The sequence below is a fragment of the Castanea sativa genome, chromosome 1 (genome assembly GCF_040712315.1).
Source record: "Castanea sativa cultivar Marrone di Chiusa Pesio chromosome 1, ASM4071231v1".
NCBI classification, from domain to species: domain Eukaryota; kingdom Viridiplantae; phylum Streptophyta; class Magnoliopsida; order Fagales; family Fagaceae; genus Castanea; species Castanea sativa.
In genome coordinates, this window is record NC_134013.1 from 6,386,410 (window position 1) to 6,458,060 (window position 71,651).

A 71,651-nucleotide genomic window follows, 5' to 3' on the forward strand; every position below is an offset into this window, starting at 1 on the left:
TCCTCAGGAACTACACACGACGTTATTCAACAACCACTCATGCTATCTACATCCTCAGGAACAACGAGCAATTAATTCCTTTCTATTTTTCATATGCTGTCGTGATCAGATTAGCTTTTAAAATCACCGTATCTGATTGCATTGTTCATAGATTTCCCTCTTCTTGTTCATAGATTGCCTTCTTGAATGTTAAGCCTGCACAATTGTACAATGGCTTTGGTTTGGTGGTTGCAAGGGCTTAGTGGTCCTAGACCCTCAGATATGAGATCGACAGTACATGAGATTCAAATCCTCAGCTGCAAACAAGAATGAAGAACTCGTGTAAATCAAGGACCTGGACCGGGTTGCTCCTAAAGCATATCCACACCAGCTTATGAACAAGTTTCATACAAACAAATTAACCAAGACGTATTCGGGAAGGGCAGGGTCCTCAAAGTTGATCAAACAAGTCAATTTGCATGTTAATTCTTAACTACACAAGTTAATTCATATCATAGACATCATTGAACTAGTTAGACATTTATTTTATATTTCAACATATATGGTTTTTTACCTCCATTTAGACATTTTTATTTTATTTCATTTTTAAAAAGACCCTGCAACCTATAGTTGGCTACTAACAACAAATCCTTAATCCCAAGACTTTTCAACAATAGGATGCACTCTTGAAAAGTAACTAAATTTTACATTTGCCATCAACCTACTGCAACCCTCCACCTTTGTGTGGGCTTGAGACCAACGGTGAACAAACACATGGGCCATAAAACAATTACCTATTAAGCAGTTCTTGGATCAAATACCTGCCATCAGTAAGTAGATTTGTGTAACAAACTTCCCTAGCCCATATGTTTTGTGTGGCATGCACAGTCGTCTCCATTCCTGAAAGGTGTTCTTTCCCCAATTGCCTAACAGTGCTTGAATCCATCACACTTGCAACAACATTCTGCCAACACGAAGGAAGAAGTACCTCATTGAGTCAAATATTTCAACATGTGAAAAGAGGAAAGAGGAATGGTTAGAAGATAACAGAAAAGGCAGCAACTGCAAAAGGCCTGATCAAGAAATGAGCACAGGGAAGAGGAATGATCAACTCAGAGTACAAGAGAACATCCAGGACAATGGTAAAATTGATAATAAGTTCTCAAGCAGAAGTGAATAATCTACACTAATCATCACGAGAAAAATTAAAAATTGCAAAAGGAATATGCATGAAGGGCATTTAGACATATCACAAATGTGTGAAATCATTATTCTAAGCTTTCATAACATTCTACTGAGCATGCCTATCCTACAACACTTCGAAATTGCAGGCAAAGTCACTAGCAAATCTGAGAATTTCCGGGTGATGACTAGCAGGTTCAAACTCAAATTTGTCATGAATTTAAAACCAAATCATTCCATCTTCATGTAAAGGCCAACCATCTAAACACTAAAAATATCTTCATTCTATTTCTGAGGAAAAAGAAGTTTAATTTGCAAGCTCTTCCACAATAAATGTAAACTCACCCAGAATGTGCCAAAGCAAGCATTGAAGATTATGAACTTAAGGAGGTTCTCATCTGAGCAACTGAGGGCGTTATCTGAACTGACAGAAACAGCAAGGTCTTGATAAGAAGAATCAAACATTGACCCATGATTCTTCACTGTAATTCTATCATGGTTTCTGATTATTCTCTCAATATGGTAAATGATTGTGCTACAGGCATTGCCATCTATCTGAGCCCACTTTGAAGTCCAGCCACAGTTTTCAAAAGCTCCCTGTGGGAGTTTTTCATGCAGCCTCAGCAAGGTTGCTGCTCTTTCAGCGTTGGCCCAGCAAAAAGAAGAGGATGACCCATCATCTACAAGTTGAAATGAGGGGTAAAAAATAAGGATTCAAAACTACGCCAAAATAAGTGAACTAACAAATGAAGGCAAGTCACTAGCAAAGCTGAGAACTAATGGAAAATGGAGGTGCTTGCATCTGAATGTTGATGATTAAGTCGAGATCATTGTATAATCCAACCTGCTCCACTTCTGTATTATTCACAAATTATTTTTGATAGGTAGTGTACAATGCAGGATATTTAACCATTTCTCTCCATAAAGTTTACCAGACTAATCAACAAAAATAAAATGTACCAGACTCATGACAAGCATGCAATTTGAAGTACCAATTACATTAGTGCTGCAGCATTTTGTAGCAGAATGCTTTAGGGCACTGAGATGAACCTAGGAATCACCATAAGAGTTTTGGATGCATGTGGGGTAAAGTGTCAGCCTTCAAAAACAGATATATGCTGATTGAGATTTATCGTAGCCCTTTTTCTTGAAGAGTAGAGAACCTTAAACAGACTTTGTTAAAGCTGTTTTCTAAAAATAGATTCCAGTTCCTTCAAATTGAAATTTACTTGTCAAAAAAGAAAAATACTTCGAATCAATATACTTAGACCTTCTGAAAACAACTGTTCCTTTGTCTAACCAACTGAATGTTCATGCACATAGGCAAGTAGAGGGTCTTGTCTTTGACATGGAAAAGGTCAAAATCAATTTTCTATCATAATTACACAACTCCCAAGAATTAGTGTAAAAGAATGTTTAACAGCAGAAACAAAAGTAACTAAATTATGCAGGATCAATTCAATGAATTAGGACATACTATTGCACAAACCCAAAATTCCCATGATCTGAAGGTCCCCAACAAAATATAAACAGGGAAAACAAAGAACAGTAATTGTAGAAATAATACAGGGATGAGGAGGAGAAGCCTAAAATGCTATGCCTAGATACCACAAGACAATATCACCAAAACAAGGAGCTGTAAAGAACCCACTGCAATCTCTCATCCTGGCTATCAGAAGCAAGCAAGTAGAGTCAACTAGCCACAGCTTTCATAACACAAAAGGCCTTAACTCTTAACAATGTCATCATATTATAATATTTTCTGCAAATAGAGAAATGACTTACCCAAAACAAAACCAGCAAATGGGATGTCAACAAAGGGTGACCTGGAGGTATCTTTTGATTGTAAATCATCATATTTTACATTCCTCCTCTTCTCCAGAACCAGTATATGGATAGCAACAACCTGTAACAACCAATGACACAATATGAGTAAGCTTCATCTCTCTGAGAACACACATTTGGGAGTGTGGTAAGGAGATGAATTTAACCTGCTTAAAACTCAAAGCATGATAGACAAAAAGCAACTTACCCTGCAACGAAACCTCATTGTCTTGCAATCCACTCTTTGAATCAAATCAGAAATCAGTCCTGAAGAAACAGTATCTGGAGCAGCATCATTGTGCACATCTGAAGCACGCCAAGAATTGATATATTTGTCATTGTAGGGTTCACTGACTGCACTGATGGAGTTGATTACAATAAATGTTACAGGTGTCAACATAAAGCTATTCTTTCCCCTGGAAAATCAAGGAATAAAATTGAATTATTATATAACCGTTGCAACAGTTTAGCAAAATGTAAAGAAACTGATTTAGAAGCAATCCAGATAATCGTTACAAAAGTGGGGAGTATAGGTAATTTCATAAAGATAGATCATGCTGCCACAACTTAGAATTTGAAACTGAATAAGCTATGAATGGAGACAACACACACACAAGAAGAAAAAAATGAATGAAGTGTGTGTTTGGCAAAACTAATTTTTGCCAACTTATTTTACTATTCAGCTTATTTTTGCTAATATTTAAGACCCCACTACACTTTTTGGTACTATTTATAGGTCCCACTATACTATTTCAGTTTTTATCTTTATCTACAAAACTTTCAACAGAAAGTTTTCACTTTTAGTAAAATAAGCAAATCTCAAACAGACCTGAAATATCTTATAGCCATGAATAAAGTCTGTAAAGGAAGTACACCCCACAACCTTTGATGCATAAATTTGGCAATCACCATTGATGCTGCAGCAGCAAAATGTGTTCCCCAATGTCATATTTGGATGGTTACTAGATTCTCATCCCAACATGCCACCTAAAGCCAAAATCAGTACCAATTTAATTGATTTAATAAGTTAATACTACCTTTCACCTACAAAATCATAACTTATTTTTGTGGCTGAAGTAGTGCCACTTCTACATGCATGATTGCTTCTTTAACCCCATTAAACTCAGTCCCACTTGCAGTTGTCCTTGATTACAGAACACTTGGTGTTATTTTAGAAATCACCTATAAATGTTACATTAAGCAGTGCCTAGAAAGTGATTGGCCAGCAAATGTCTTTGTAGCTTCTTACTGGTGGACATCTATAAATAAACCTACTGATTCATACAATCATAAGCAAAAAACCACAGGCACTAAGAAGAAGAAAATAAAATCTATAATATTAAATAACAAAAAAGCTGCCTACCCCCTGTCAAGAATTCGATGGAATGTTGCATATGCTCCAGGTCCGAATCCAACAGGAATAGCACGTTTATTCAGGGAACCACAGATCCTCACCTAATTAATGGAATAGCTGCAATGAGATAAGACATAATCTGTCCAAATTATATCCAAGAAAAGAAGAAATAAAGTGAACTAGGAATTTACGATGTGATGGTCAACCAAAACATGAATACAAAAACTTCTTATAACTCCCTGAAAGAATCTTGTCTGGAGAATATCACCGAGGCTTTCACAGCTCAGATGTGCATCAATGGAACTATGGTCCATGCTATAAAAGGAAACCACCTGCCCCCGTAAAGATGATACATTTCCCTCAGGAAATAGGCAACTACAATCAGTGGACACCATAGACAGAGAATCATTAGTGATTTCTTTAGGTGGCACAATTCGTTTGACCAGGCCATCTTCCAAACCCTCAAGATTTGCCTCCAAGAAATCTCTTACATTTGCAGGGAAAATAATATGAACATCTGAACAAGTGTTAGGAGAATTTTCTGTAAAAACCTGGAGGTGTTCAAGTTTATTTTTAGAGAGAGCCTCATTATTGCTGAAAGAAGAACTACTGAATACCCGGTGGTCAGATGAATTACTATCAGGAAAAACCTCATCAAAAGCATATGAAAGGCTCCACATATGTATTCCAGAATTAATAAGAACTTTAACATCACTGACATAATCAGAAACTTTTTTACAAAAAGAATCATCTCCATGATGTTTTGTGATGTAATAACCACCAATCTGCAAAAACTGGAATTTAGATGAAAATGAACACAAGTTAATTCATATTAAAAAATGAAAGCACAATGCAGCATTATTTCCACATCCCAGGACCAAGAAAGTACCATTGGAGCAGGAAAATTTTGGAGTAAAGAAAGAAATTAAACTCACCTGATACATGAAAAAACTTTCAGGCTTGATCTCCAGCAATACCTTTCGTGCACTTGGTCTGCAACCACCACCACCATTTAAACTGGAACTTGTGCACTGCAAGGTACCTGAACTAACTATGCTATTACAGTTAACACCTCTAGCAGTGATCGAACAAGAAATTTTATGGTAAGAACTCAAGTTGAAAGACATCTGCTTCTCATTGAATTGAGCATAAGAATTAGAACAAGAACTCAGTCCACGGTCAGGTTTGCTGCAATCATACATTACACCTGCACTCAATGCTCTGATTGATGCATGATCAATTTTACGTCTCTTGAGAGAAGCATGCTCCGGGTAATTTTCACCAGCACAACATTCCATGGGTTCCTCCAGCTGTTCCCTTGAAACCTTTGTTGGAAGCCCATCTCCATTGAGAAATAAATCCCAAGGCAAAATTATGGCCTCAATAAATAGACTTGACGTGTTTGATACAGCCATATCAGCATTAAGCTGTGAAATTAAGTAAAAGTGGATTTTAAACAATCAGGGCTAATGCTCCTAGAACTCCCCCCCCCCCCCTCTCCCCCCTCACTCTAATTTCCATAGGTTTCCCTTGGGACAACTCCAAGTGAGACTTACTTAAAAAAGCTTCTAAGAACATGACAGAAACAACATAGAGAATAAAGTTATAAAAAAAAAATACCTTCTGCAACACAGGAAATTTGTGTGTTACGCGAAGTAGATGAAATGCTCCACCTTCAAGTTTCCCAAAATCATCCTTTTTGTCAATACAAGGATAAAAGGGAAGATTTCTGCAGGTTGCATCCCTCAAATGAAAATAAATATAGACTGCTAGGTTTATATCTCTTGCCAGTGGGATGCACTGAAATATACTTCTGCATGAGATTGACTCATCATCAAGCAAACCCAAATGATCTATTAAATGAGGTTCACCTTCAATAATCAGACTATAGTCAATTACCTGAAAAGCCAAAAGAAAATAAATGTGACTCCAGAGACTGGAAGGATACAGCCAACATGTGCAAAAAAAATGTTATTCCAATCAAAGAATCTCATGACTAGATAGTGGGGAACAGGTTGCAACATCATCACCGTATATGACCTCATATATGCTGTGAGTATTACAGGTTGATGGAAGATCTGGTATAAGAACATCAATGCTACCAGTCGCATCAACCAACTGTAATCTTCCAGAAGAGAGAGAAACCTGAATAGAAGGCATTTTCATGATGATCAGATCTACAGAAGTTTATAACCCACCTCATATAAATTTTACAGTACACAATCAGCATTTTGAGAACTTGACACCCAGTGAAAATCATGTAAAATGTGCAGAACATACAATTCAAATGCTTAAAAAAATTAGACCACCCATAAGTATTATGACTGTCTTCTTTCCTAATCAACACCTGGACTTTGTGGGTCACATTTGATGAAACTGATACAAACAACATGATGGCCCAGATGTTACAAGATAGTAGAATAGTTTGAAATAAACCTCAATTACTAACCTTTAGACTTCCAAGCAAACTAATGCCCATATCTTCACTTGTAATTATTTTCTTGATTGATTGGCCATAAAATCTCCCTTCACAAGATTGAAGGTTAAATTGGTTGTTCTCACATATATTTTTACAGTCATTTTCCCGCTGTAGCATTCTCATCCATGTGGCCTCACAGTGACAGATAAAACTAGATATGGGCATCACCTGATATAAGAGCTTGAATAATCACATTTCTATAGGAACTAGATAACATATGTCCTTCAAAAACATCAAGAAGCCAATCCAACACACACAGAATTCAAGACACAGGAGTTACCAATTTGAAATTATTAGAATACACTTCACTACCACAACCACACTGGTCATGGTTACATACTTCCATGAATAATCCATGCTGCCAAAAGAAAATAAAAACCATTATATAAGATGAGAACAAAATGATAACAGATTTTATCCAACTGATAATTACCAATTTACCCGAGATCGAAATACTGGCGGAGGTAAATGTAAACTAGCATAGACCTGAGCCAGTCCTTCCTTCTGATAACACCTTGCAGACGCCAAAGCTAGCTTATTGGAAAACAATATAACAATAACTATTGAAAAGAACAGAATGCTAGAAACTCTGCGAATCCAAAGCTAGTGAAATTACATGTTTTGATCCCAAAATCTCCTCATTTGTCATACCAGAAAACTTTTTCCTAAAGCATGAAATGACAAGTAATACCCTGAAACCAAACCATCCAATAAAATAAAATGTCAGACATCAAAAAGTTTCACCTAAATAAGATAGTTTGATAACTATACATCATATAGAAGCTTTTAAGACAATTGCATACCATAGTCTAGCAGAAAATACTAAGGACTCAACAAACTTCCCCAGCATACTCTGCGATTGTGAAACTACATGATTCCTGCAGCATAAGATTAGATTATTTATAAATGGGTGGAATGTGTGGAAATTCCAAGAAAACTCAATGTTTAGAATCTCATTTGAAATATCAGGGACTAAATGCACTCAACAAGTAAGCTTTAGGGACCAGCAGTGTATTTTGGGATGGGTCAGGATCATTTTGAGACATCTTCTGATATGGTTTAATGCTCAAATAAAATTGAAAGCAAATGTACCAAAAAATAAAAAAGCAAAAATGCTCAGTTTCCACAGGTTGTCCACAGCTGCCATAGATGACTACTCACACATCGGGAATACATTAAGATAACAAAATTAAGTAAGCATCCCATACCCAGTTTCCAATGGGGAGAAGGACTCCACAACAATGCTAGTCTTGAAGCAAGCCCCCAGTATAAGCATTTTCTTCCAAGAAAATTTTGGATTCACAAAATGAACATTTCTCACCGATATCTACAAACAATTGAGGTGTTACAAAATTCAGATACTTGCAACAAATTTTACCCATTTCTTATGATAAGACAGTTTATGTGCGAAAATAAATTTTGGGTCAGACAAACAGTGAATTCATTCTCACTTACAAGAGCGCCAACCCTAAGACTATGCGGTGGAGTTAGTAAATGATCGGTTAACAAAAGCCACACTTCATTGTCCAGCTCAACAACCATCCCTTTCATGTACACACCTCTAATTACACCCTTATACGAACCACATTCTCCTCTCCCCTCCATCACACGTTTTTCGCGCGGTACCCATTTCTTAGACAATCTAGACAAATGCAAAGCAGATTTCTCCATAGTCACATACATCAACCGAGACTCTTCCTTTCCTATATACACCAACTTCTTCTTCAACCCCAAAACCGTCACAATCTTCCCAATAAGTTTCGTAATTACAGGATGCCAAGAGGAAGCAGAGCCACAAAAGTACACAAACACGGGTTTTGTATAAGAATGAGTATCATGTTCTCGAATTGAATCATTCAAAACCAATTTAGAACTCTTTGAACTACATAATTTACATTCACAAGCTATAACTTGAAGTAAAAAACCTCGAAGACTTGAATTTACACCTCCTTTATTGCATGGAACCGCAGAAACAGGACTAATAAACTCTAGAGCGCCATGAATTTGATACCGAGCTTTGGGATCATCGTCAGTGGTGGTAGATGAAGAACCTGAAACCAATGGAAATGTATCCACATTCGAACACCGACCGAGACCGAGCCCGAGCCCACTCGATTCGAGGAAACTCCATTTGATAATCTCCAAGAACCAGCCGCCGCGCTTCAAGGGAATGAAATTCCAAGCGAGGACGCGGATTTTCTTGCCGATGATCCGAACATCGAGGTCGAGAACGTCACAGCAAATCGAAGCCGAATCGTCGGAGAATCGGAGGCAAGTGTTGTAGGGGCATCGATAATTAGGGTTTGGATTTGAGGGAGAGGTGTTGATTGGGAGGGTTAGGGTTCCGATCATGGTGGTTGGGTTGTTGAGAGGAGTCAGAGTTTTAGGGTTAGGGTTAGGGTTAGGGTTAGGGTTAGGGTTTGAGTAGGTGGTTTTTGGGGGTTTGGGAGAGATCGGACGGCCGGGAAGGGGGGAGTGGAGAGATGACGTGGCGGTGATCGGACGATTACGGTGTATTAGGTCGGAGATGGTGAGGAGTTTCGGAGTCGGATCATCCATTTTGGTTTTGGGTTCGGAGATTGAAAAAGTGTTAATGGCTTTCTCTATTCTCTAGTGCTCACTGTAGAGAGAGAGAGAAGAGGGAAATGAAAAATGAGGCATTTGAGCGGGAAAATTGGTTTTTAAAGTGGGGTTCTGATTTGGGCTTTTTAATGCGGGTCGAAGGCTAACCCGAAACTGGATCCGATGATTCGGATTCCCTTTTTGTTTTGTTTTTTTCTAATTTTAGTTTATACTGTGTTTTGTTAATTATATAATTGCATATCCTCTTGTTAATTTAATTTAATCCCCCGTTCGTCTTTTTTTTTTTTTTTTGTTGAGAAGTTCGTTATTATTATTTTGATAAAAAAAAAAGAGTGTCACAACATTTTATTAGACTACTTCACTCTTTATCCACTATATATTAAAAAACCTCATTAATCAATAGTGTGACGAAAGAAACTTAAAACTTTCAAATTTATGACACGTCTTTCAAATTTATTGTTTTGCTTATAAGAAACAAGTTTGACTTGTGTCCAATACTTCAATGCACTAAAGAAAACACGATTTAAACACGTCACTGCATCGTGTCACATGGCCAGTAAAGATAATCTTTTCATTTCTTTATGTAGATAGAATTCAATGTTAAGTCGTTTATTCAAGGTTGAAAACTTTCAACTTTACCAGTAGGTTACCGAAAAAAAAAAAAACTTTACCAGTAAATCTAAATACCGGAAACGTGACATCTCCCAGTTTCTTAGTTTGAATAGTATCAATCAAGAAGAAACGAGACAGTGGAAAAAGGCCAAACCTCGTTTCTGCAAGTTAGCTCTGGTGATCTCAACGTTTTCGTCTTGGGCATAAGCTAGGACCTCCACTAAAGTAATCATAAGCTAGGACCAAAAAAGAAGAAGCAAGGCAGATCAAAAGGCCATTCAAGAAGAAGAAGCAAGTTGCCATTAGCATCCCACTAGTAAATGGCCATTGCTCAATAGCTATATCAGAAGTTTGATGATTTGCGCCATTGCCCCAACAAGAAGTGTGATTAGAGTCTCCATTTTTGACAATAGATTAATTTTTTATATATTTTAAATATAAAAAAATAAAATAAAATAAAAAGGGAAAGGAAAGGAAAGATGTGCATAAAAGTAATCATCTTGATGTTCTGTTTTGTAATGTTCATGACTCATGCCCCCTGTAGCTGCAATTTAAATTTACAATGTGTGACATTAACACATTTGAATACCTTTGGTGGAATTTTTTTTTCTTCTATCTCTGCGTTAAGTTAATGAATTTTTGTATTATTTGGAACTCTACTTTGGGTTAATATGATTAAGTTTTGTGTTTTAAAGTTGTTATATTTTTATTCTCTTTGATTTCATAGATGTTGTAAGGCCACAATTTACACCCAAACCCACAATAAGAAGAGGATGAGTCCAAAAAGCCAAATACAATTAAATTTGTAGAGAGTGAACTTGAAATCTAAGTTCTAGTGATATTAGATAACAAAAGATGATGGGCCCGATCACAATGATACACACAAGGAACTGTTTATATGAAATAATCTTATCCTCGGACACAAACCGAGGATGATTTGTATTATCTTCTTCCAAGATAGATTACAGCTATGACTGGTAATGTATACAATGTTTTTAATCTGTTTTCTTAGATCCCCCTTCTAATCGTCTTCCTCTTCCTTTTAGATCTTCTCCCTCCTTCTTCTCCTCTTCCACGTATGAATCAGATTACTCTTTAGGTCCTTGTCCCTTTTACCTCCCCTAAAGTCTTTGGAAGCAACTGTAAAGCTGAACCCTGATGCTCAAGCATTACTTCCTCATTAATGCGACCAGATAAGCAATTACTGAACATTCAATGCGATGGCGGTGGTAATAACTTTATCTCATATATTTTTATAGCCCTTCTTCTTATCTTCCATATCTACCAAGTTTACCCTTACCTATAGGATTTTCTAGAATATCTGTTTGTGGACGTTAACTAGTCATTTCCCTACCTCGGCTTTACATAGCCGAGGACATATTCTTCCTCAGATTACTCTTCTGAATATCCTTAATCAGATATCACTTCTTTACCTATTAGTATTGCTTCGTGGATTGACATTCTCATATCCTCGGACCATTTAGTATTCTCGAATTAGGCCTTTAGCCCAACGAACCCTCTTAGGCCAACTAACACATATTCCTGGGCCCATTGACCCTACAGATGTTATAAAGATAGTATATAAGAATATAATGTAATTTTTATTACATAACATGACTTGAATAATTTGGTATTTATTACTATATTTTTTATTTTTACTTTTTTTTCTCATATTATTTCCTATAAATTTCTTATTATTCTCTCTCACATTCTCCCTTGAAATAGTGGTTAATCTCTTTCTCTTGATTTTTTATTCTTTCTTGCAACTCTACTTTATGTTGATGAATCATTGTGATTTTTAAAAACTCTATTTTGGGTTCATATGTTTTGGTGTTATAATTTTTAGCTCCCCATCACAAGCAGTCTCTCTCTCTCTACAATAAAATTTAGAGAACAAATTATACGTATTTAGTATAAGTTTGATATGAATTTTGATTATCATGATAATTTTTTTTAAGAGAATGAATAATTTGAATTATTTATTTAAATAAAAATTATACATACACACATATATGTATATATTTATTTATTTTACTTAAATGTATAATCAACTCCATGCAATTCATTTAAAGTAATGACGTTAAAATGGTTCCAGTTAGTTCAACTAATAAAATCTCTGATGGTTGTATAAAAATCTAGGTTCAATCCTCGCCTACACCAAAAACTGATTGGTGTCTTGGTCTGATGATAAAGAGTTATTATCAGAAGTGGACATCATAGGTTGAAACTCTCTCAAAAAAAAAAAGACATTAAAACAAATAACTACCCTAAAGATTACATTTGTATATTCATAACATTTATGTTTAGAAAGAGTTATACTTAAATTTAGTTGTGCCAAAGTAGACTAAAATGCTACATTAATGTGGTTCAATAAGTTTCTAAAAAAAAATGTAGTTCAATAAAAGCGTAACAACAATAAATATTATGTTTAAGATTTTAAATATTACGAGTTTGATATATATATATATATACACACACTAATAAATTATATATTAATAAATTTGGATTTAGATTAGATGCTTTCAACTCAAACATGTCTTTTCCCATTATGTAAATACACAAAAATAGATCGAAGTAGACCAAAATGAACTAAAGTAATTTGAATGGACTGAATTGAACCAAATGGACTGAATAGGAACAAGGTGGACCAAATAAGAACAAGCGGTCGGAAGTGGACCTAACGGACCCAAAAAGACCGAATAGGACCGAAGTGGAGCAATGCGAACCGAATAGGACCGAAGTGAACAGAATAAAGCGAATAGAACCAAAGTGGACAAAATGGACTGAATAGGACCAATGTGGACCGAATGGCTTGAATAGCACTGAAGTGAATCAAAGTGGACAGAATTGAGCGAATAGGACCAAGCAATACCAAAGTAGATAGAATAGACCGAATATGACCAAAATGGATAGAATAGGATCAATGTGGACCAAATAGGGCCAATGTGGACTGAATAAGACCAAATTGGACCAAATAAAACTTTAGTGGACAGAATGAACTAAATAGGACCGAATTTCCAATGTCTATTCTAATATTTTCTTTGTATTTTTTAACTCAATACTAAAGAGTTTAGCTCAAATATAATAAAATTTCATACTTTTAAACCCAAAAATTAAGAAAAGAAATGAATTTTTGAACTAAAATTGAAAAGAAAACATACAAAAAGAATCAATTTAAAGCCCAACTAATCTAAAATAGACTGAAGGGGGATCAAAATTGACCATGTGGACCAAATTGGACCGAATAGATATTGTTTAATTTTTAGGGAGAACAAATTACCTTAAAAAAATTTTAGAGAAAAAATTATACATTATATTACAATACAAAATAATTATTTATTCTCGCACATCACATAAGTCTACGACTAGTAATAATAATATTACTAAACATGAGGGTGCAAAATGGTGCACGACCCTAATACAGCTGAGGTATACATGAGGAAACGAAAGAAAACTAACATCCTTCACCAGAAGTTCACATCCTTCAAATATATGAGAGATCCATTCATGCCAAACACACCAAATATGGGGCAAAGGCATAACATTCCAAGATCATAGCATTCTTATATACTTCCCCAACTTTCCAGTAAGCTAAAAACTATCACATTCTAAGGCATAACCCCACATCACACCAAAGATCTCTCCCTTGAGGACAATGAAAGAAAATGATTCACAGTCCACTTTTACTCATGAAACAGTAGTCTACTATAATTAAAATACCATGACCAAGTCTTAGAGCACCTTATATCTGCACATTTTCTAAGGAAGGCAATGAAACATAACCTTGCAAATGGAGATTAATTTACAGTGGGCAATTTTGAGAACTATCAGTAAGGGCAAGGGGTCCATGGCTGCCACAAGCAAGTTCATCCATATCCATCATGTTCTATCAACAAATCCTAAAGCATGGTGATAAAGGCTTTTTCAAGTTCTGTACAATCTAGAGGACACGCTTGCCCTGAAACATGTTCAGAGACGTAATATCATGACCCTCCCAAACAATACCATTCAATCTGTTCTACCTACAAAAGCCTTCCCCATTCTCAAACCAACTGTTTCAGAGCTAGGGGCAATCATCAAGTTTCCACTATCAGACATGTAGAAATAGTTGTAGTTGATCCTAGTAACCAAATCTGCCAAATGAGGAAAGTGCCCCACATTGAGCTTGAAAGATAGGACCTGCGTAGAACACCGCAAACTATAACATGCCCATTTTAAGGTGGTGAATGTAAGAAAGAACGCATGTATTTGTGGGTGCAACTACTTGAGGATGCACATCTACTTGAGCATATATTTGTGCTTACGGAAAAGATGTTCAACAGTCAGTAAACCAGAGTTCGATGCAAACTTTGACTTTCACATTATAAAGAATCAATACTAGGATAAATAGAAACTTACTCTGAGTAGGAACGCAATGCAATCATCAAACTGTTTCTCAATACGGTCAACTTCCATTTCACATCTGGCCTTGATTGCAGAAACTGCTCCACCACTACTAAGAGTTTGCTGTATGGAGTAGAAATCAAGAGCTAATCCAAGGATAATATTGATTCGGCTTGCAATCAGAGCCCACTGGATTCAAAGAGATCACGAGAAGATACTCAGTGTTACTTCAAAACAATCACTGAATTACCCAAGATCCAAGCATTTAGGTCATAACAGCCAAACAAGAAAGGCAACAATTACCCACCAGTTTATCTGGGACAACAAAGCACTGCCGCTGAATTGACAATAAGTAGGCCTCATGTACTTCTATGACTTCATCCCAGGATCGAGCAGCGGCCATACCTTCACACAGTTCACGCCATGCACTATGATATACCTGCTTACCAAATCCTAGTCAAATATCTAACAAGTTCTTATTCTTTTGAAAACATATACTTAGATGCAAAATGGTACATACATAACTAATAATACATGGTGTCTACAACTATGTGAAAAGGAACATAATTCTTTGGAGTCAGCTAATAAAATCTCTTGTTATAGAACAAGGAACTTTGAACCAAATCCTTCCTACACCAAGGGAGATGGTTTAGGGAAGGGACAGGAGGTTACCTCCCATTGTGTAGCCCAAACCAATAGGCTTCCAATTGAAAAGGTAATATAATCCATAATTAAGACAATACCACTTCCCATTATTATGATATGTAAGCTTTTCAAGACAACTTGTTGAAATTGATTTTCATCTTGGAAGAGCTTTTGCATGAAGAGGGTCCCTTATTAGTAAAATGCACTGTATTTATAAATTTAAAAATAAACAAAACCGATATGCAGTAGAACCCATTTATTGTGTATGGTAACTAACATAAAATTCCATAATCCCTAATAACAAATGAGTAGCTTTTAGAGTCTTGAGAATGCATTTGAAGCACTACAAAACCAGAAACAGAAGCAACTATAAAACTTAATTTTTGACTGGAAATAATATCAAACACGTTAAATGAGAAACAAACACTAAAATTATCATTATAAACACATACTGAAAAATAAAATTCCGGAGAAACTCTAGTTTCTTCTTTCTTGTGGGCTGGGTTATAGTTTTTGAAACATCTCTCCATACTAATGACTACACACACACACACACTCAAGCTCAATACATGCTCACTGCGCCTACATGTCCATATCAAAAATTGTAATTCATGAGGGAAATTGAAAAACATGAATATATGAACACGAGGTTACATTTGATAACTTATGCCATTAGATATCAAGCAATTTTTTTTCACCATGGAACACCACCACAGTACTGAACCAATCTCATTAGAGAACAACCAAATATAAGTGACTAATGATTAATTACATGTGTATGTTCAAAGGTAGGTGAGTCGACAAGGTCGAAACCATATAAATATAGGACAGGTCAGTAAATGGAAGTACATTGACAAAACCACCATACTATACATAACTTATAGTACACAGGCAAACATATGTACATTATAGAAAAGTCACCAAACAAAGAAATAATGTAATGGAAAGAAACATGTAGCAGTTGTTTGGCTTTTAAAGAGTTGTGTCCAATATCCCTAACTCAAACACACCATGTTTTGTTCCATGTCCATAGGTCAAAATTTTCAAATAGTGATAAAATTCCCATGAAAGTAAGGTCCATATCTATGGTGGGACAAGCCTTACCCTATCCATTACATATTGGTGAAAAGCATCCACGAAATGGAGGAGTTTCTGCTCCACTAACCAGTGGTGCTTGCGGTTGTATGTCGGAGTGCCTCTACCCTGCAAGAGGCATAACAAAGATCAAGGTAATTGGAGCATGATACAAATCAGAAAGCCTTTAACATGTGGTTTACAAAACATGATATTGTCAACAACTCAACATTGATCATTAAATTAAACATTTGTGCAGATGTCTTCATCTATGGTTATAAGCCCTGTTCAAAAGGAAATGGCTATATGCTAGAATGGCATTGGAGAAAAATAAATAAATACCTTCCACATCCACCTCCGAGCTTTATCAAGAACAAACTTTGCACGCTTCACCTTCAACAAGAAGCACATCACCTACATCAACCTGGAAGAATTAGAGAATAAAAAGAGGATGATACCTCAAATCCAACCAAAAGTGAAAAGAATTACTTGGTTATACTTCTTAACAGCCTCTGCGTTAGCAATAAGTTCAAGTGGCCAGGGGACCTGTCGCATCCAATGCATGTACACATTAAAGTCGATTCATGAAATGGAGTTGAAAGATAAAGAAAGTGAACCCAAACATAATAAACCTTGTAGGTGAATTTCAATAAATCAAGGCCATCAATCCCAAAACTGTGAACACGATTTTTACGAGGGGGTGAGGCAACAGTAGACGAACTAGGTTGCTGATCACCATCAAAACCTTGATTTTTAGCGATGTACACAACCAATGAATCTGGACTTAGTAGCATTCCATCAGCAGAGTTTCTAATAGATTCCTGCATTGAATAAGCACAGACCACTACTATGATTACAATATGAAGTGGCAAGAGAAACAAAAAACATATTGAGCAAACATATAGCACTGATAAACGCCACCTTTGCAGTGTTGTCGATCATTCAATAATATTAAACTTCAACAAAAACTCCCCATGTAATCACAGAATCATCGTTTTTGAACACCATGTTCTCTCTGCATTTGTGGCAGGGTATGAGATTGTTCGCTAGCCCCGTACAACCAAAATTGCATAGGTGTCCAGCAGAAACTTAATGACCCATTATCTTTTCTATAGCAATTAACCACAATTCCTTACTATTGTGATGTTAAAGAGCAGCAGAAAAGGGGACAATCCACATACAAAGGAAGTACACAAAAAAAGTGCCTCTCAAAAAGTAGAGGAAAAACAAAAAAGGAAATACACAAGGAGAAAAAATCAATACCTAAAATTTATAACATTACAGTAAACCCAAAAACAAGCCCAAAGCTGCATATGAAAGTTGAACCAAAAACCATGATAACCATGCCCGAGGATATCACATAATCCCCCCATGGGCTGCCCTTTACCCTGTAAAGCTCAGCTACTTCTCTTTGTCCAATGTATTAAAATTAAACAAGAGGGCACAGTTCTCCAGGCTACCAAACCCTTCCATTACATATTTGCTTTTCTAGATCTCATTTTTCTTTATTGGCCAAGTGACCTTGTTCATGTCTCCATATTATAATACCAACTTTCCATTCAAATACATAACAACACATTGGATTATCATTTTCACTGGGAAAGGAATTAACTGGATTGTAAATCATCAACTATGAGTGTATGACTTAAGAAAGTACTCAGTTAAAAAGTTGATTTCTAAGATTTATAAAAATACAACTGACCAACCCTGACTAATTTATTGATGATCCATAGCTGACCTCAAAATTTTGGGACTAAGGCTTAAATGTTGTTGTTCCTTTTATGGGTAAAAAACTCTCAATAATAATTAGAAGCAGTTTGTACTTTTGTTATGTTGACAGCTGTTAAAATCATAGGTTAAGCCCTTACAACCAATAATCCTAGTAATTATGCAGATGGAAGATATGGTCCTACAACAAGAACTGAAAAGAAGAATCGCCATATCCTACCCCAAATATTAAGCACAACATTTTATTGGATTTAGTAACATCACCTGTAATAATGTATTCAACTCGAAATCATCATCCCAAGTTTCTCCCTTGTCCAGCTTATTAAAAATCACAGTCAAAAAATGCTGCAGTAGATCACCTGAAAGAACAATATAGCAGTAAATAAGTAAGAGAAATTTGAGGTGCCTAGTAACCAACGAGGACAAGAAGTTAAAAGTTCAACTTGCTAAAGACTACCTGAACCTAACAAGTATATGGCCCGCAATACTGCAAGCTCATCCATCAATCTCCAATCAGTCATCAACTTTGACAATATATGCTTGCCAATATAATCCACCTATGACATTTAAAAGTGAGCTTCTTTTTAATATATATACATGTCTGGGTGCGTGTGTGTGAACTGTACAATAAGAAACTAAAATTCTATAAATTAGTTTGAGCTGTTTACTTGCTTCTTAATGTAGACAGTAAGGCATTCCTGCATTATAACCACAGGGAGTGGAGTAGTTCTTGGCTCAACATTTTGAAGCCAGCAGAGAACTCTTGATGCAAGTGTGCTATTTTTCTGGAAAGGTAACAGCTCTGGCATTTGGAGGTCATCCTGTTGCCCAATTAAATATAGGTGGTCTAAGGAATACTCTTAAGAAATGGTAGTATAGCTAGAAAGCGACTCAGAAACTACCAGTCTAGAACTACCTGAAATGAAGGAAGAAGAGTAGGGAAAGGAAACACCACTTCTAAGAGCTCTGTGTCATTTTGTGAACGAGCATACTCAGATTCACCAAACTGAAAACCAAAAGTATAATTTGTTCCTTGAGTAACATGAGAAGATTCGCTCTCACAACCATAGACAGCCTTTCGTAAAGCCTCATCATTTAAAGGAGGTAGATAGAAATTTCTAGACAAGTTCAATGTTTTCCAGGCATCTGTATTATTTCTAAGGCTTGTCTGACAGACAGTAATAACTGGATTTTCTGGGCAGAATGATTCCAAGAGAGGCAATTTATCCCCAAGACCTGCAACCATATTCTCTTCATTTGCATCACAAAAATAACTTGCATCCATACATGCAGACTTTAAATTGTTCATTCTTTTCTGCAGCAATGTATCAACCAAGAACTTATACCAAATCTTCTCTGAGCATGATGGCAAAGTTTCACCACCAACATTTCCCACTTTTAGCTTGCTCACAAAGGATTCATCAAATGACGGGAGAATCTCAGATTTGCAGTGGTCATCTTGCCAAAAGTATCTTGAGATGTGATCACCATGGCCTATAAGACCTGCTAACGAAACTAAGAAAACTTCCGATAATGTTAAACCTGCTATATGTTGCCCACAATGAAAACCATCAATAGAGCTTCCAAAACCATCAAACTGACAATCACTTCCCTTGCCAGATGTTGCTGAGAATGTAGTCGGAACATGCTGGATCAGCTGCAATGATTTTCCAGCAGAAAGAATTGATTTAGATATGTCATGGATAAACAGAGGACATGTTCGGCAATCTCTAATGCTCCGCTCTTTTCCTTTGAAAAAACTAGGCATAGAGATGGAATCCCGTTCACCCATATCCTTCTTCTCATTTGTTATAGGTACATGATCGCTGTTGCTAGCCACAGCAGAGAGATCATCATCTAGTTTCTGAAACTGTACAAATCTTAATAGATAGCTCTTCTCCCAGAACTCAGCATCATCAACTGAGATTGCTTTGTTAGCATAAAAGAACACCTGCAAAGGGTTCAAGAATGAGCAAGATAGTATTTAGAAAGGATATTTGACTAAAAATAGAAAATCAATCCAGCAATACTGCTTATGTAAATTTTTTTTTTGATAATTAAATCATGAGATAAAAGCATAGTTTCAAAAGTACATATATCAGGAACATATAGCACACAAGTATTCAAAAAATTAAAGATCTTATGGGGCATCAAACATGATGTTCCCTGATATTCACTCAAGCAATGCAAAGAAGGTGATCTGTGTAACAATCATCAATATTCTTGCACCAGGGAAATGATTTTGGAAAAAATGTCTACATTAAGGAATCAATCTTCAAAAGTGTATAGTTCCTTTGGAGGAGCTCTTAAGTACAACATAAACAAACTATTCTTAGTTTTTGGCTATAAAACAAATTCTTAATCACAATTACCTCCTCCAAAGGATCATCTAGTGTTCCTTCAAATAGCCAGGAATCAAGAGCCTCAATGTATGGTAACAAACTCCCAACAAAAATATGAAGTAGCATTTGATAAGCTTCCTCCTGAAATTAAAATAAGTTCCACATTTGAATGTATAAACTAGAAGAAACACAAAAATTTAAATTCCAAACAAGATATACTGCCACAGGAGTCACAACCTCACCACCTTGCACTAGACATACTTCATCGAGCTTCTTGTAAAGATAGTCAAGCACATGCACAGCCAATTCAGCAGCTGGAACAGAAGAACTGGACTCAAAATACACTTGGGGTATGGCTCCATGAACTATTTGCAATAGATACTCAGCACCTGAGCAGAGGCTAATATTGATAAACAGTCATCAGTGATTGTCAAAACAAGAAGAACCAAAGGATAAACAGGGATGAGACCATGAATCTGACTACAACATAATGAATTACTTACAGGGGAAAAAGTAACCTATGTAATTGCAATGCAAGATGCCTAATGCAGTGAGAAGGGCGATAAAAATGTGGGGTCTAGAGAAAGAGTCAAATGCTTGTACATACTAATGTGTCTAACACAAAAAAGTACGATGTCTTAGTGTTGATATTACAATTCAAAGAATATAGTCATGAAAATTCAAAAGATCAAGTCATTCTCAAGTCGTGTTCCTCTTTTTCTTTTTCCTTTTAAAATTTTTTCCTCTGATTTTGTAAGCCCCTTGACCAAGAGATAATAACTTTCAACAATAATGATAAAAGAAGATCTCAACTTGAAGTTGAGAAACTATGGATGGTATTAGTTGCCAGCAGGCCATAGCATTGCCCAAACTGCAACAATTACCGCACCTAATTCCATTGAGGTTCAACATGTACAAACCTTGATAGAGAATTGACTAAACCTAATAGGGTGGGAGTGGTTCCAATGTTAGCATCACTGATCTTCATTTCCTCCTTCAGAGCGATATCCCGCAACCTCTGCTCTAAACACAAGTGAACTTAGTCTTCATTATAGTAAAATAGATCATAGATTACAGAAATTAAATATTTAACCCAGCAAAACATACCTTAATCCAAGCAGAGACAGAACATGCAAATGCCCTCAAAGTAGGGGGCGATAATCTCACAGATGTCTCAACTTTATTGACCACTATTTCTACCCGCTGTAAACATGTCGCAGCATACATAAATTGGTTGAGGACGTTAAGAAGGCTTGTATGGGAAAGGTGAGTCACATATATCCCACTTTTGGCATAAAAACTCTTTTCACTCTGGCCCCAATAGAACAAGGAACTAGAAAGCCCTTGAAACATTCGTAAAACACCTTGTACCTAAGAAAAGATTGGCAAGATGGTACTTGTAAGTTAAAAGCAGCAGTAGGAGCATATATATATTACGAAACCAGCAAAATTAAGAATCTATTATTCCAAGACAAGGCCATACCAAATCAACTTCATTTGTCCTCAAGGAGGAAACTGGTGTTGAAAAATGTATGCCATCAGAAAAGACATCATAGATGCTATTGATTAAGCTTTTAGAAACTTCTGCCTTTGCCCCATCTGCTTAAATATAAAAATAATGCAAGCCTATCATTAACTTTCCCTACATCATAACCCCGTTGTAATAAATAAATATTATAACAGGGGAACCCCCAAAATTAAAAATATTGATCCCTACAAGAAAATTTCAGAGCACTTAAATCCTTTAGCATCTTTGAGTGATTTTAATCTATAACGATTTCGGAAAATCTCATATTAGCCTCTTAAGATCAAGCTCATTAGATTCCACGTAGAACAACAACTGTATGAAGTGTAAGATAGTGAACCAAGATTCATCATACAAATTCATCAACAAAAAATCAAACTCATCTCAAGTCGAGCTTTGGTCACATGCAAAGGTGAGGATAGTATCAAATAACATTAGTACAACAACAAAGCCTTAGTCTCAAAAAAATTTTGGGTCAGCTCTGGATCCTCAACATTAGTAAAGGTCAGCCAAATGTACTGTTTCCTACTTTCTATTCTATCCAAAATCATACCCTCTATTGCTTCTACTTCGGCTAAGTAGTAAGCATCAGTATAAGTGAAATAATAATAATAAAATGTAGGAAAATGATACATGTAGAGGCCTAATTAGCCTATTAATGTTGTTGTTAAATATTTTGACTGATTTCAACCTATAACGAATTTGGCAAGTTAAATATTTTGGCTGATTTCAACCTATAACGAATTTGGCAAAAACTCACATTAGGCTACTATAAGATCAAATTTTATTAAATTCCGCATAAATTACAACTACTATATTGTACATAGAGCTCTTTTGATATATGGGGTCCATTTGGTTAAGCGTTTTTGGGAGCTTAAATGAGAATTTTTAAAACCCAAAACTCCGTTTCCTAACAGCAACCGCTCGTAGCTTTTTTACAAACAAACGTTTATTTTAAACTCAAAACACAGTTTTGCAACAGCTTATACAAACGCACCCATAATGTTCACATGGAAAAAAAGAAAAAGAAAAAGAAAAATCAAGTAATGTCAATGGGGCTATAACATTTGATCTAAATTCACAAAATCTAATACAATTAGCACAGAAAAATGAATAAATACCGTAGTAGAGAGGCTTTCCCATCATCAAAATAATTTAGGGATCAGTGGCGCTCACGCTCACACTCACACTTCAACTTAACAACACAGCCAAAAATTCAATGTCCAAAAATTAGCTTCAAAAAGCTTATAAGAGCACTCGCAGCAGCAGCCTCGCCTGTACGCTAGAAATAGCTATAATTTTGGCTAAACAACGCAAATCTGCTCGCATCAGTATCAATAGAGAATAAACTTGAAATGGGCACACACATTTTACTAATAATTAAACAAAAAACAAAAAATCACATTACCTATTTTTTTTGGGTTTGGAATTTAGTTTTCCAAGTAGTGCTCCCCCAGGTGAAACAGTGGCTACTTACGTTGTTCCCATTATTTTGGGGTTTAGGAATTTGGCTCTGTGAGTTCGCGTTCCATGAGGTTTCTGAGTCTTTAAGGCCGATTGGCGCAGCGGTTGTAGATTTCAAAAAAGCAATGTTTTGGGAAACAGACCTTTTTTTTTTTCTTTTTTTTTAAGGTAGTGGACCTAGTGGTGGGAAAAAAATTTTCAATACGTGCCTTTTTTTTTTTTTTTGAGCAATTATTGGTTTACATTATAAAAAAAAAAAAAAAAATATATATATATATATATATACACACACATTTATGGGGAAAAAATATACACATTTCTTTAATTTACAATATTAATTTTAATAATTTTCCATAAAAGTATATTTGTATTGTAATTTGAAAAATGCTAGGTTTTAAAAAGCTGTAAATACAAAAAATTATGAAATACAAAAACACCTCGTGTTTGTTTGGATCATGTCTGCACGTCTACAAGGTTGCATTTATGAGTGTTTCCCTTCTTCTTCTTTTTTATTAGTGCCTCTTACACTGTTCATGTCCCATGAACAGCGTATTAAGGCAAAATTACGGTGTTTTTAATAGTGAATAGTAATCTAGAATTATTTTTTTATTATTTTCAATAATAAATTTTCAGTTTTCAGTAAAATAAAAATAAATGATATCCAAACACATACACACCTAATGTGATTTAGAACACTTCTAAAAAACACCAGCAAAACTGACTCTTGTTAACTCTTATGAATGGAAAAATTATGTAACTATCATGTGAAAATGTCACCAATCAATTGGCGTGTCTTCTTAATGTGATCACACGATAGTTGCGTGATTTTTCTATCCATAAAAGCTAACATCAATTAGTCTTAAGGGTCAACTTCGAAGATATGAAAATTTTAAGAGGTTACAAAATATAATTGAAACTTTTGGGTTTTTTTTTTGTAACTAGCCCAAATCTTAGGAGTGTGTTTGCATTTTCGCCTAGACAAAATAATATAAAAACTTAACGAAAAAGCATATGACAAATAGACTAGAGTATGTGGAAGTCCCAACTTAAAAGAATATCTACGTATTCTAGTAGGCTAGTCACATAACTTAATCAAGAATACATTTTGATAGTCTTATAAGCCTTCAACCTAGTTTAGAGGAAAACTTTATCTACTAAAAAGAGCGGTGCAAGGTATACAAATGTTGCCAAGAGTATCGTAGTTAGATAACATTTGAGTATTTCTTTCTCTTCTTTACATGGAGAATCTAAGTTCAAATTACCTGCTCCACTATTTGTAACTGTCTAATTATATAATAAATAACTTGTTGATGCATAGTTTCAAAAGTAACTAATCTATCACCCAAACTGATACAAATGCACTCATATTATCCGAAATTATGTAGGGCAACTCCATTTTAATCAATTAGCTAGCACTTTTAGGGTAAGTTTGTAAATCTAAAACCAATTTTGTAAGATTGAGATCTAATGTAATAACTAGGGAAATTGCACCGTCCTAAATTACCACTCCCATGTGACATGTAAAAGTTGATAAGGTAAAAAAGTTAAAAAGGTTTTTTTTTTTTTTAAAGGAAAAAAAAAAAAACGAGGTTTATTTTGGAATAAATTTCTGTTCCAAGTGATACTGTCAGTTCTACAGAAAATGACAATAAATTTACATGTAAGAAAAGAGGTTAAGCTGCCATCATGCAGACAGCTTAATTGAAACAAGGATCTATTGATAATGAATTAATTGAAAGAGGATGGAGCCTCAATATTTACAGATTGTCCACTTTCGGTTCTGTATTATGCGACAACATTATCCTAACTTCTCTACCAAGTTCTCTATCTGTTCGAGATCAATTACAGAAGTACGAACGCCTTGTGTTAGTTAAAGCCTTAAGCTTTAGTAAAGAATATAAGATGACAAGCCTCCGACTTCCAGCCATGTAGATTTTCTGCTAAAAAGGGCTTGTAACTTCAAAAGAGGTATCAAGGATTCATTTGATGGTAAATTGAACCTCTTTTGGATGCCAGGTACAAAAGGAATCTCTGAATGGTAATGAAAATTTTTCCATTAGAGGTCCCTGCAGGCTGCAACTTTTCCAGATGGCCTCTGCCTCTTTCCGGCTTTATCCACGAGTACCATAGTTTCCCAACAACCTAAGTTAGCTAGTATTTCAGAGGTAAGGGATTTCCTTTCCATGGGTCCTTAAAGAGCACACAGATGGTTGTTCACAGTACCTAAGGGCATATTGTTGGAAATATTTGCAGGGTGAAGCTATGTGAACCATGAATCAATTGGTTGTTCACAGTACCTAAGGGCACATTCTGGAAATATTTGAAGAAAGGGTGAAGCTATGTGAACCATTAATCAACTGTGTGTTAGGGAGAGAAGTCCGGACTTGATGCATAGTGGAAGAAGGATGACGGAAAGCCTCAGTGCAGTTATAAATTTTAGCATTATGATGTTGGCAGGTCCCTCTGCAAAAGAAAACATAACAACAATGAATTACTATGAATAAAGCCAAATTGAGTGACTAAGAAGGAGCAATTTATTAATGGGAAAAATTAGCGTATGCCCTAAGAACATTGGTTTTGAAAATATTTTTTGAAACTTCTTATGGGAAAAGAAAAAAGTAACTAATTATTTTGATAGTTTTTTATATTTCCCATTAAATTGGTATCAAAACTTTCCTAAAATGATCTATTAACAAGTGTCTTAAAAGCACTAGTTAACTAGACCCTTAAATAATTCAATAACTATAGCCTGAGAAGTTCAGAAATAGGTGAGGATGTATTTTTTACCTACTACATGGGCGTTTCCCATTCACAATCTGTGTCCCAGGAGAGAATGACATCTGATCTTTATGCCTAGTGTTATCTCCTACAGTATGTGGTTTCTCCTGGAGGAGCACACAACACAACAAAAAACATTTAAGTAAACAAATATTTGGCTCTCTCTTTTTCTTTGGGAAGGGGGAGGGGGGGAATGTTATTACACTGCAGTCATTATGGCCAAACAACAAGGACCAGTATTTCATACTTACCGTTAGATTAATTGCAGAAAATGCCTGCATGGAGACTGCAACATTTTGATCATATAAATTTCGTACAAAAGGATGCTCAAGTAGCTTCACAGCTGTTGGTCGCTCTGCAGGATTCCTGCGAAAGCAACAATGAAGGAAATCCTTTCCCTCTGAGGATAATGCTTCTGGTATGGGTGGGGTTCTGTTCAAAACTTTGAACATAGCTTGAGGCTGAAAAACAGAAGAACAGTTGGATACTTAAAGGGGTCAAGTTTTAAAACACAAGGATAGCATTAATAATAATAATGATTTATTTTTTTAATTTCCTCCTTCAAAACAGGATAGTACAAATAAGTAGCAGTTGTACATCAAAAAATTAGCCACAAGAAATTTCTCAAAAGAAGTGTGATTCTTTAATAGGTCCATATAAATCAGAGATGGGTTGAATTCATACTGAGCACATGAAACAATAGCATGTAGATGACATTTTACATGCCTAGATTATGATCAATGAAGCATAACAAGGTTAACAATGTCCTCACCCCTGTAAAATCACTCCAAGGAGGTTTTCCATTCAGCATTTCAATAATGGTACAGCCCAAACTCCATATGTCAACGGCCAATGCAAGGTTAGGATTGGCATCTTTATTCAATGCAGCCTGCATGACCTGCACAAATGTAATCAGAGTCAAAAAAGAAAAGAAAAAAAATAAGGAAGGGTACTAGCTGTCAACAAAGCTATTTCCAACTGCAATGTGAAGTACCTCTGGAGCCATCCAGTATGGACTGCCCTTCAGAGAAAGATTACAAGATTCTCCTGTAAGCTGAATACAAACCAGGGTTCAGGTAAGAAAACAACCCCAAAAAAACTCCAGGGTCTGTCAATAAAGAATCTGATTAAAAAAAAAAAAAACTTATAACCACAAAGAACAGACCAAGTAAAAACATCTGGCAAAGATTATGCGCAGGGGGGTCAGAAATCCAGGAAGCATTTGTGGACCACTATTCACCAAAGATAATAGCAGAAACACGGTGCTTAAAGATGACACTAGCTTGAGGGAGTATAATAACCATCAAATTCTAATGCGTGGATAAATAATTCAAACTTACATGCTTAGCTACCCCAAAATCTGCTAGCTTAACCACGCCTGATGCATCAACAAGCAAATTAGCACCTTTGATATCCCTGTAGATCATAATCATCCAAGTCACTGAAAATTCACATTAACAAAAGCAACCAAACTACTCCAACAATGTGCTTTTACTGACCGCTAGGTAGATATAGTAGAACAATAAGTATTCCTTATAATCCCTTAAAGAATGCCCAAGAATCAAATTTTCCCTCATTTTTTTAACATATCATTTCACGGAGTACAGTACATGATTTTTTTTATTGTAAGTTACACATGCACCCAATGGATCGTAAACTCACAACCTCATCCTCCACCTAGAACTCATAAGGGGAGGAGGTGCTAGTTGAGCTAGAGTTCATTGGTAAATTTGTTCTTCCTTATCAAGCATGATAGTTACCTGTGGATAGTCTTTGTGCTATGCAAGAAAGCCAACCCAGAGAGGATATGGCGAGTGAAATTGCGAACTACAGATTCAGTCATAGCTCCAAAATGTTCTTGTACATATTTGTTGACTGATCCAGGATGAACGTACTCCAAATATATGTAAAAGTGATCGTCAACCTGCTCATAAACACCATTGCCTTAAATTGTCAGAATTGCAAAGAAATCGTAAGCAATTAATTTAACCAATATAATATAAGAAGAACCATAGAAATACTTACTGTCTCACTTCCATAATACTGCACTATGTTTTGGTGCTTTAATTGACTGAGAATTTTTATTTCCTGATTCAAGAAATGTAGTAAGAACAACACTAGAGCATTATAAAGATAATTAGAGCAGACACAAAGTTATAAGTGAACTCCTAACTATTAGGATGTGGTCACGATGCATGAACTCAATTCATGACATGGAAAAGGTTAAAGCATGATGTGAACATCCCAAACAAAAATGCTGATCATTGAGAGTTATAATGGGGAATTTTTCTATAAAGGGACAAGTGGTCTTAGGTACTCAGCACCAGAGAAAGGGGGACAAAACAAAAGTGGAAAGAGTCTTTGGGAATGCCTCTAATTGGAGTCTAGAGTTTCGGCCATAATGCAGGTTGCCTTAAACCTCTTTCATGTAGTAGAAACCAATGTTCATTCCCTTCCTAGAATTTATTGTAGCAGCTCAACCCAATTAAGTCTTAATCCCAAGTCCCAACTGGCTGGGGTTGGCTAAATATATCATCTTTTGCCATTAAACTTCCTGGTCAAATTTTGAATCTTCCCTCAACAAGAAAAAACATATAACAGCAACTATGCCCCAATCGAATGAAAACTCTAACAAGTACCTGCTCCAATTGCTTTACACATTCAGCAGATTTAGGATCATCAGGAATCAGATCAACTTCCTTCATTGCACACAAAGCTCCGGTCTCTCTGCCAAATAAATAAATAAGGCAAGATTAACTACAGAAGAAGGTCAATAAAACTAGAAGCAAACTTCATAAAACTTGCATACCGGTTCATTGCAATGTAAACGCTTCCAAATGTACCACGTCCAATGAGTCTTCCTTTTTGCCATTGACCTTTAAAAGATGACACGTGTGGTTGTTCTGCAATGTGATGGGTGGTACTTAAATGTGATTGTGGGGATGATTGTGATGGTAATGTAGCTCTTGGAGGAAGAGGCAAAGGGTAGGCACTGGCATGATTACAACTTTCAGGCCAATCCATATGACCCTCTAACAGCAATCTATGATGTGAGGCAAGTGCAGATCTCTTTGGACTTTTAGGGGTGAGATGGGGACTTTGGGCTGTTGGGCTACATAGAGGTGACTGGTCAGGACTTCTCATGGTTTTCGCTGGTTGCACTTTTGAAGAAGATTGAAAAGCCAAAATAGAGGGAAAGAGATCCCCATAGTCTGCTTTTCGCGGGCTTGCATTAGGGCTTGCATTAGGGCTTGAAAATCCACTTGTTGGAGCACTCTTGACAAAAACTTTCTGCCTCAAGTTGCGTCTGTAACCTTCAAAATTTAGATCTTGAGGAGAGAATCCCTTACAATAATTGGTTGAAGATTTAGCCGAACTTGTGGTAACATAAGGAGGAAAAAACTCCTGACTCTTTGGTCTTAAATGTGGACAAACAGCAGGACTTAATACATCATTTGTTAGACCACTCCTGACTGGAATTCTCACAGTCAAGTTTCGATTACCACGTCCAACATTTTCATCATGAGAGAGTTTCATAGGACAATTGCTTGTGACAACATTGTCAGTGTGGTTCCTGAGTTTTTGAGAGCAACGTCATTACAATAGATCAACAAAGGTAACTTGGAGAAAAATTAAAGGCTACAATAAATAAACTAGAAAGCAACACCATTATCATTATTATAATGATGCTGTCTTAGTTATAGTTCCTGTACTTACAATTAATCAACAAACGGAATTTGGAGAGCAATAAAAAGCTACAATTAATAAATTAGATAGAAACATCATTAGTATAAAGGCAAAACTTTAATGTTTCTTAGATGTATTATTATTTTTGATGCATTAGTCGATACAACCATGTGGTTGGGTCCAATTGGAAAATTAAGAAACTGGTAAGTTTTACACCTATCCTAATAAGTGGTGTCAGAGATACTACAAATTTGACTACATAAATCTTACAAATTTTCCTTGTAATGATGTCTAATTAATGCTACGCTTTTGTTTTCTGAATTAAATTCAACCACGTGGCTAACAAAAAAGACTAAAACATCAAAACTAACTGTAATAACATAAGCAAAAGAATCAAACAAAGAACGGTTTAATTACATGATACAACGAAAAACCAAACCAACGTACACCAATTTTAACCAAACAAACAAGTTTCTGTTTGTTTTTTTCCAACGGAAAAATAAAAAAGCTTTACCTCCTCAAAGAGGGTCCGATTGCTTCCTCGGGTGATCCGGGATGACCAGCCTGACCCGTTGACTCCGATCTTCGAGTCAATGAAAAATTGACCGGAAGCGGAGGCAAAGGTTGTGGCACGGCCGATAAAGACCAGTGCTCCGATTCGAATTCGGTTCCGCTAGGCGACCGAGACTTTCGGGTCGAGTCGGGCGGATGCGGGTCCGACGACCCAATCCAATCACTGGATCTGCTTCTCAACCCGAGTTCTCGATCACTGGCGTGCCGGATCTTCCTCTGCCTCGTGAGCCTCCTATCGAGAATACGCGATTGCCCAGAATTCTCATCGAATTTACCAACACTGCCATTGTCCTTCCTCGTAGTACGCGAAGCTTTGTGGAGATGAAACATTTGAGAGTGTCAAACGTTAGAACACAAGCAAAGTGAAAGTGTAACAACAATAACAACAACAACAACACATAATTATTATTATTATTCGAATCTGTAGCTTTGTCGTGATAGAAGGAAACAACACGGTTCTTTCTTTCTTTCTTTCTTTTATTGATTGGTTAGCTGTAATTTTTGAAAATTTTAAAAATCACTTCTTTTTTTTATTTTAATTTTTCCTATCTGTGAATTGTTGTTTGGGTTAAAACTTAAAACAGATTGACCTCGGTGACAAAAGCAAAAGTCGAGAAAAAGTCTGAACCTTATCTTGAAGAAATCTAGGACTATTAGCTTCGACGAATTCGAAAATATTCAAACAAACAAATATATTTGTTTAAATAAACTATGTCAATACTTTACTTGCTAGGAAAGAAAACAAAGGAAAAAAAAATGGGATAAGACTCTTTAGAATTTTTTATTTGTCAACTTTGTGGTCGTGAAACACGAACTAAGTCAAGGTTGACAAAATCTAAATGTTATTGTTGCCGTGTTTAAACTTGCAACGTTATTAGTCTTTTTTGAGTTTCTCGATTGTTTTTTTTATTCCTAACATTGTCAACCACGAGGTTTGTCTATTGTACGTAGTGCGTAGTTTGTTTTTGTGTGTGTCAATGTGTCAACTTTTAAATGGGCTCACATTTTCACAATCTTTTAGTACGTAAATAAATACATTTCTGAATTTAACTTCAGTTTGTAATTTTTTTTTTTTGAGAGAGAGTTTCAGTTTGTAATTCTGTTTGAAATTCAGAAAGCATAAGGGTTCATTTGTTACGTGTGTTTAAACAATAGTTTTCAATTTTTTTTAAATACATGTGAATGAAAAAATATATAATATTATTTAAAAATTAAAAACATATATTTAAACACATATACTAAACATACCCTAAAATTTTCAATGCATCATCAATGTGTAGACTTTAGTATATCCTTATTTATTGCCTTAACATTTAAGTTTTAAAAGGTTGAGTCTTAATTCTTTTTTAAAGTATAAACCATAATTCCGTCTATCTTAATTAATCATAGGCAATATCTTGAGAAAATTATACTCTACTTTCTTAATATTATACATTCTTTTACACATACCTGTTCAACTATATATATATATATATATATATATATATATATATATATATATATATATATTTCTTCCCTAAACCATTATTCATGTAACACTTTGCATTTTAATCCTTGGATAATATATATATATATATATATTTTTTGATAGGATCCAATTCATGAGTAATCGTTTAAGAAAGTAAGTGTGTATTTTCATAATTTATGGGAGTACGCATAAAATGTGATATAGTCTTAGGGGTAAGTGTAAAAGGAGTATAGTTTAAGAGGATAAAATATGCATTCTTATAGTTTAAGAGGTAACCCGGTAAGTGTAACATGAGATATAATTTAGAGAGTAAAGTATAATTTCACCCAATATTTTTTGTGCCTGTATATATAGTGGTAGAAGCAATTTTTTTCTTCTTCTTTTTTCTCCTTTTCTTTTTATGGTGGACCAATCAATAACTTTAAAACCTACAAAATAATGTACGTACATATATGTGTACTTGTATAGAATTTAGGCGTAAATGTACTTTTAATCCCTACAATTTGACTTTTTTTATTTTGGTTCCTACATTTTATTTTTATCACTTTTAGTCTCTAAACCAATTAACGCGTGATATTTAAGTCCTTACCGTCACCCAACTATTAGAAAATGCTGACGTGGCTAACGGCACAATAAAATAATAATTAAAAAATCTATTTTGACATTAAAAAATTGTCACGTCAGCGTCTAAATTAATTTTAATTAAATAAAAAAATAAAAAACAAAAAATTACATGAATTGAACATCAAAAACATGAACACCAAACCCAGCAACGACATCAAATCCAGAATCAAACAACATGAACATCAAACCTACAGGGAAAAAAAAATAAAATAAACATCACCAAATCAAAGAGCGTGAACAAGAGTAAACACAGGAAAACCCACACGAAACCACATCCAAACCAACAACAACAAACCCACACCGATCATCCGATCAAACCTAGTTAAACCCACCAACGATCACCGATCAAAGCTGAAGAGAAAACCCAAATCCCAGCAAACCCAGTCGAACCCAGCACCCACCATCTCTTTCTCTAAACCCAGATTCGATCAAACCCAGTCAAACCCAACATAGAAACGAAAAGCCAACAACCCCAGTGGCGGTGGCACATCTTCGTCGACGCCATCGAAGCACTTGAACAAATCACACAAATCAACAATCACCCACAACACAAACCTAAATCACTGCTACACCACTAGCCCCCCCAGCAAATCACAACAACAATCCCAAAACAGAAATTTGAAGAAAAACCCACCATCAACAGTCTATGTCGATCTTTAACGTGATCGGATTTGCCACTGCTGCTGAACCCCAACAAACCACCAATCACCACCACCATGCCACACGTCCACCGGGAAAATCCATTAAATCATAAACCAACAAACTCATTAAATCAGAAAACCAACAAACCCATTATTTCAGCACCCACGCGATCAAAATTCGATCTCCACAAAACCCACGCGATCAAAACCCCATCAGAATGAAACCCACGCAATCAAAACCTCTCCATACATGCCGATCAAAACTACGATCTTCACAAAACCCACGTGATCAAAACCTTATCAGAACGAAACCCACACAATCAAAACCCAATCTCCATATACGCCAATCAAAACTTCGATCTCCACAGAACCCACGCCGATCAAAACTCCATCGAAACCCACCCGGTCTCCTTTCGCTGATCAAAACCCCATCTGAACCCACCCAAAATCAAAACCCACCTCGCCACACCCAATGGTAGCTGGGTTAGTTTTAGTTGTGACGGATCTGTTAGTGAGTTTTGAAAAAATTTCTGTTAGTGAGTTTTGATTTTGATGCATACTGAATAATTTTGTTTTTAAAGTTTTTATTTAATTAAAATTAATTTAAATGCTGACGTGGCAATTTTTTAATGCCAAAATAGTTCTTTTAATTATTATTTTATTGTGCCGTTAGTCACGTCAACATTTTCTGTTAATTTGGTAACAGTAAGGACTTAAATGTCACGCGTTAATTGGTTTAAGGACTAAAAGTAGTAAAATAAAAATGTAGAGACCAAAATAGAAAAAACTCCAAAATGTAGGGACTAAACGTGCATTTACGCATAGAATTTATACATAAACGTGTATTATACATGATTTATTATATTTATATTTATTCATTCATTAAAAAATATCATCAAGTTAATCTTATATAATTTAAGGAAATATTATTTTTAACGTCATGTGTATTATTTTTAAGTTATATTAATCACAGTTAATAGTCTTCAAACATTTCAAATTAAGGTTTTTTGTTGTTAAACTAATTAAATATTACACATTAGAGTATAATAATGGAATATGAAATAAAATATATATAACTAGCTTCATCACACACGCTTTGCGCATGCGATGAAACTCTTTTTTATTTATTTGTTTTTTGGGTTTAGGCTGCGTTTGTTTCGACGGTAAACACTTTCAGGAAATTGTTTTACGCGTTTTCGGGTGTTTGGCAGGTGCTGAAATTTTGGTCAAACGAAAAATTGCAAACAGTTGACTGTAAAATACGGCCTCTGACTCGGAAATTTTTTTCCATTTGTATTTTACCTTCAAATAGGAATTTTCCAGAAAATTGAGAGACAGAGCACGAAGAGAGAGAGAGAGAGAGCACGAAGAGAGAGAGAGAGAGAGCACGAAGAGAGAGAGAGAGAGAGCACGAAGAGAGAGTAGAGAGAGCGAGTCGCGCCCCAACCCGCGCCGGCGAGTCGCGCCTTCGCTTCTCTCTTCGTCGAACCCAGTCGCCGAACCCAGTCCCGGCGAGATCGCGCCTTCGCCTCTCTCTTCGTCGAACCCAGTCGCCATCGCCGATCACGATCTCGCCTTCGCCTTCACCTTCGCCGCACCGCGCCGGCACGATCTCTCCTTCGCCATCGCCAATCGCCTCTCTCTCTCTCTCTGTCTTCGTTCTTCTCTGACCGATTTGGGTTTTGTTGATTTGTTAGAGAAAAATTGATGATGAGATTTTTTTATTTTTGGGTTTTGTTGAGCTGTATTAAGAAAATTTGATGAGTTTTTTTTTTTGGGTTTTGTTGTTCATGATATTTGTTTGGAAGCCGAGAAAATGTGAGAAAATGCGAGCAACAAATACAAAATGCATTTTCTATAATATTTTCAAGATGACAACCAAACACCAGAAAATATTTTTCAAAATATTTTTTAAAATGTTACCAAACACCTAAAAATATTTTCTTTTCCCGAAAATATTTTCCTTTCCTGAAAACATTTTCCAGAATTGCTTTACTGTTGAAACAAACGCACCCTTAGTGTCATTATGTCTAAAAGTGAGATAAAAATAATGTCATAATTCTTAGGATATTTCTCTATGTGATTTTTTTTTCTTCTAATTAGTTATTTGTACTTTAGTGGTTGATGTCAATGGAATAAACTATTTGAAATTGAAATTGTAAGTCCAATCACTAGATGGACTCAGGCCCAATCACTAGATGGACTCAGGCCCAATAGCCTTATACAATAAAATTTGTAGAGCGTGGGCTTGAAACCTAGGTTTTAGGGGTATTGGACAATAGATAAGTGGGCTAGATTGTCATTATCTACACAATCAATATATAAGAATAACAAATATTCTCCTCGGACATAAGCCGAGGATAGTTTGTATTGCCTTTCTTTCTTTGAATAATAATTTTCAATTAAAGAAGATCCCTCATTTTTCCTTCTCTTTTTTCTTTTATATCAATCTCCCTCTTCCCTTCACCTTCCGCGTGAAACACAAATCAATGATCTAGATCTTTTTTTCTCTCCACTGCCCTCTGGAAGCCCTCAAATAACAGCTGGAAGGCTGAATATTACTGTTCAGAGGTCATTTTCCCATTAATGCGACCAGAGAGGTAGATGCAGGGTCTTTAATGCGGTGGTAGCAACCTTTTCCCTTGATATTTCTCATACGTTCTTCCTCTCCACAATTATGTGGAACACATCTTTACCCACCAGGCCTTCCAGAATTCTCTTCCGAAACATCACGACATGTCATATGATCTTCACTTGATTTAGCCGAAGAGACGCCTCTCCTCGGACAATCCCACCAATCTTTCTAGCAAGAGTTAGCTGGTGGGTCTCACAGGCTCTGCTCGGACAGGGTCACACTACCAAATCTAGCCCAATACCCAAATGCGTGTTCTAACCATTTTTACCCACACAATAACCCCTCAAAACTTTGTTTTTCTCCTCATCTGGGAAGGAAAGTGAAGTTTTGACACATCACCACAACCTTCATACACTTTTCAAATCAGCATGCGTGAAAACATCATCTTGCCTCTTTTAAACCGCCACTGACGCTTCGAAATCCGCCAGACGCACATTAATTATTGTAGGTAATGCCCTGTCCTTCACATCCAACGGTTCGAGTTTTCCACTCAGATTTGGGCGGGATAACTCTCATTCAATGCTGCTTCCCATACGCCAAAACATCTAGAAAACTGAAATTCAACCTCTCACTTTAGAAATCAATCAAATCTCAAAAGCTTTTATTCTCTCTCCTCTCAAGAAGCTCGCGAAGAACCGTCTACCTATTTCCCGTAAGTTCTCAATCCTTTAAGTTCATTTCTCCTCGGCTGTTGTTCTCGACCATTAGTTATACCCTTCCACTCTCTAAAATTTCACCCTTGCCCCAACCAAATGGGTAGATTCAAGTGTCTAGTGGATACCGATGCTGGTATGGAGGGTTTTCGGGCTAAATATCGTATTCCTCAAAACGTAGGTTTAAGATATTGCCCCCTGAATCCATAGCTGACGATAGGGAAGAAGGGGAAGTTTTCATTCCCATCATCGCATTTTTAGAGGGTAGGATGACACTTCCTATGAAAAATGTAACCAGTGAATACCTCTGCAACCATAAGCTATGCCTAGACCAATGCACACCTAACGTGTTTAAAGTTTTAGGCTGTGTCGATGCTCTAAATGAGCAAATAGGTCTAAACCTTACATGGCACGATGTCGTTTATATGTATGAGTGTCATAAACTTAAAGACATAAGATACTACCTCAAATCTAGATCTAGTATTGCTAGGCTCATATCCTGTCTTCCCAAATCCAACAAAGGTATGAAGGACGATTACCTAATTGCTTCTGGAATGTAGTACGATGGTCCTCATTGCCCAGTCGAATGGGGAACCCTAGGTGTGACTTCATAGGAATTAGATTCCCTAACCTGTAACTTACTTATTCTAACTTTACCGTCCCTGATTACATTGTATGTTATTACTTCTTTATTTGATATTCATTGCTGATCTAACCATGCTTTCATCCTCGAGTGTTTTTGCAAACAAACAACACGTATGGCCCCGTCTGAGCCTTTGTAGTGTCGCGGACCTCAATCACGTTTTCTGATCCAAGGTGTTCGTGAGTGAAGACTTGCAAGTGAGAGCAACCCATCTCATATTGAGATATATCCTTCTGTTAGAGGATTTCCAAGATATCGGCAACGCGATCACTGAGAGTGACCAGAGACGCAAAATGATAGACGTTTTGAGACGTGGCTTTCTCTCCGCCTACGAGTTACCAGATAACCCCTCGGTCATCCTCTACGTACGCCCAATCACAGCTATCCCTCTTTCAGCACACTCTCAGGCAACAGCCATCAGAGAAGAGTTAACATCTTCGCAACAGTCACTCGAAGAAGAAATAAATCAATTCCGACTAGAGGAAGCAGAGAAGCCCATAGGGAGCCACATCGTCACCATCTCAGAGGAAGAAAATGAACCTTCCGAGAGTTTTGGTGTGCAAGGCTTAGTAATTGCGCAGGTTGATACCAGTGCCGAAGGAGAGGAGATGTCCAGCTTAAGAACACTGATGACCAAGAGGGGCACACAAGCTCCCAAAAGGGATATAGTTGAATCTCAACAACCCCCTCTCAAGTTGCCACCACCTCCTCCTCCTTTCGACCCCAAGCTTCAAGCCCCTAACACCAAAAAGAAAAGGAAAAATGAGGCCGAGGAGGCAGAAATGGTGAAACAAAAGAAACTTAAGCAACAACAACAACAAAAAGTTGCCAAGGGTGGAACGAGCGCCCACTCTGTAGAGAGAGGGGAGAGCCACGATCTGGCCGAAGTGCACAGCGCACAGGCCAATTGGTCCCCTGCACTGGAACTACATGGGGCTCCAATTCCCAACCACTCCAGCATCAGGGCATTCCAGCAAGGACATGCTCACCACCTCACTGATGCTTTGGAACAGCCCCTTCTTTTACCAAAGGATATGGAGGCTTTAGAGAAGATGACCCAACCCCACCTTTTCCTCTCCTTAAAAAGAGACTTAGCTCTGGTATGTATCCTCCAATTACTTTTATCTCATGGTTTCATCATTTTTCTATATAAAGTCTTTCATATGTGTTTATATGTTGTTTCTGTCATAACGTACTTGTTCAATATTTCAACGCAGGCCGTCCAAGAAGTTTTTGTTGCTGTGAAATGGGTAGAGGAAACAGGCTGTGGCTGAACTCCAGATTAGGGTTGAGACCAAAAAGGCCTTAGGCCGTGCCGTGGTAGACAACGAGGATCTGGCCAAAAAATTGGCAGACGAAAAGAGAGAGAGAAACGGTGTCGAGGCCGGCCTCAAAACTACCAAAGCTCAGATGGAGGGGCAACGCAAACTCCTATGCCAAAAAGACGAGAACCTATCCAAAGCTCAGCAAGAAAACTTAGACCTAAAAAAGGAGCTTGCTCAAGCCAAGGAAGAGGCTCATACTCTCAAGGAAACCATGGAGGCTGCCAAGAAGGCTTCTTACAATGAAGGGGTCGAGGCAACGAAAACCCATCTGATCGAGGAGCTAGCAGAATTATGTAGGGAGTACTGTCAACAAGTTTGGGCAGAAGCCCTAAACATGGCAGGAGTCCCAACCACCTCTAAGTTGAGGAAATCCGAGAACATTTGGATTCCACAGGATATCCGAGTGATTGAAGACCTTCCTCTTACTTCAACTACCTCTAAGGCAGTGCCTTCGACACAGCCATCTCCAATTCAAGATCTTATTCCACCTCCTACAGAATTGGCTGGTTTTGATAAAGAGAAGGAAGAAGGTGATGAGGTTGAGAAGCGTCTAAGCAAGCATGCTGAGCCAAATGATCCTCCACTAGAGATGAAGGACAAAGGAAAACAAGTCCAAGCCTTGTCTAAAGGTGAGTCTAAGCAGACAAGGGAAGAGGACCAAACAAAAGAAGCTATCAAGAAGTCCAAACAAGACCCTCCACCGAAACCCAAGGCATAGGCCCTCTAGGACTTTTTTCTTTATGTAGCCTTTTTTTTTTTTTTTTTTTGTCTCGGGAATCTTATTTTAATCCTTTCATTTTAGAATTTCATGTTCAATATACCCACTGATAGTATCAATGACAAAATTCAAAGGATTGTTCTTTAATCCATTGCTAATTTCCTTCACTAAAATATTTATCTCTTTTACCTTAATGTAAATTACATGTATAGCATCATCGACTTAACATCATAATGTACAAAGAAGTCTTTATAATGCTCCAGCCAACACTAGTAATCCGACATGAAACTACGCTCAATTTAACAACTCAAATTATCAAAAGATAGCTTATGCATTGAAACCATAATATCCGAAGTAAAACAGCATATAATAAAATATGTATGAATATATCCGAACTTAAAACAAGAGAATTACAGTTTAACATTTGACTTGATGTTTAATTTGGACACAAAGCATACCTTACTTACCATGATAGGTGGCCCAAAGATCCAATCATATCAAAATTTCCCAAAGTAGATGGCCCAAGAACCAGGCATAATTAAGGTTCTGTCTAACTCTTAGTGAAATATCAATTTCCACGAGGTATAGGGTCCGAGGATCCATGCATGACCAAGTTTCTATTTAATATTTACAAAAATGAACCGTAATGTTAATTTTCTCAAAGTAGATGGCTTAAGGACCAGATGTAACTAAGGTTTTGTTTAACACTTAAAAACATATCAATTTCCACGAGGTATGTGGTTCAAGGAGCCATGCATGACTAAGTTTCTGTTTGATATTTATAAAAATGAATCGTAATGTTAATTTTCCCAAAGTAGATGGCTCGAGGACCAGATGTAACTAAGGTTCTGTTTAACACTTAATAATATATCAATTTTCACGAGGTATGTGGTCCGAGGAGCCATGCATGACCAAGTTTCTGTTTGATATTTATAAAAATGAACCGTAATATTAATTTCCCCAAAGTAGATGGTCCGAGGATCAGACGTAACTAAGGTTCTGTTTAACACTTAATAATATATCAATTTTCATGAGGTATGTGGTCCGAGGAGCCATGCATGACCAAGTTTCTGTTTGATATTTATAAAAATGAACTTTAATCACAACACAATAATAATAGAACAAAGGATGACAAAAGAGTCTTTCATTAATAATAGTACCTTCGCAGGTTATTTACATTCCATGGATATTGTACAACTTTTTCATCTAATTCTGCTAGACGATAAGCCTCTATGCCCGCGACAAAAATGATTCGATATGGTCTCTCCCAGGTAGGTCCTAGCTTTCCCTATGCTGGGTCCTTGGCATTACCCAAGACCTTCCTCAATACTAAGTCTCCAAGTGCAAGCGACCTTAACTTCACATGAGCATCATACCCCCGTTTGAGCTTATGCTGATAATAAGCTAGCTGAACCACTGCATTCTCCCATCGTTCCTCAACTAGGTCCAGACTTTTCTCCAGTAAACCATTGTTATTATCCGGGCTGAAAGAGCTTGTCCTTAACATCGGAAACCTGGTTTCCAAAGGGATCACGGCCTCGGCCCCATAAGTCATGGAGAATGGTGTTTCTCCTATGGATCTTCGTAGTGTAGTCCGATATGTCCACAAAACATATGAAAATTCTTCCACCCATCTTCCCTTTGCATCATCTAGCCTCTTCTTAAGTCCACTTACTATAACTTTATTAACAGCCTCGGCCTGCCCATTTCCCTGAGGATAAGCTGGAGTGGAGTATCTATTCGTGATACCTAGGTCACCACAGTATTTTCTGAAGGCTTTGCTATCAAACTGCAAGCCATTATCTGAAATAAGTGTGTGAGGTATCCCAAATCTAGTGACAATGTTCTTCCAAACAGACTTCTTTGCGTCCACGTCCCTAATGTTTGACAAAGGCTTAGCTTCAACCCACTTGGTAAAATAATCAGCTCCTACGAGCAACCACCTTTTATTTCCCACAGCCTTTGGGAAAGGCCTTACAATATCCAATCCCCATTAAGCAAATGTCCAAGGACTAGATAAAGGATTGAGTACACCACCGGGCTGATGGATGTTAGGAGTAAATCTCTGGCATTGGTCGCACTTTTTTGCATAATCCTGAGCCTTTCTCTGTATGTTGGGCGACCAATACCCTTGGGTCAGAGCTCTATGAGCTAAAGACATTCCTCCTGTATGACTCCTACAAATCCCTTCATGCAATTCCTCCAACAGTGACTCCGTTGCTTCAGGGTGTACGCATAGCAAGTATGGCCCGAAAAATGAGCGTTTATATAACTTCTGATCCTCAGACAACTAGAATCGAGGCACCTTTCTACAAACTTTACCTGTCTCAGATCTCTCCTTGGGTAGGACATCGCTCTTAAGAAAGGATATTATGGGGTCCATCCAACTAGGTCCGAACCTAACTTGATGAATATGGATGGCATTAGCAGACGTCCGAGCAGGTTTCAATAAGTCTTCCACAAGGATGACCCTAGGCAGACCTTGAGCCGAGGATGTTGCAAGCGTGGCTAACGAATCCGCATGCGTGTTACCACTCCTAGAAACATGCGTCAGGGCAAAAGAATCAAATTTGGATCGTAAGTATCTAACCTTGGTCAGATATTCTTGCATTCTTTGATCTCTAGCCTCTAATGTCCCTATCACTTGGCCCACGACTAACGGAGAGTCCGAGAACATTTGGAGTGATTTTTCTCCCATTTTCTGGACCATATCCATCGCAACCAATACAGCTTCGTACTCAGTCTCATTATTAGTGGCCGAGAACCCCAATCTCAATGATTTCTCAAAAATAATTCCTTTAAGGAATACTAAAACTAGCCCCACACCAGATCCTCTCTGATTTGCTGCTCTGTCAACATATGCCTTCCACCTTGGAAGTTCCTTGCATGAGATCATGCCAACTGATTTTCCATCCATGTGCAACCCTTTTGTACTTTCTTCTAATGAAGGTTCAGCGAACTCTGCCATTAAGTCAGCAAGGACTTGGCCCTTAACAAAGGTGCGAGGCATATATCTAATGCTAAAAGCCCCCAAGATGGTTCCCTATTTTGCTATCCTCCCTAAGTAATCAGCACTTTGCAATACCAACTTGAATGGGAGTTAAGTCAAAACAACAACTGTGTGGGATTGGAAATAGTGAGAAAGCTTACGCATAGCATGTACTACGGCCAAAATCGCTTTCTCCAACGGCAAATAACGCATCTCGGCTTCGTGGAGGGATTTACTCACATAATAACTGGTCTCTGAATACCACCATTATCTCGTATTAGAACCAAACTGACGGTGTGAATGGCCACAGCTTTATACGTAAACAGGATTTCATCTACCTCTAGCCGAGACATGATTGGTGGCTGAGAAAGGTACTCTTTAAGTTGTTAAAAAGCCAAAGCACATTCTTCGGTCCATTCGAATCTCTTCCACTTATTAAGCAACTGGAAGAAAGGTCTACACCTATCAGCAGAGCGAGAGATAAACCTGTTAAGAGCAGCGGTCATCCCAATCAACCTCTAAACTTCCTTTGGATTCCGAGGTGGTTGCAAGCTGTTGATTGCCTTAACTTGTGCCAGATTTACTTCTATTCCTCTATGAGTCACCATGTAGCCTAGGAATTTACCAGAGCTTACACCAAAAGAGCATTTAGAGGCGTTAAGGCGCAATTTGTACTTCCTGAGCGTTTGGAAGGTATTATCCAAATCTTTCACGTGTATGGACACAACCTTGCTTTTCACCACCATGTCATCCACATACACTTCAATAGTCTTTCCCAGCTGCGACTCAAACATCCTGGTCATCATCCTTTGATAGGTAGCCCTTGCATTTTTCAAATCAAAAGGCATCACCTTATAAAATTCCCTGTAGGAGTAATGAAGGCTGTTTTCTCTTGATCATCCAGTGCCAAAGGTATTTGGTGATAGCCTTGGAAAGTGTCCAGAAAACTCATTCAAGGATGTCCAACCGTAGCATCCACCAACTGATCTATGTGAGGCATGGGAAAGGAATCCTTAGGACAAGCCTTGTTTAGGTCTATGAAATCTACGCACACTCTCCACTTTCCGTTCTTCTTCTTCACCACCATAGTGTGAGCCAACCATTCCGGATAAAAAACTTCTTTAATTGCCCTAGCCCTTTTAAGCTTGAGCACCTCTTCGTTGACAGCCTTGGCATGTTCTTTAGAAGAACGCCGAGGTGGTTGCCTCCTCGGGATGACAGCAGGATTGACGTTCAAATGATGGCAAATGAACTTTAGGTCAACCCCAAGTGCCTCATAGGGATCCCAAGCAAATACATCGATATTGTTTTTCAAAAACATGACCAATTCCATCTTCTCCTGATGTGGTAGCCGAACACCAACGTGAAAGAACCTTTCAAGATCGTCACCTATAAGAAATCGTTCTAACTTTTCACATGTTGCCTCCTTTGCTGTCACCGCACTGGGCGCATCCAGAGACATTAATTGCTATAAATCCTTTATAGACGAGACCAAGGACTCTGGTTCATCCTGATGTAGTATTGCGGCCGATATGCATTGTTTTGCTACTAATTGGCTCCCGAGAATTTCTTCAATCAATTCCCCCGATGGAAACTTTACTTTGACATGTAAAGTTGAAGAAACGGCCCCCAAAGCATGCAGCCAAGGCTTTGCGATGATGGTTGAGTACGGGGAAGAAGCATCAACCACAATGAAATCCACATTAACAGTTTCCGAACCTAACTGCACAGGTAAGCGAATCTGTCCCTTTGGTATGACAGCTTTTCCTTCAAAACTTATTAGTGGTGAATCATAAGTGGTAAGATCTTCGAGCTTTAAATTAAGCCCCTTGAACAAATAAGGGTACATAATGTCCGCACCACTACCCTAATCAACCATCACTCTTCTTACATCATAAGCCCCTTTCCTCAGCGTAACCACTAGAGCATCGTCATGGGGTTGAATGGTCCCCACCTTGTCTTCATCTGAGAAGCCCAAAATAGGTGAAACACTTCCTTTAATTCTCTTTGGCCTCGAGCCAAACTCCTTGGCAAGAACATGGGACACAGACATCACCCTAGTAGGACAGGAGCCTGTCCTTCCAGGGGCAGCAAAAATGATATTAATCGTCCTAGAGGCGGCCGGGATGAGTTATTCCTTTGATTGATCAAACCTGAATGGCTTCCTTGTCCATTGGGCTGATACAAATATTGCTTCAATTTTCCTTCAGTAACCAGCTGCTCCAAATGGTTCCAAAGTGTTCTGCAATTCTCGGTGGTGTGACTTACGTCTTAATGATAGTGACAAATGAGATTCTGGTTCCGCTTCGTAGGATCTCCAGCCATCTTATTGGGCCATTTGAAGTATGGTTCCTTCCGGATTTTCTCTAGTAACTGATGTACCGGTTCTCGGAACACGATGCTGACTACTTGAGGAGTGGCTGAACCAGATTGCCTAGCGAAATCTCTCATCGGCCTATTGTTATTATACCGATCCGACCTGAAATCCCTCCTCTCCTAAGGGATAACCTTCGCCTTTCCCTTCCTTTGCTGTTGATCTTCCTCGACTCTTTTGTACTCGTCAATACGATCCATGAGCCGACGTACACTCTGCACAGGCTTTTTGGTCAGAGATTTCCTCAAGTTATGATTAGTTGGAAGGCCCACCTTAAAAGTGTTAATCTCCACCTCATCAAAATCGCCATCAATTTCATTAAATATCTCCCAATATCTATCAGAATACGTCTTTAAGGTCTCACCCTCCCTCATAGCCATGGACAACAATGAGAATGAGTCCAAGAGCCGAGGAACCCTACTGCAGGTAATGGATCGAGAGCCAAATGCCCTAGTGAGTTCCATGAAAGAATCGATCGCCTTCAGGCCATTAAACCATCTCATCACCACAGGTCCTAAGCTTGAAGGGAAGACTTTACATATTAAAGTTTCATTCTTAAAGTGCACCGCCATCCTCTGATTAAAGTGACTAGCGTGCTCCATTGGGTCTGTTATGCCATTATAGATGGTGAACGTGGGCTGAGTGAACCGTCGAGGAAGCTCTCCCCTTTCGATCCTACATGTGAAAGGTGACTTGGAGATCTAGTGCAGCGCCCTACTCATAGCATCGTTTCCCAAACCCTTGGAGGAAGACTTCTTATCCCTACAACCATGAAAATCGTCCTTCTCATACGAGAAGGTTTCACTAGGAGGAGTTCTGGACCTAGGCCTATAACTACTGCCTTGGGAGCCCTCAGAAGAAGGATAAAAAAGAGATGGTGTCCTCCTCCGTCTTGCACGGTGTAACTTCTTCTTGAGGTGATCAATCTTCTTCTGCATGGCCTTCGCATCATCCTCATGGGGGACTCTGCTTCCACCGCGCAAACGACTTCCACCGGTGCACACCGTATGTACACTGCCCTTTCGATCCCTTTCACGTTCAAGATGTTGGAAATGATCCTCATACTGGGACCCCAGAGACTCTGCTTAACGCATATCTGAACCTGCCATAGTGTTCCAATTCCTTAAACACAAGATTTCCCACAGACAGCGCCAATTGTAAGTGCACAATTTGTACCCGGTCCAATCACTAGATAGACTCAGGCCCAAAGAGCCTTATGCAATAAAATTTGTAGAGCGTGGGCTTGAAACCTAGGTTTTAGGGGTATTGGACAATAGATAAGCGAGCTAGATTGTCACTATCTACACAATCAATAGATCTGTATTGTCTTTCTTTCTTTGAACAATAATTTTCAATTAAAGAAGATCCCTTTTTTTTCCTTCTCTTTTTTCTTTTATATCACTCTCCCTCTTCCCTTCACCTTGCACGTGTAACACAAATCAATGATCCATATATTTTTTTCTCTCTACCGCCCTCTGGAAGCCCTCAAATAACAGCTGGAAGGCTGAATATTACCGTTCAGAGGTCATTTTCCCATTAATGCGGCTAGAGAAGTAGGTGTAGGGTCTTTAATGCGGTGGTAGCAGCATTTTCCCTTGATATTTCTTATACGCTCTTCCTCTCCACAATTATGTGGAACACATCTTTACCGACCAAGCCTTCTAGAATTCTCTCCCAAAACATCACGACATGTCATATGATCTTCACTTGATTTAGCCGAGGAGACACCTCTCCTTGGACAATCCCACCAATCTTTCTAGCAAGAGTTGGCTGGTGGGTCTCACAGGCTCTGTTCAGACAGGCTCACACCACCAAATCTGGTTCAAGGCCCAAATGCGTGTTCTGACCATTTTTACCCACACAGAAACTTTTCATTTTTTTTTCCAACTCTCACGTAGAGGCATTGGAATTCAAATAGGAGAAGTAATCTTTCTAAAAATATATATAAATAATTGTTTTATTTTTTTGTATAAGAAAGAGATAAGGTAACGTGGAATAATGTTTAAAATTGAAATAAAGATGGTGTCCTAATTTTTAAGCCGAATGGAGAAGAGAAAGAAAAAAGCCCAAAACTTAGGAACAATAAATTACTCTTTTAAGTTTTAAACCGTTTGTGTTTTTTAATTTAAAATTATTTAACTTAAAGATAAGGGTATTTTAGAATGTCTAGAATTCGTGTGAGAATATTTTAATACACAAAATGATGAAACTTAAACAAGAATTGTGTTATTAATAGTATAGATTATATGTGCAAACCAATTACAAATATTTTTATTGGATTGAATAGATATTTGCATTAACCTTAAATAAAAGTACAGCTCTGTTTCTATATATATCACTAACTAAACAAAATATAACTAAATATATAACCAACTTCCTAACAAAATTAATCTACCTGGGCTTCTACGGGTACATGATTTGCAACTAACAATGCCACTTCATTCTTAAAAAAAAAACTATGCCCTTTATAAATATACCTAAACTACCTGCAGTTTATGAATGCTATTTACAAGTTGCATGTCGTTTAGGCTCTCTTAACAATATTAAATAATAAATATCATTTTTTTTATACAAGATATCATATCATGTACTGGGTATATAATAAAAGTTGAGCTTAGAAGCTGTGATTGCACCAAGTAGTTTCACCAAATTGCAGAAATTTTTTTAGATTAAAAAAAATTTATATATATAATTTTTATTCTCCTATAATTTCTAAATTGATAATAATCTTAAATTGATTACAATCTAAATTCTAGATATCAAATTTTTACCTCTTTTCACATGTATAACTGTATTATATAGTTCATTTTTTGTGAGATAGCTTTGTATCTATCCTAAATGACATAAACTACATTAAAAGAAACACCTAAAAATAACTACATTAAAAAAATTTTACAATATGAGAGAGAAGACATAAGTTTGAGTTTAAGTTAAACTATATCAACTACAAAATTGATGTGGGGAGTAAAGGGGCCCTAGCAAGTATTTGGGCCTTGGGCTTTATTGGCGGGTGCCAGACCGTTTTTGACTAAAGGCCTTTAAGATTGTAAGTCGGTCCACAGGGCGAAGGTTTGAGGATTCGTCTGAGGACCAATCTCCCCTCGAAAAAACCCGCGATGACCTTGGGATTTGCCTAGAAGATTATAGGCAGTGTTCTGGACAAACTGTTGGTTAAGAGGGGGATCTAAATACCTTCTAGACGCAACGGTGTGAAAGAAATATGTCAGAAAAAGGCTGCTACCTCTACATTAAAGACCCTGCACCTATCTCCTTGGCTGCATTAATGGGGAAATGACCCCTGAACAGTAGAATGAACCTTCTTGCTATTGTTTAAAGACTTCAGGAAGGTGGTGGAGAGGGGGGGAGGATCTAAGGGTAAGATTTGTGGGACACGTGGATAAAGAGGGAAGAAGAAGAAGTATTTAAGAAGCGAAGAGAGTAAAGAAAGGGGATTTGGTCAGCTAGCTAGATAAGGACTAAGAACTGTAATCTTTGAAAGAGAAAGAGAGATAATACATAAATCTTCCTCGGCTTACGTCCGAGGAGGTTCCTTTGTCATACTTGTTTATTGTTTGCAAATACTGTAACTTTCTAGTCTGTTTATCAAGTTTCCAACACCACTAAACTAGATTTCGAATCCACACTCTACAAATTTTATTGTTTAAGGCTCATTGGGCCTGAGCCCACGTTTGTTTTTGGGTCCAGGCGTAATTGTGCACTTACAATTGGCGCCGTCTGTGGGAAATCTAGTGTTGGAGGAACTCGAACACCATGGCAGGCTTAGGCTCGTACCATGCAGAATCTCAGGGATCACAACCTGAGGATCTTTTCGAATGTCTTGAATGCCGGGAGGATCGAGAGGGTAGCGTTCACACTGAATATCCTAGAGCAAGTCATACTCACGGGGGAGGCAGGGCCACCCATGAAGATGATGCCAAGGCCATGCAGAAGGAGATTAATCACCTTAAGAAGAAGCTGCGTTGCGTCAGGCGGAGGTGTGCTTCACCCTCATCTAATACTTCTTCAGGGAATCCCGGGGAAGTAGTTACAGTTCGAGGTCATGGTCTCCCCCCAGCAAAACATCCTCTTGCGAAGAGGATGACCCACCAGGTCGTAGGCATAGGAAGCTCCCCTCCAAGGGCTTGGGAAACGATGCTATGAGCCGGGCGTTACACCAACTCTCCAAATCGCCATTCTCCTGTAGGATTGAGAATGGAAGGCTCCCCAAGAAGTTTACCTAACCCACCTTCACCATCTATAACGGCCGGACTGATCCAGTTGAACATGTGAGCCACTTTAACCAGAGAATGGCGGTGCATTCTCACAATGAGACTCTGATGTGCAAAGTCTTCCCTTATAGCTTGGGACCTGTTGCTATGAGGTGGTTCAACGACCTTAAATTGGCGTCTGTAGGTTCGTTCGAGGAACTTACTAGAGCATTCGTGTCATGGTTTATCACATGCAGCAGAGTTCCTCGACCGTTGGACTCACTGTTGTCTATGGCCATGAGGGAGGGCGAGACGTTGAAAGCATACTCCGACAGGTATTAGGAGATGTTTAATGAGATAGATGGGGATTTTGACGAGGTGGCGATCAATACCTTTAAGGTAGGCCTTCCTACTGACCATGACTTGAGGAAGTCCTTGACCAAAAAGCCCGTACGGAGTGTACGTCACCTCATGGACCATATTGACGAGTACAAAAGGGTCGAAGAAGACCAACAGCAGGGAAAGGGTAAGGCGAAAGTTATCCCGCAGGAGAGAAGGGATTTTAGGTCGGACAGATATCACAACAACAAGCCGAGAAGAGATTACCCCGGGTAGTCTGGCTTAACAGCGCCTCAGACTATTAATATTGTATTCCGAGAACCGGTCCACCAGCTATTAGAGAAGGTCTGTAAGGAACCCTACTTCAGATGACCTAGTAAGATGGCGGGGGACCCCGCGAAGAGGAATCAGAATCTCTTTTGTCAATACCATCAAGACGTGGGTCATACTACCGAGAACTGTCGGACCCTCTAGAACCACTTGGAGCAGCTTGTCAGTGAAAGAAAATTAAAGCAGCACATGTATCAACCTAACGGGCAGGGCAGTCAGTCCGACTCGAATAATCAGAAGAATAATTCATCTCGGCCGCTCTTGGGAACAATCAACGTTATCTTTGCTGCGCCTGGTAGGACCGGCTCATGTCCCACCAGGGTGATGGCAATTTCGCATTCCCAGGCCAATGAGGCGGGCTCCAAGCTAAAGAGGTTGAAGGTGAATGTGCCCGTCTTGGGATTTTTAGAGAAGGATAAGGTTGAGACCATCCAACCCCATGACGATGCCCTGGTGGTCACTTTGAGGATGAAGAATTACGATGTAAAAAGGGTGATGATTGATCAAGGCAGCGGCGCAGACATCATGTATCCGGACTTATTCAAGGGGCTAAGGTTGAAATTAGAAGATCTCACTCCTTATAACTCGACACTTATAAGCTTTGAAGGTAAAGTTGTCGTACCAAAGGGATAGATTCGGTTGCCCGTGCAATTCGGCTCGGAAACGGTTGAGGTGAATTTTATTGTGGTCGACGCATATTCCCCATACACAGCCATCCTTACCAGGCCTTGGCTGCACGCTCTGGGTGCTGTCTCCTCCACTTTGCATGTTAAGGTTAAGTTCCCTTCGAGGGAGTACATTGAAGAGATTCTCAGTAGCTAATCGGTGGCCAAGCAATGCATATCGGCTGCAGTGCTACATCAGGCCGAAACACAGTCCTCGACCTCGGCTGTGAAAGGCTTATAGCAATTAACGACTCAGATGCACCCGATGTGGTGACAGCAGAGGAGGCCATATGCGAAGACTTGGAGAAGTTTCTGATAGCGGATGATCCTAAAAGGTTCTTTCAAGTTGGCGTACGCTTACCATGTCAAGAGAAGATGGAGTTGCTGGAGTTTTTGAAGGATAACATCGAAGTCTTTGCGTGGGATCCCTATGAGGCTCCGGGGGTAGACCCAAGTTTCATTTGTTATCATTTGAACATTAATCCTGCTATTCTTCCTAGAAGGTAGCCCCTTCGGCATTCCTCCAAGGAGCACTCTGAGGCCGTTAAAGAAGAGGTGCTCAAGCTCAAGAGGGCTGGGGCTATTAAGGAAGTTTTCTACCTGGAGTGGTTGGCGCACACGGTTGTGGTCAAAAAGAAAAATGAAAAATGGCGAGTATGTGTGGACTTCACAGATTTAAACAAAGCCTGCCCAAATGACTCGTTCCTGATGCCACGCATCGACCAGCTAGTGGACGCCACGGTCGGACATCCTCGGATGAGTTTTTTGGATGCCTTCTAGGGTTATCACCAAATTCCACTGGCAGCAGAGGATCAGGAGAAAACTGCCGTCATTACTCCAACAGGGAATTATCACTATAAAGTGATGCCATTCGGATTGAAGAATGCTAGGGCTACTTACCAAAGGATGATGACCAGAATGTTTGAATTGCAGCTTGGAAAGACCATTGAGATATACATGGATGACATGGTAGTTAAGAGTAAGACGATATATGTGCACATGAAAGATTTAGACGACACTTTTCAGGTACTTAGAAAGTACAAGTTGTGTCTTAATGTCTCGAAGTGTTCTTTTGGTGTGGGTTCTGGGAAGTTCTTAGGTTATATGGTTACTCATAGAGGGATAGAGGTGAATCCGGCACAAGTCAGAGCTATTCAAACCTTACAGCCACCTCGGAATCCAAAGGAAGTTCAGAAATTAACCGGAATGATCGCTGCTCTCAGCAGGTTCATCTCTCAGTCAGTTGACCAGTGCATGCCTTTCTTCCAACTGTTGAATAAGTGAAAGGGATTCAAATGGTCTGAGGAGTGCGTTGTAGCCTTCCAACAACCTAAGGAATACCTTTCCCGGCCACCCATTATATCTCGGCCTGAAGTAGATGAGGTCTTGTTTGCGTATTTGACAGTGGCCGTCCATACGGTTAACCTGGTCCTCATAAGGGACGACGGTGGGGTGCAAAGACCGGTCTACTACGTCAGTAAATCTTTGAATGAAGCCGAGGAGCGTTACCTACTTTTGGAGAAAGCGCTTTTAGCTATAGTTCATGCCAAGCGAAAGCTTCCTCATTATTTCCAGTCCCACACTGTTGTAGTTTTGACCCAATTGCCTCTCAAGTCAGTGTTGCACAGCGCTGACTACTTTAGAAGGGTGGCTAAATGGGGAACTATTTTGGGAGCTTTTGATATTAAATACATGCCGCGCACCTCGGTAAAGGGCCAAGTTCTTACAGATTTGATGGCGGAGTTCACGGAACCATTGTTGGAGGAAACTGTGAAGGAATCACATATGGATGAAAAATCAGTTGGCGTGATCACGGGCATAGGACCTCCCACTTGGGAAGTGTCCGTTGATGGGGCAGTTAACTAGAGAGGGTCTGGCATCGGACTTGTCCTGGTATCCCCCGAGGGAATTGTCTTCGAAAAATTTCTGAGGTTGGCGTTCTTGGCTACTAATAATGAGGCCGAGTACAAAGCAGTCTTGGTCGGTATGAACATGGTACATAGGATGGGCGAAAAAGGAGTTCACATGCTCTCGGATTCTCAATTAGTGGTCGGCCAGGTGACGGGGATCATGGAGGCTAGGGACCCAAGAACGCAAGAATACTTGACCAGGGTCAAACGTTTACAATCTAAATTTGATTCCTTTATCCTGTCTCATGTTTCTAGAAGTGGAAATACACATGCAGACTCTTTGGCTACCTTAGCGACATCCTCGGCTCAAGGTTTGCCTAGGATTATCCTTGTCGAAGATTTGCTAGAGCCAGCTCTTACCACTGTTAGTGCAGCCCAAATCCATTTAATAAGGCCTGGACCCAGTTGGATTGACCCTGTGATATCTTTTCTAAAAAATGACATTCTTCCCGAGGACAAGTCTGAAGCAGACAAGATCCGTCGAAAGGCGCCGCGTTTCTGGTTGTCCGAGGATCAGAAATTGTATAAACGATCCTTCTCTGGACCATATTTGTTATACGTGCACCCCGAATCAATGAATGCGCTTTTGAAAGAACTGCATGAGGGAATTTGTGGAAGCCATACTGGGGGAAGGTCCCTAGCTCATAAGCCCCTAACTCAAGGATATTGGTGGCCCAATATGCAGAGGGAAGCTCAGGACTATGCAAGAAAGTGTGACCAATGCCAGAGATTTGCTCCTAACATTCATCAGCCTGGAGGAGTCCTTAATCCTCTCTCCAATCCTTGGCCTTTCGCTTAATGGGGATTGGACATAGTAGGGCCATTTTCGAGGGCTGTAGGAAATAAAAGGTGGCTGCTTGTGGGGACCAACTACTTCACTAAATAGGTCGAGGCTGAGCCCTTAGCAAATATTAGGGATGTCGATTCCAAGAAGTTTATCTGGAAGAACATCATCACTAGATTTGGGGTACCAAACACACTCATTTCGGATAATGGCGTTCAATTTGATAGTAAAGCTTTTAGGAAATATTGTGGTGACATAGGCATCATAAATAGATACTCCACTCCAGCTTATCCTCAGGGAAACGGGCAAGCCGAGGCCGTTAACAAGGTCATAGTTAGTGGACTCAAGAAAAGGCTGGACGATGCGAAGGGCAGATGGGTAGAAGAACTACCACATATTCTATGGACATATCGAACTACGCCGCACAGATCCACTGGAGAAACGCCATTCTCTATGACTTATGGAGCCGAGGCAGTGATACCTTTAGAATCTGGTTTCCCCACGTTAAGGATGAGTTCTTTTAGTCCAGAAAACAACAACGGCCTCCTGGAGAAAGGCCTGGATTTAGTTGAGGAACGGCGAGAGGCAGCTATGGTTCAAATGGCTTATTATTAGCAAAAGCTTAAATGAAGGTATGATGCCCATGTGAAGCTAAGGCCACTCGCGCCTGGGGATCTGATGCTGAGAAAAGTTGTGGGTACCGCTAGAAACCCAGCTTGGGGTAAGCTAGGACCAAACTGGGAAGGACTATATCGGATTATTTCTGTAGCAGGTATAGGGTCATATTGACTAGTTGATCTAGATGAAAAAGTTATACAACTCCCGTGGAATGTAAACAACCTTCAAAGGTATTATTATTAATAAAGGGTACTTTTGTCGTTCGTGGTTAGAATTCTGAATGTATACGGGCTTATAAATTACAACTCTCAAAGTATCAAACAGAAACTTAGTAATGCATGGTCCTCAGACCACATACCTTGTGGAAATTGATATGTTCCTAAGTATCAAACAGAAACTTGGTAATGCATGGTCCTCGGACCACATACCTTGTGGAAATTGATATGTTCTTAAGTGTCAAACAGAAACTTGGTAATGCATGGTCCTCGGACCACATACCTTGTGAAAATTGATATGTTCTTAAGTGTCAAACAGAAACTTGGTAATGCATGGTCCTTGGACCACATACCTTGTGGAAATTGATATGTTCCTAAGTGTCAAACAAAAACTTGGTAATGCATGGTCCTCGAACCACATGCCTTGTGGAAATTGATATGTTCCTAAGTGTCAAACAGAAACTTGGTAATGCATGGTCCTCGGACCACATACCTTGTGGAAATTGATATGTTCTTAAGTGTCAAACAGAAACTTGGTTGTGTATAGTCCTCAGACCACCTACGTTGTGGAAATTGATATCTTATCATTTGTTAAATAGAACCTTAGTTATGCCGGGTCCACGGACCTTCTACTTTGGAAAAATTAACATCTAGAGTTATTATTCCTAAGTGTCAAACAGAAACTTGGTAATGCATGGTCCTCGGACCACATACCTTATGGAAATTGATATGTTCCTAAGTGTCAAACAGAAACTTGGTAATGCATGGTCCTCGGACCACATACCTTGTGGAAATTGATATGTTCTTAAGTGTCAAACAGAAACTTGGTTGTGTATGGTCCTCGAATCACTTACCTTGTGGAAATTGATATCTTATCATTTGTTAAACAGAACCTTAGTTATGTCGGGTCCACAAACCTTTTACTTTGGAAAAATTAACATCTGGAGTTATTATTCTTAAGTATCAAACAGAAACTTGGTTATGTCTGGTCCTCGGACCACATACTTTGTGAAAATTGATATCTTATCATTTGTTAAACAGAACCTTAGTTATGCCGGGTCCACGGACCTTCTACTTTGGGAAAATTAAGATCTGGAGTTATTATTCCTAAGTATCAAACAAAAACTTGGTTATGTCTGGTCCTCGGACCACCTACCTTGTGAAAATTGATATCTTATTATTTATTGAACGGAACCATGGTTAAATAGAATCTTAAGTTATACATTTTTAAGTATCAAAAAAAGGGCTGGAAATGTAGGGTCCTCGGACCCCACACTTTACTAAAATTAACGTTTCAAGTTACAAATTCTAAGTATCGCATTGATTTGCAAAGTGAGGCACAACTTACTATCTAAACCAAGTTTGTTTTTGTCAGGTTCTTGAACACTTTACTTTACAGATGTTAGCAAAAAGTTAAGTTAGCTTGTTAGGCGTTCGTTATTGTGTCATGCTAGCTACACTCCTAAGATGTAATTTGCGAGGTACAAGGCAAGTATGTGTACTGTTGTTTAAAGTTGTAATTGATCAACTACTGAAAGTGGAGTTAGTTGTTCCATTCATTCTTTCGCTGTGTGCTAAGGAGAACTCTAATGGTAAACACAAAGATAAAATGAATAGAAGACAGATGAAGATCAAACGAAATTGACTTTCATTAATCGTTTTGATATACATTACATGGAAAATCTCAATTACAAAGAAAAAAGAAGCCCTAGGTTCGGCCTTAAGCTTTTGGAGGGGGGTCTTGCTGGGAAGTGCTGGTAGCCTCAGTGTTTTTTAACTCCAACTCAAAGGAAGACAGGACTTTTTTCCCTTTGTCTGCAGTAGTTGACGGAGGGACGATGGGCTCAACACTTTGGCTTAGGTCCTTCTCAGCGCCTCCACCCACTTCCTTCTCTTTATGGGAACCTATAAGTTCTGTAGGATCCGGAATGGGCTTTAGGATCACAGGAGGGAGAGAAGAAGGAGCTGTCTCAAGGGCAGGTGCAACAGTAGGAGCCTCTTCTATCTCCTATATGTCAAGGGGAAGCCAAACGTTCTCGAGCTTCCTCAGCTCGGAAGCCGAAGGAACCCCTACTATGTTTAGGGCTTTGCCCCAAACCTGCTGACAGTATTCTAGGCATAAGGCCGCGAACGCCTCTGTCAGCTGGTCTTCTATCGCCACCACCCCTTCCTTATAACCAGCTTTCTTCGTGGCCTCCAGCGAATCCCTGAAGGCGTGAGCTTCCTCCCTCATCTTCACAAGCTCCTTCTCAAAGTCAGAGCGTTCCTTCTGAGTTTTGGAGAGCTCTTCATCCTTTTGATGAAGAAGCTTGCGCTACCCCTCCACTTGAGTTCTCATGGTTCTCAGGCTGGCCTCGGCGCCGTCTCTTTCTCTTTTTAGATTGGCCAGCTGAGAGGAGAGTTTCTCGTTTTCTGCGAGGGCCTGGCCTAGGGACTTCTCAGTTTCCATCCGAATCTCCTGCTCCATTCCAGCCTTCTTCGAAGAATCCTCCACGAACTTCTCGGCAGTAAAGACCTCTTGAACGGCCTGTGACAATGTATCAGAGGGTTAGACGCAGGAAAACATTCACTAATAGTCAGATGTCATGAAAAATGAAATGTACATAAGGAGTGAAACTTACTAGGGCTAAGTCCCTTTTCAAAGAAGGGAACAGCTGAGGCTGGCTCATTTTTTCCAAGGCTTCCATATCCTTGGGTAGCAGAAAGGGACGTTCCAATGCATCGGCCAGGTGGAGGGCGTGGCCTTGTTGAAACGCCTAAATGTTGGACTGGCAAGAGATTGGTGCTCCATCCAGTCTCAACTCGGGAGACCAGGTAGCCGGTGCTCGGCGCACTTCGGCCAAGTCCCTAATCTCCCCGCTTTCAACTGAACGAGCACGTCCCTTGCCTTTGTCCAGTTTCTGCTGCTGAGCTTGCTATGGCTACTGTTTTAGTTTCTTCTGTTTTTCACCACCAGCCTCCTTGGCCTCCCCCTTTCTTTTCTTCTTGGGCTTCTCAACGGGAGGCTTAGGATCGGCTGGAGGAGGGGGTGGTGGCAAGGACGGAGGAACTTGAGACCCCCCCGCTCCTTTTTTGGTGACTCTCTCGCCTCTCTTATTCAGGAGGCCTTTAAGCACGTCCATCTCTTCCTCTTCGGAACTGTCGTCAGGATGTGCAACTATTAAACCTGCAATTCTGGAGGCCTCGGCGGGCTCGTCTTCCTCGTCAGAGAGTACAAAAAACTGGTTTCCTCGGGGTCTTTGACGTCCTTAAGCTAAAATTGGTCTATCTCCTCGTCCAACGAGTGCGACGAGGACACTTGCTCCTCCGGGGTGACGGTTGTCTGAAAGTGCACCGAGAGAGGGATCACCGCGATGGGTCGCGTGTATAGGAAGGTGTTGAGTTCGTTAGGAATGTCGTGGTCGGTGAGAAAGTGCAGCCTTGCTATGTTTATTCTCCGGCGTCGCCTGTCCCCCGCGATAATCGCGTTCTCTATCTCTTGGAAATCCGAGGATATGGGGTCGTATCCTAGTATTAAGTGAGCCGCTCTTACTTGCAAGTCTTCACTCACAAAGACTTCTGAACGGAGGACGCGGTTTAAGTCGGCGACGTTACAGTGGCTCAAGCGTGGGCGTACATGCTGTTTATCTGCGAAAAGCGACACCCGAGGAGACAAACATGGTTAGATTTGTGATAAGCGCGAAAAATCAGAAATAACAGCGTGCAAAAAGAAATAAAATATTTAAAGGGATTGAGATTGAGTCACGAGGTAGGGAAATTAACTCCTGAGAAGTCACACCTGGATCTCCCCATACGACTGGGCATTGAGGGCCGTCGTGCTAGTTGCCTGAGGCGATGAGGTAGTCGTCCTTCATGCCTTTATTGGACTTGGGCAGACAAGAAATTAACTTAACTACACTAGACCGTGATTTAATGTAATAACCTACACTCTTAAGTTTGTGGCATTCGTACATAAAGGCAACATCGTGCCATGTGAGGTTCAAGCCCATCTGCTCATTTAGAGCGTTGACACTTTCTAAGACCTTAAATACATTGGGTGCACATTGGTCTGGGCATAACCTATGGTTGCGAAGGTATTCCCTAGTTACACTTCTTATAGGGAGGGTCATCTCACCTTCTATGAAGGCAATCATAGGGATAATAACCTATCCCGTCTTCCTAGAACCACATACGACTTCCGTTAGACAGTATTTCAAGCCTATGTCACTGGGAATCTGGTATTTGGCCCTAAAGCCTTCCATCCCAGCGGCGGTGTCTACCAAGCACTTAAACCTACCCATTTAGAAGGAAAGAAAAAGCAAGTTTTGAGAGGGAAAGTAGTTAAGATGGGAGCTGAGGACAGAATTTGAGAAGAAAGGAGCAAAGAAAGCAAGAACTTACAAAGTTTAGTTGTGCGAGTTTCCATGGGTTTCTGGAGAGAAAAGGCAATGACTGATACTTTGATGTGATTAAACTCTGAAGAAATGAATGAAGGTGCGGATTTCCAAGCGTCATGACGTGCGGGAGGCGGCCTCGAAATTGGATTCTTCCGGCCCAAATTTTCAGAGGGCGACACAGATCGTTGGATGTTCATCTCACCGTTGAACGTGGGGAACAGGGTGTAACTTGCGGTCATAAATGCGCGCGTTTTGAAATTCGAAGTGCCAGACGGCATTTTCTGGGAAACGGAAGGATCCCCACACGCGCGGGGATGTGCGAAACGTGTGAAGGGTATTCTGGTTGGATCAAAACTCCATTTTTCTCCTCGGATGGGGAAAAATAAAGTTTTGAGGGGCTATTGTGGGGAGTAAAGGGACCTTAGCAAGTATTTGGGTCTTAGGCTTTATTGACGGGTGCCAGACCGTTTTTGACTAAAGGCCTTTAAGATTGTAAGTCGGCCCACAGGGCGAAGGTCTGAGGATTCGTCCGAGGACCAATCTCCCTTCAGAAAGACCTGCGATGACCTTGGAATTTGCCCAAAAGATTATAGGCAGTGTTCTGGACAAACTGTTGGTTAAGAGGGGGATCTAAATACCTTCTAGACGCAACAGTGTGAAAGAAATATCTCAGAAAAAGGCTGCTACCTTCACATTAAAGACCCTGCACCTACCTACCTGGCTGCATTAATGGGAAAATGACCCCTGAACAATAGAATGGACCTTCTTGCTATTGTTTAAAGACTTCAGGAAGGTGGTGGAGGGGGAGGGGAGGATCTAAGGGTAAGATTTGTGCGACACGTGGATAAAGAGGGAATAAGAAAAAGTATTTAAGAAGGGAAGAGAGTAAAGAAAGGGGATTTGGTCAGCTAGCTAGACAAAGACTAAGAACTGTACTCTTTGAAAGAGAAAGAGAGATAATACATAAATCGTCCTCGGATTACGTCCGAGGAGGTTCCTTTGTCATACTTGTTTATTGTTTGCAAATACTGTAACTTTCTAGTCTATTTATCAAGTTTCCAACATCACTAAACTAGATTTCGAATCCACACTCTACAAATTTTATTGTTTAAGGTTCATTGGGCCTGAGTCCACGTTTGTTTTTGGGTCCAGGCGCAATTGTGCACTTACAATTGCAGTAATTTTTTTAGATAGAAACAACACAACCTAAATATTCTTATCAACTTTCTGAAATATATATATATATATATATATATATTCTTATCAACTTTTTCTCTATTGTTTTTATTAATCTTTTAGACAAATACAAAAGCTTAATTGTGGATATGAATTTTTTTTAGAGATAATGAAGCAACACTACTGCCACAAATATAATTTCATCATGAAAAAAACATGTAATTACATAAATAGTGTTTTATATGTAATAGGTTTTTCTTTATTCTTATCTTCTCCTTCTATAATATATCATCTTCTTCTATAAAATATCTTCTTCTTCATGGAATAAAACTCACACCAAATTGTGAATCCCCGAATCCCCAAGGAAACGTCTCTTCCTCCAGGTACACAGGTATGTATTTCTTTTCTTTTCTTTTCCATTTTTTTTTCACAAAGCTACATTCTAATTCATGAGTAAGGAGTAACAAATTCAATGATAATAATAAATAGAGCCTTTAGGTAAATCTATATATGTTATTTTTTATAAGTGTATGTCTTTGGTATGTGTATACATATATATTGCATCTTATATTGTTTATAGGACATTTTGCTTTCTATACTTTGTGTTGTCTTACTCTTATTATGAGCTAGAAGCCTAGAACTTGCATTTTATGAATTTGGAATGACAAACATTTAAACTCTTTTAAGAAAGGTAGATTCATATGTTGGCTTGCTTTCTAAATCATGAGTTATTCTCTTTTGATAAATAATTCTCATATATATATATATATAGACAAATACACACATGTTGTGGTGGTTACCTAATGTGTACAATATATTTTATTCAAACACACTAAATATATTATATATTAGAATTGTTGACGAAAATTGTTAACAATAATTGTTAGATTATGTTTAACAAATGTTGTCAAATTATGTTTAACAAATATTGTCAAGTTATGTTTAACTAAAGTCGTCAAATTCATCAAACATAATTTCGCCTATAGGCCTTTTTGGCATATGTGTTTTATTGATGTAAGTAATGCTCATTTAAGATAATGTATCTCTTAATTACAATCCCTTATTTCAAGGGAAGATCCTTTTATTCCAACCATGTTGTCTTTGTACACAAGTTTATCTATTTTTTATGTTTGAAGAGATATATGTTTTTATTTATTTGTGGTTGCACCTAATAATTTGTTTAGGTTGTCTACGTACCCTTGGCGGGGATCAAGGCACTTCATAGTTCTTAATTTGAGATCTTAGATTTAAAGTCTCAAATATGGTTTTGTCCAATTTTAAATGATGGATCTTTAAGTCAATACTTGGTGTTTAATTAAGTATTGACATAATTTTTGAATTTGGGCGAGACAGTTGATTTTAATCTCAAGGATAAGTTAAGGACCATATATTTATGGAAATTGAACCAAGGATTCTATCTTTAAGAAATTAAATGTCCAATCAATTTTTCCTTTCTTTCATTTGCTTCTTTGTAGGAATTTTAATGACATTTTGATTGAAATTCCCAAATTTAATTAAGGGAAAAATTAAATGTCCAATCAATTTTTCCTTTCTTTCATTTGCTTCTTTGTAGGAATTTTAATGACATTTTGATTGAAATTCCCAAATTTAATTAAGGGAAAGAAACTCTTCTGAAGCAATTTAATCATTGTGAACATATTTGGAATTGAAAATTTTCCTTAAATTAATTTTTATGGTCATTTTATTTTAGGAATTATTAACTCTAATTTTGATTAAGAAATTAATAATCCCAAAGAATTCATTATGATTAATATGGTGGAGTCAAGGACTTCATTAAAAAAAATTAGAGTCAAGGACTCCATAAATTTAGTATAGTCAAAGACTGCATTGATGGGATAGAGTCAAGGACTCCATTAGTTTAGTAGAGTTAAAGACTCCATTAATTTGGTAAAATTAATAACTCCATTGATGGGGTAGAGTCAAAGACTCTATTAATGGGGTAGAGTCAAAGACTCCATTATTTTTGTAGAGTCAAGGACTCCATTAATGAGGAAGAGTCAAAAACTTCATTATTTTTGTAGAGTCAAGGACTCCATTAATAGGATAGAGTTAATGACTCCATTGATGGGGTAAAGTCAAAGACTCCATTAGTTTAGTGAAATCAATTTTCCAATTAAAAAGAACATTACACCACAACTTGAGAGAATTTTTATTTGGTAATGTACAAATAGGAGTTACGAGTCAAAGACTTGTATTTAAAGCTTCATTCATGGAGTTAGGAACTCCTCATGAAACCCGATCCTATTTGCATTACCAAGTAAAAATTCAGATTTGAGAATGAGGGAGAGAGAGATTTAGAGAAGAAAATGAGTGATGAAATGATGAAATCTCATATACAAACCTATGCTGCGTATTCCTCCTCTACTTGTGTTACCCTCTTTGTCAGTGCCTCTCTTTTTTCTTTTCTCTATGTTTTTGCTGTGTGTGTGTACTTGCTCTCATTTTGTGTTTGTGTGTATCCTTTTTTTTTTTTTTTAATTTTTAATTTTTTTATATGCGTGTTCCTCACCAATTTATAGAGGAACTGAGAAGTAGTTTGCGCCTATTTTTGCTCTTAACTGATCAGTTCATGGAGCGTCTGAGTCAATTTTTCTTCCACAATTCCTAACTTCATGGTCAGCCATGCCCCACTATTTCCCTTTTTCAAATAGTTGGCAGGTTACTCCACTTCTTTTGAGGTGTGGGGTTTTATAGGTACTTAACTTCCAATGACAGTTACAAAAGATAAGATTGAACATTCTAACTTCTATAGCAGTTGTGGAAGTTAAGTCTAAATCTTATAACTTCCACAAATATTGGAGAAGTTACTAAACAAGTAACCACTCCAAAACTCACTATAAAATGACTCATCCACATCAAATGAAAGTAAGTTTCACTACTCCTAAAAAGTTGAAATTCTTGAGTTTTAGAGAAAAAACAAACTTAAGCATCGGAGAGTTCTTGGGCGGTTCATCCTGGTTTCCTTTGATCTTGTATCTTTTTCTTTTTAGGTCTTCTAAGCAATCACTAGCCCATTGAAGCTCGGAGCATTCAGCCTACTGATTTTCTGTGCATCAACATATGTCACTTTTTTATATATACAAAATAGAAATTATACTTTAACCTAATCTAAGTGTATATGTGTGTAAAGTTTCCTCCTAAATACTTGAACTTTTCCTTTCACACTCTTCAATCACTTATACTTGTGGAGTGACCATCGCATTAAAGGTATGCAGTAGTATAAATATCACTTTTATATACCCTAACATAGACAATATAACATAAGAGAAATATAACATTTGCAATAACAAATGAATATATATATATATATATATATATATATATAGTTCATTGATCACAAACATGCTCCAACCCTCTCATCTTTTAACCATAAAATCATATTATCTTTTCTTTTAATAGAAAAATAAATAAATGCATTCTTGTATACTTAACTCTCTAATTACAACATAAAGAATGGTTCATATATATATATATATATATGATACTAAAGAGATTTATTTCTGTATTATTTGAAAACATACTTACTCTAAAGGTTAGTGAGTTTTATTCTTCTCAAAAAGGAAAAAAAAAAAAAACTAGCGAGATATATATAGCAAGAATTTGAATATTAATAATAGTGATTTGGATAAAAAAACCACCGCATACTTTTAGTAAGATAATCATTTCACAAGTATAAGTACTTGTGAGATGTGGAAGCAAAATATTACGATCAATTTGACTACTATCAAAATGTAAAAATCAAACTCACATAAAGTTAAAAATAATAAAAATTAAATTGACTGTTACTAAAATATAAAAAATAAATTTTTTTTAACCTAATTATAAAGTCTAAAAATTATATTTTCCCATTAAAAAAACTTCAAGCATAAATTTTTGAGCCCCACAAGTCTAGCTAGTGTACTAAAAAAAACCAAACCAGTTGTCAGAGTGAACTAAAAAAAAAAAAAAAGCAGTTTTCAGAGAACCCCCGCCAAATTGGCTTTCAATAATGAATATGCACCGTTTCGGAGCCCTAATCCGAAACGCGAAGCGGTTCTATTCGTCCTCACCCGCGATCGCTAGACCAGAGAAATTCTTCTTCCCCGACGACGGCGAAGCCGGGAGCTCGGTTTTCCGGCACGCCCTGAAATTCCAGCGGCCGGCGACGATCAAGTGGGATAAGCAGTTGCTGAACTCCGCTAGCTTTATTGGGACCGTCAATCTTCCTTTGAAGGTTGTGGACACAAAGATCACCGGTCGCTTTGGCGTTCACACTATGCTCTCCGTCAATTCCTCCCCCGATGATTCCAATCGCACGGTTAGGTACTCTACTCCACATCTCTGTTTTCGTTATCGTATCAAATCGTATCGTATCAATTACTTCTTCAAATTGTGCTTATAATAATAATAATAATAATAATAATTGTTGTAGTTGTTCATATTTCCAACATTTGATTTTGCATGAGTAAAACTATGGGCATAATATTTTTCACCACTGCTTACGTGGCCTATTGTGATTGGATGAAGCTACACCATTTTCACATGGGTTCGCTATTTTTTTTAAAAAAATTTTGAATACTAAATATCTACGCGAAACACTAAGAAGTACTAGTTGAGCTGCCTCTTGACAACTGGGTCCACTATTGATACCACTTTTATCGCGTGTCAATCACAAAAGGCCATGTCAGTAGTAGTAAAAAATGTTTTGTCCCCTAACTTATTGTTGGGCAAGACACATGCTGTAATGCACTCTCACACACACATACACACACTAGAGATTGAGGAGAAAGAATAGCTTGATTTGTTTTCTAATGCTCCATGTGATACATGGCAAACTTGATCAGAATTTTCCCTTGGGTTTTCAGAAAGCTTCTTATGATATAACAATTTCATTTTAAATGAAGTTTGGCATAAGGGATTTGATGAATGAAGGTTTCTGAATGAAAAAAGAAGGGTGGTTATTGTCATTGAAATGGGTATATATGGATGATTGTTCCACATTGCTTATTGTGGTGTCTTTGGAGAGAGAGAAATAGCAGGTGCTTTGAAGATAATGAGAGATCAATCTCAGACTTGAAGCTATTTTTCTTTAGAACCCTTATAGATTGGTTGACTGCTTTGCGGAACCAATCATTTTTATCTTTTCTTGATTTCTTAGATTCTTGTAATTTTTGTTCTTGATTGTTTAATCCTTGTACACTCCCTGTGTACTAAGGTGTTTCCTTTTTTGATATAAATAAACATCTTACTTATCAAAAAAAAAGAAAAGAAGGGTGGTTATTCTCTTTTTTTTTTTTCCTTGCTAGAACATGTAATGGCTATGGTCATGCATTGGATTTGAATGTGTAATGGGAGGTCAATTTGATTTGCTCCTGCTTTTTGTTTAGATATATGCATGCATTTCTCAATATGGAAGTTGGTGGGTTTTCAAGTTTGCCACTATGCAACTTACATTCTGTAATTTGTGAACAGGATACTACTGTTGATGTGGGACGAGATGGCAGAAATGTCTCTACAACATGTGAAACCAAATGATTTTATCTATGTTTCAGGTCCTTTAGGATGTTATACAAAGGCTTATGAGGATGGAGACCTCAGAACATATTACAAGGTTCAGAAACCAAGTACATCTTTTTAACATGTTGCATAGCTGGGTCCTTATCTGGCATGAAAATTTATCCTTCCTGCTCAGCTCTAGCTTCGTGTTCAAAGATGCAGCTACAGTTTTTTATACTAAACTGAATTTCTCTCTAGCATTTGTCTTACTCCTCTTTTGAGTTCCTACTTCATTAAAAAAAAAAAAAAAAAACCTCTTGAATTTTCTAAAGATATATTTTATAAGATATGATAAATTAATGATATTTGTTGGCATACATAGTGATTAAAGTTGTTTATTGGTTTCTTTTGAGGACTCATATAGTTAGGGTATTCTTAATCTTTAACCTTGTGTTTGGTGGTAACCAATACCTAGCGGTGTATCAAATTTCTTTCTGGATCCCACTTGCACCTTATATCTAATACCTGTTCAAGCTTTCACTTTATGATTTCATGTTCATTCTTTTCCCTTTGCTAATCATATTAGGCATTGATTTTTAAGATTTATTTGCTATGAAATTGGGATGGAGCTATATTGGATAGAAGCTAATAAACCGTGGTCTCTGATAGATTGAGTTCACATGTTAGTGTAAATGATGGTGCCTTGAACCCTAACCCTTTTCTGCTAGATGAGAAAGTATGAGGGCAGTAATTTTTTTTCCCTCTGCTGATACATTTGCACAACCTCTAGCAGTATAGTTATTTTGTTTTCTCTTTATAGGTCACAGTAGAAGAATTGAATTATGTTGCCCGAGATGGCCAGGGCCCAACCAGCCAGAAAGTCGAGGAGTCGCAATTAGGAGCAGGTACGATGTCTTCTATAGTTGAAATAAATCTGCAATGCATATCTTCAATATCTTCTAAAATATATGGCGTAGAGTTTTTATTTTATTAATCTTTTGGAAATGAGTAGAAAACTACATAGCAAGTAACTAAAGCAAGGTGTGTCTTTAAAAGGAGCAAGTTGTTAGCACAGGATTTGTATATCTGACCTAGAAACAATTTGAACCAGGCTCGCAGGATGATAGTGATTATAATATTGTAATTTCTTTGCTTATATGCATATATTTATGTCAACTCTTGGCACAAAAGGGATGTATATTTTTTGTTCATTTTTTTTTTAGTACATTACACTAGAATCCAATCTATAATGGGGATTACACACAAAAGTCAATGATAATTTGAATTTGAATTGCATGTTGATTGCTTCAATCCTACAATTTTCTCTAGCAATTAGTCTATTGATTTATTAATCAATCTCATGATCTCCATTAGCAATTAGTGTCTTGATTTGGTCTTCAATGACATGGAAAGTGAATTATACTTTCCTACACTCCTCTCAAGTTGTGCATTAATCTCTGATGGAATGCATAACATGTGGAAATTGAATCCAAAGCTTAACCTCCCTTCTAAAGCTTTCCCCTTTTTTTTGGAGTCTGAGAAAATTAACAAACACAAGTTAAATTTGGTAAAATAACAGTGCCATTAAAATGGTGAATCCCCCTCAATGAGAAATTCATAAGAAATTATCCTATAAAGATGTCACTATAGATTAATGTGACAAAAGCCTTTTAATATGAAGCAGATAATATGAGTGAGAATTGCATAGGTAAAATTACCAATAGGCAGTAGGAAACGTTAATATCTCCTTATTAAAAGTAGGAAGAAAAAATGATGAAAAAAATAAAAGATGATTGACAAGGTGATTATATTAAAAATTACTAACATGAGGAAAATCATGTGAATGAAGAGATTCAAGTAAGGTCCAATTGATACGCTTTGATACCATGTCAAAATTTGATATATCATGTAGCATAAAGATGAGAATGGAATAGATTAATGTGGTCGATCATTGAGACCTATGTCCACAACACCAAAAGACAAAGGGCTACATCTTTCATTCACTTTTCATGATAATTCATTACAATAAAATCCATATTTATAATGAGGATTGCGCATGGAAGTTAATGATGATTTGAATTTGAATTACATATTGATTGCTTCAATATACGATTTTCCATAGCTACCAATCCCATGATTTTATGTGATAATTAATGTCTGGAGTTGGTTTTCAAAGACAAGGAAAGTGAATTATACTTTCCAACAATCTTTGAAGCACCAAAATTGGTTCATGCTAAGTTTTGCCTTTATTGGTTAATATTCTTGTACGAAAAACAAAGGAAGTTTAAAATTTTTGGAAGACAATTTCAAGCTCTGGATTAAGTTTTTGCAAGTTGTGCATTTCATCAAAGATTAATACACAACTTGAGGGGTTGAGGGGGAGTGTTGGAAAATATTACACTTTTCACAGATTAAAGACAAAATCAACAAATTGATTGGAGTAAATCAAGAGATTGGAGAAATAAAATATATTAATATGAAACTTTAAATCAAAATATACATTTAATAAATTAATAGTTGACCTATTTTCAAATTTTATAAATCTAATGTGATCAATCAAGTGAATGGAAGATGTATGTTATTGTGGACTTTGATCTTAGTGATTGAAACCCGTTAATCTTTTATGATCTTCCTCTCTCATATTCTCTTTATCTTCCATAATATTTCAAGGTTTGACAATACTCAATTATGAGTTTTTTATGACTCTTTTTAACAGCTAGTCATTGCGAAATATTTACTTTTTCCACATGCTTATCTATCTTTTTTGTCCTGTTTCTTATTACATTTCTAGGTGGAGCTGACTTGGAAGGGTATGAAAACCGCAATTACTTGTGGCAAGTGTTTTTCACCAATCCATATGAATGGCAGGATTTAAGGAAACGTAAGGTAAATCCAAGACAGCCAGATTTCAAACACAAGGATACTGGTGAAGCTCTCTGGTTGAGTCCAAATGATCCTCCATGGATTAAAAGGCAACTCCAGTTGCTTGATACAAAAATGGCAGAACAAGGCCAAGGTGATTTTGGTTTGCATTCCCGTGTCTCCATGTGGGATTATGATGAGTAGGAGCAAGTCTGGAGGCCTTGAAAGAACTATCTGCTTTTGCGTATTGGTCATGTACAGGGTTTTACGATCTTAGCCATTGCATCTAACTGGAAGGTCAAAGAATGACAGAAGCGATTTCAAAACTGGACAGGAATTTGAGGTTTTTACGTCTCCAAGCATATTTCTCATTTTCACTTATAAAAAAGAAAAAAGAAAAAAAAAAAAGCATATATATATATATATATATATATACACGTGTTGAGCACTGAAGATTTTGCATTCAGTTCTCTCTGCAGCAGGTTGCAGGTATCCTATACATGACAAAAATATGAATACAAGGCTTTTTCATTTTATGTAGGTTTTTTTTTTCCTTGTATAGCCTGGGCACTTCAGGGGTCACTTCATGATAGCAATGTCTATACATAATGCATCTCCACAAACTTATTTCCTTCTTTAAAGTTTAGATAAGAAAACTGTCTGAAACTTTCTGTTTAGATTGAATGAGAATTTCTCATTGAGGGATATGGGTTGACTTTCTTAGAATATTTAGCTTTCCTTTTGGCTTGCATATGCCTTTGCATTAGGCTTTCTCACCTTGTATGGATACTTGCCATCAAATGAACTAAGGAAATTCAGAAGACTATTAGAAGGGGAAAAAAAAACTGTTTCTAATGCCCTCAATTATTGATCAAATAGACACAATAAAATCCAGGTGATTTAGGAAACAGGTAGGTTGGAGCTTGCCAGGGAATCACCAACTTTGGCCACTTGTTTCGCCTCTTAGAAACAAAGAATCTGAGCATAATCAATGATTTTGTTGTGATAGGCTGATAGCTATATTTACAGACAGTTTTTGCTTTCTGCAAACCCAGTAACAAAATGTGGAATATTTTATCAAGTCAGGGTGATCACTGTGAAGATGCCATATGACATATGTATAGGTCTTATGCTATAATTAATTGGGGCACTCCTAAAGGATGGGATCATTGCCATATTGATGCCCTGTTGAGACAATGAGTGGAGCAACAAAAGATGAAGGGTGCCTTTTTCAGCACATGGTAGAGGTTTCTAGTTCTAGTAGAGGGCTTTTGAAAATTTTATGTTCTTAGAATGGGAAGAAGATGATGAAGATGGTGATGACGGCCATGGCTACTTTAAACTTCAAGGTTTATAAATTGGATAGGAAGAGACAAAAAAAGGTAGGTTGGGGTGCAACACTTGGGCAACAAGGTTTTGTTTGTAGGGTATAATTGTGCAGTGTCTCTTAACCCTGAAATGTCCTGGGATCAAAGCAAATAGCATTACTTCATGGATGATTATTTTGAAGGCTATTATGATTTTATGAGAGTCCATATGGGAGATTCAACCATGGTATGTTCAGTTTGGAGGACGAGAGCCTAAAAAAAGATTTCTACACCTTGCATTTGGATTAGTCCTAAACTGATGGGATATCGCATTTCATCTCTGTCAAAATTATTAGGTGCTGTATTGAAATTTGAAAGAATGTTAAAACGAGTCTATTAAAGTTTTCTATTACTGGCTTTTGTATTTTTAGACTGCTATATTGCAATTTTTTTTTTTCTGGATTTCCAGGGAGTTGAATTCTTGTAAAGAATAAAATGTTTCTGATGCAGATCTTTATCCATAAATGAGAAATCAGTGCTCATAGTTGCCTCTTCTTTTTTTTTTTTTGGATGTGTGCGCACGTGCTTGTGTGGCCAAAATGGTAGCATATGAATCTCATGACCTGGGTTGGATTTTGTTTGTTGGGCCTCAGCCCGTCACTACATTGGGGCTTGACTGTCTGGTGAGACAAGTTTATTGAATCCATTCATCTGATCCCAAATTTCACTCCTACAGCTCTCTGCTTTTCTTGATCCTCCTGATCTTGGGGACATGGGCACATGGCCACATGCCACAAAGACGTTGTGAAAAGCAATGATTTCTTTTTCATTGCTGTTATTTCCTTTGCACAGATACCAGCCTTTTGTATATACCTGGAGATCAGAATTGTAGCAAGTCACCACGAGTTAGGGGTTCCTGTTGAGGATATTATATATTACAAGTTTTTTTTCTGTGACTAAGTTTGGAGCTTTTATAACTAGGGATCTTTCTGATGTCAAGGCTCCAAATTGGAATAATTATAGATGAAAATAAATGTTAAATGGCCAGAACCAGAAGGGTTGATACACTAAAATGTGGTGGGATATCTATTTAGAGTTTCAAGATAGACTTGAAACTTATGTTTAATGAGTCTCATAGACCACACTCTTTTCTTTAGTTTACCAGAAAAAAGAAACTCATTACTTGAAGTGAAAATCACTTGCACAGACATCTGCAGAAGACTGTTGAGGTCAACGTTGCTTATTTTTGACTAATAAATCTAAGGACTTCTTGATTGCTTTATATTACTAAATGCTAATTGATGTACTGCCTGACCCCTCTGCACGACTATAATGAACAATTGGTCAATGTGATCGAATTAGCCTCAGAGCAAATTGGTTTTCTACATTTTTTCTCCCCACAAGATATTCTAGGAATTTCTCATTGCATTCTACGGGGTAATGGGCATGGATGATAAATATGACCTACTTTGTTGTATGGAGCTAAAAAAATATTTTGGCCCCGTTCATCTATCTCTAAGCTCTGCAATGGTCTCAATATTGGGATTCATAATTGTTTGTTTCAAAAGCATAATAAGCTCTTTTGTGTGAACTCCAAGCTTTGACTCTTGACTCTCTTACATTTTGTTATCGGCACCAGGATCTTTAGGAAGATAATGTCATGTGACTCGTGTTGATGGCACCCAACCACATATTAGAATTCGAGGCATTCAAATAGATAGAATTTTGTCAGTTCGACCAATGGTATGTTCCTTCAATAGCCTCTTTTTCCTCGGTCTATATCTTGTTTTTGTGCTAGCAAATCAAATAATTCAAACTCCACAAACAGGGGGATGTGCGAGTGTGGGACACTCCCAAGGACTAAAACAACTTTGGAAACGAGATATTCTAAGAATAATTTCCACAAGCAACAGCCACAGTCAAATTATGGCCAAGCAATTCTACTAGCAACTTTTTTTTTTTTTTTTTCAACTTGTTGAGATGAAAAATTGTGGATTAGAATAATATTATTTTGAGTAATGTCTATTTCACACTTGCATTTTTTGCACAGAAGTCATCTCTTAGGAGAAGTTATATTTTTTTGCACAGAAGTCATTATTTTAAAAGAAGTCACAATTTCCAAGTTAAAAGTCACAATTTCCAAGTTAAAAGTCATGATTTAAGTTCAAATAATTGAGTGGTATGTACTACATATGTAAGTAAGTGAATGTGTGCAATAAACATTTCTCTATTACCTTTATATTTTTTCTCTATTATCTTTACATGGAAGTGGAACTACCACTTATTCCACTTTCCATATGTATAAATCACAGTGGTTCCAAGTAGTAAAAAAGATTTGTAAAAAGTTGTGTCCTTAGCATTGTTCGTCATAATTTGACTGTGTATTGGCTGTTGGTTGTTGTAATTGTTCTTAGAATATCCCTGACTCCAGATTTGTTTTGGTTCAGGAAAGGAGATGGAACTCCAAAATGAACTAACGTAAAGACATGACAAGACCTTTGAATGTATCGCTAAACGCTAATCATTAATCAAAGACCAATCACTCTAGTCTAGGAGCCTTGTCATCCCCAAGTTGCAAGTGCTCTTATGATTGGAAGTGCTATTGCCTTTTACAATTTTGTGCTTCCGCACGGCACCTAATGTTATCTCCATTCAAAACAAAACAGATAAAAAGATATTATAATAGAAAGGGAAAGAACAAAGAATTTTCGTAGTTTTCATTATGTGTTGAATTGCATATAAATTTATTTATGATATTGGTTTATGCGTTCATGAAATCTTCAAAAATATGTCTCTTGGCGGTTCATTATTGGGTTTATTATCATCTGAAACGTGTCTGTCTACCAATCACCACTATAGGCCCACATAAGAAAATGAAATCAAAGTTAAGGTTATGACAAAGTGATAGTTGCAGTTACACAAATGAGAAGCACCATGCATTTCTCTTTGACCATTTGCATAAAGACGATGCAGAAGACAATGTAAAATAGAAAAAAAAGTGTTCAATTTAATATATTCAAGCCCCAAAATTATCCTGTTTAAAGTGACATTAACACTATTTATTTTGTATTTTTTTATTCATT

General features: G+C 37.7%; 4 protein-coding genes across 15 annotated transcripts; 1 reads left to right on the top strand and 3 right to left on the bottom strand.

Annotated features, from left to right (window-relative positions):
* Positions 1 to 496: 496 nt before the first annotated feature.
* On the bottom strand, positions 497 to 9,549 carry LOC142617888 (CST complex subunit CTC1). Of its 7 annotated transcripts, none has more exons than XR_012841111.1 (17): positions 8,274 to 9,549; positions 8,027 to 8,145; positions 7,622 to 7,696; positions 7,435 to 7,510; positions 7,260 to 7,322; positions 7,099 to 7,176; positions 6,789 to 6,998; positions 6,380 to 6,484; positions 5,960 to 6,238; positions 5,275 to 5,766; positions 4,531 to 5,133; positions 4,349 to 4,440; positions 3,815 to 3,902; positions 3,194 to 3,401; positions 2,947 to 3,067; positions 1,507 to 1,841; positions 497 to 943 (listed from the first exon to the last, which is right to left on the bottom strand). XR_012841111.1 is itself a non-coding variant. In XM_075790889.1 (17 exons), exons 1-17 carry the CDS (start codon positions 9,375 to 9,377, stop codon positions 770 to 772), a joined length of 4,014 nt encoding a protein of 1,337 aa, XP_075647004.1. In that variant the 5' UTR covers positions 9,378 to 9,516; the 3' UTR covers positions 497 to 769. The 7 variants fall into 7 exon arrangements, 6 of the variants coding, with proteins under 6 accessions (XP_075647004.1, XP_075646987.1, XP_075646986.1 ...); XM_075790889.1 differs by lacking the exon at positions 3,815 to 3,902 and having other exon boundaries at positions 4,531 to 4,856; positions 4,977 to 5,133; positions 8,274 to 9,516; XM_075790872.1 differs by lacking the exon at positions 3,815 to 3,902 and having other exon boundaries at positions 4,531 to 5,124; positions 8,274 to 9,517.
* A 3,715-nt stretch (positions 9,550 to 13,264) lies between these two features.
* On the bottom strand, positions 13,265 to 23,319 carry LOC142622057 (uncharacterized). 6 transcript variants are annotated; one of them, XM_075795469.1, is made up of 18 exons: positions 23,119 to 23,319; positions 22,832 to 22,985; positions 21,669 to 21,787; positions 21,293 to 21,556; positions 21,106 to 21,203; positions 20,423 to 20,585; positions 20,216 to 20,326; positions 18,760 to 19,794; positions 18,512 to 18,664; positions 18,301 to 18,400; positions 18,108 to 18,202; positions 16,748 to 16,936; positions 16,605 to 16,661; positions 16,458 to 16,529; positions 16,146 to 16,244; positions 14,704 to 14,835; positions 14,412 to 14,585; positions 13,265 to 14,192 (listed from the first exon to the last, which is right to left on the bottom strand). In XM_075795469.1, exons 2-18 carry the CDS (start codon positions 22,854 to 22,856, stop codon positions 14,022 to 14,024), a joined length of 3,057 nt encoding a protein of 1,018 aa, XP_075651584.1. In that variant the 5' UTR covers positions 22,857 to 22,985; positions 23,119 to 23,319; the 3' UTR covers positions 13,265 to 14,021. The 6 variants fall into 6 exon arrangements, with proteins under 6 accessions (XP_075651584.1, XP_075651585.1, XP_075651582.1 ...); XM_075795470.1 differs by having other exon boundaries at positions 21,669 to 21,784; positions 22,832 to 23,014; XM_075795467.1 differs by having other exon boundaries at positions 22,832 to 23,014.
* A 1,516-nt stretch (positions 23,320 to 24,835) lies between these two features.
* Positions 24,836 to 30,665, bottom strand: LOC142621997 (mitogen-activated protein kinase kinase kinase 5-like). The gene is made up of 11 exons (XM_075795399.1): positions 30,154 to 30,665; positions 28,762 to 29,526; positions 28,592 to 28,679; positions 27,978 to 28,040; positions 27,713 to 27,876; positions 27,293 to 27,368; positions 26,947 to 27,006; positions 26,725 to 26,850; positions 26,204 to 26,413; positions 25,962 to 26,059; positions 24,836 to 25,637 (listed from the first exon to the last, which is right to left on the bottom strand). The coding sequence occupies exons 1-11, from the start codon at positions 30,540 to 30,542 to the stop codon at positions 25,472 to 25,474; spliced, it is 2,205 nt and encodes a 734-aa protein (XP_075651514.1). The 5' UTR covers positions 30,543 to 30,665; the 3' UTR covers positions 24,836 to 25,471.
* A 32,156-nt stretch (positions 30,666 to 62,821) lies between these two features.
* LOC142640225 (protein OSB1, mitochondrial-like) lies at positions 62,822 to 68,085 on the top strand. The gene is made up of 4 exons (XM_075814307.1): positions 62,822 to 63,226; positions 64,376 to 64,514; positions 65,220 to 65,304; positions 67,191 to 68,085. The coding sequence occupies exons 1-4, from the start codon at positions 62,913 to 62,915 to the stop codon at positions 67,463 to 67,465; spliced, it is 813 nt and encodes a 270-aa protein (XP_075670422.1). The 5' UTR covers positions 62,822 to 62,912; the 3' UTR covers positions 67,466 to 68,085.
* Positions 68,086 to 71,651: the final 3,566 nt, after the last annotated feature.

Excerpts from the sequence above, each read along its gene's own strand:
- LOC142640225 (XM_075814307.1), top strand. The coding sequence starts at position 62,913 with ATGAATATGCACCGTTTCGGAGCCCTAATCCGAAACGCGAAGCGGTTC. Across the intron at positions 63,227-64,375 it reads GATTCCAATCGCACGGTTAG|GATACTACTGTTGATGTGGG; the intron begins GTACTCTACTCC and ends ATTTGTGAACAG. Across the intron at positions 65,305-67,190 it reads GGAGTCGCAATTAGGAGCAG|GTGGAGCTGACTTGGAAGGG; the intron begins GTACGATGTCTT and ends TTACATTTCTAG.
- LOC142617888 (XM_075790871.1), bottom strand. The coding sequence starts at position 9,377 with ATGGATGATCCGACTCCGAAACTCCTCACCATCTCCGACCTAATACAC. Across the intron at positions 8,146-8,273 it reads GTCTTAGGGTTGGCGCTCTT|ATATCGGTGAGAAATGTTCA; the intron begins GTAAGTGAGAAT and ends AATTGTTTGTAG. Across the intron at positions 1,842-2,946 it reads ATTTGCTGGTTTTGTTTTGG|ATGATGGGTCATCCTCTTCT; the intron begins GTAAGTCATTTC and ends TTCAACTTGTAG.
- LOC142621997 (XM_075795399.1), bottom strand. The coding sequence starts at position 30,542 with ATGTTTCATCTCCACAAAGCTTCGCGTACTACGAGGAAGGACAATGGC. Across the intron at positions 27,877-27,977 it reads AGTATTATGGAAGTGAGACA|GTTGACGATCACTTTTACAT; the intron begins GTAAGTATTTCT and ends GTTTATGAGCAG. Across the intron at positions 27,007-27,292 it reads ATTTTGGGGTAGCTAAGCAT|CTTACAGGAGAATCTTGTAA; the intron begins GTAAGTTTGAAT and ends GTTTGTATTCAG.
- LOC142622057 (XM_075795469.1), bottom strand. The coding sequence starts at position 22,856 with ATGATGGGAAAGCCTCTCTACTACG. Across the intron at positions 20,327-20,422 it reads GTCTAGTGCAAGGTGGTGAG|GAGGAAGCTTATCAAATGCT; the intron begins GTTGTGACTCCT and ends TTTTAATTTCAG. Across the intron at positions 14,586-14,703 it reads TTGTTGTCCCAGATAAACTG|TGGGCTCTGATTGCAAGCCG; the intron begins GTGGGTAATTGT and ends CTTTGAATCCAG.